This window comes from Loxodonta africana, chromosome 20 (assembly GCF_030014295.1).
Source record: "Loxodonta africana isolate mLoxAfr1 chromosome 20, mLoxAfr1.hap2, whole genome shotgun sequence".
NCBI classification, from domain to species: domain Eukaryota; kingdom Metazoa; phylum Chordata; class Mammalia; order Proboscidea; family Elephantidae; genus Loxodonta; species Loxodonta africana.
The window spans coordinates 14583972-14656060 of NC_087361.1; positions in this window are offsets into that span (position 1 = coordinate 14583972).

The window sequence follows — 72089 nt, forward strand, 5'->3', positions numbered from 1 at the left end:
CTTCTGGCAGTCCATGATATATTCAATATTCCTTGCCAACACCATAATTCAAAGGCATTGATTCTTCATCAGTCTTCCTTGTTCATTGTCCAGATTTAGTGTGCATATAAGGCTATGAGTCAGAATCGATTTGACGGCGTTGGGTTTTTTGGGGTTTTATGAGGCAACTGAAAATACCATGACTTGGGTCACATGCGCTTCAGTCCTCAAGGTGACATCTTTGCTTTTTAACTCTTTAAAGAGGTTTTTTGCAGCAGATTTGCCCAGTGCAATACATCCTTCAATTTCTTGACTGCTGCTTCCATGGGCATTGATTATGGATCCAAGTAAAATGAAATCCTTGACAACTCAATCTATTCTCTGTTTATCATGATGTTGCTTATTGGTCCAGTTGTGAGGATTTTTATTTTCTTTTTCTAGAGGTATAATACTGAAGGCTCTAGTCTTTGATCTTCATCAGTAAGTGCTTCAAGTCCTCTTCGCTTTCAGCAAGCAAGGTTGTGTCCTCTGCATATTGCAGGTTGTTAATGAGTCTTCCTCCAATCCTGATGCTGTGTTCTTCTCCATATAGTCCAGCCTCTCGGATTATTTGCTCAGCACACAGATTGACTAGGTATGGTGAAAGGATACAACCCTGATGCACACCTTTCCTGATTTTAAACGCTCAGTATATCTTTGCTCTGTTCCAATGACTGCCTCTTGATCTGTGTACAAGTTCCTCAAGAGCACAATTAAGTGTTCTGGAATTCCCATTCTTTGCAATGTTATCCATAATTTGTCATGACCCACACAGTCGAATACCTTTGCATAGTCAATAAAACACAGGTAAATATCTTTCTGGTATTCTCTGCTTTCAGCCAAGGTCCCTCTGACATTAGCAATAATATCCCTTATTCCACGTCCTTTCTGAATCTGGCTTGAATTTTTGGCAGTTTCCTGTTGATGTACTGCTACAACTGCTTTTGAATGATCTTCAGCAAAGCTTTCTGTGTGATATTAATGATATCGTTTAATAATTTCCACATTCTGTTGGACCACCTTTCTTTGAAATGGGCACAAATATGAATCTTCTCCAGTTGATTGGCCAGATAGCTGTCTTCCAAATTTCTTGGCATAGATGAGTGAACACCTTCAGCGCTGCATCTGTTTGTTGAGACATCTCAGCTGGCATTCTGTCAATCCCTGGAGCCTTGTTTTGCTAATGCCTTCAGTGCAGCTTGCACTTCTTCCTTCAACACCGTTGGTTCTTAATCATATACTATCTCCTGAAATGGCTGAATGTCAACCAATTCTTTTTGGTACAGTGACTCTGTGTATTCCTTCCATCTTCTTTTGATGCTTCCTGTGTTGTTCAATATTTTGCCCCTAGAATTCTTCAATATTTCAACTTGAGAATTGAATTCTTTCTTCAGTTCTTTGAGCTTGAGAAATGCCGAGCATGTTCTTCCCTTTTGGTTTTCTAACTTCAGGTCTTTGCACATTTCATTATAATACTTTATCTTCTTGAACCACCTTTTGAAATCTTCTATTCAGTTCTTTTACTTCATCATTTCTTCCAACCACTTAGCTACCATCTCAAGAATAGATGTGATGCATTGAACACCAATGTCCTAAGATCAGAAAAGTTGTGGGATGACATCCAGGACATCATACATGAAGAATGCAAACGGTCATTTAAAAAAACAGGAAAGAAAGGAAAGACCGAAACGAATGTCAGAAGAGACTCTGGGACTTGCTCTCGAACATAGAATAACTAAAGGGAATGGAAAAAATTTCACGTTTAGGTAGCAATAAATAAAATACATGTGAGTTGATTGCATCCAAAACTTTACTTTTAATTTCCTATCACTGTATGCTAAAGTCCTTGTAAATTTCTACATCGTTTGCAAGAGTTTTCTACTCAAGGATTTTTTGGACTATCTACTGTATTCTTTATGCTTCTGTATATTTGGCTAACTATTTCACTATAACTAAAGTCTCATTTACAGAATCTTCATTCAAATATAGCTTGTTAAAAGAACTTCCAGTATGCTTTATTTTAAAAATGATATTTTACTGTGTTTTTGGTGACGCCTTACACAGTAGTTTAGGTTCCCATTCAACAATTTCTACACAAGTTGTTCAGTGACATTGGTTACATTCTTCACAGTTCATGAACATTCTCATTCTTTCCATTCTCATAATCTAGTTCTCCTGGCCCCTTACATTCTCATCTTTGTTTTAAAGTAATTGTTGACCTTTTGGTCTTATATAGGTGATTTTTTTTTAAAGGAGCACAGTACTTATGAGTGATATTCATCATGCCTATTGATCATGGGCAAGCTGAATTTTTTCTCTGTATGATGCCTAGCGTGCAAAAGGTAGAGTATTTGATTTTATAATGATCATTACTCCTGCCATTCATTTTACTAATTTTTTCACTTTTTTTAATTTTGAAAAAGGCCAACTTTGCAGAAAAGTTGCAAAAAGAACCCTTCAATTAGACTTATGAGCAGTTAACATCCTGCCACTTGACAGTTAATTAATTGCAGGCAACATGATACTCACTCCCAAATACTTCGCATTTCTCTTCTAAAACAAGGGCATTCTCCTAAAATTGCAATATAATTACTGCTAAGAAATTTTAACATCAATGTAATACTGTTATCTAAATACAGTTCATATTCAAATTTACCATGTAACCCAATAAAATCCTTTCTATTAATGCCCCTCCTTCCTGGTTCAGTATCCAATGAAGATTCATGCATTGCCTTTAGTTTTCAAGTCTTTTTTTTATTGTTCTTTAATCTAAAACATTTCCCTGTTTTTTTTTCTTTCATGACATTGACGTTTTTTAAGAGACTGAAACTTTGTTTTGTACAGTATTCTAAAATAAATATTTTCTCTTAATTTGATTCAGGTAAAACATCTTTGGCAGAACTACAAAATATGTGATGCTACGTCTGTTATAGATCACCATATCAGGCAGCACATGGTAAGTTTATCCCAGTTTGGGGGATGTTAGGTTGATCACTTGGTTAAGGTAGTATCTGCCAGAATTCTGCATTGTAATGGTACTCTTTTCCTTTCGTGATTAATAAGCAATCTGTGAGGTGTTACTGTGAGACTATGTGATTACCTTTTCCTCCAATGAGCTTTTTCTTGATGATTTTGGCATCCATTAATACATGTTGCCTGAATCAATTATTGCTGTGGTGTTGGCAAAATAGTAATTTTAAAATCTTATCATTTCTTCTACATTTATTAGTTACCAATTTTCTGTAAAGGAGAGTTTTCTATTTTTACATTCCCCAACACGTAATTATTTTGGGGATATCATTATGGACTACTGGATTCCTTTTTTAAATGTAATACACTATAGTTCATTCCACTCATTATTTGTTATAATGCATGTTATTGTCCCAAATTTGGCCAGTGGAAAGCCTGTCAAGCTCTGCCAACCATTTTAATCTTGGTATTCACTTAACTTCATTATTAGAAATAAGCTTTGAGCATAATTCAAAATAATTTTCAGCCCAGCTATTTATAGCGATGATGGCCAACTCAGCCAGGAGCTGCTTAGCCATTATCAAACAAATACGTTAAATGATAGCTCTCTGTGGCTCAGTTAGCAGCTGCTCAGACCAAGCGGAATCTTCCCCTCCAGCCCACTGTCATCAAAGCCCTAGGTGTGGCTCAAACTAGTCAAACTGAGTTCAGTGGCCTACATGCCGAAGGAAAAAAATGTAATTTGTCTTATTGTACCTGCATGCCGTGACAACCTATGTGGTCCAGAATGTTTGTATTTATTTGCTTGTGACAGATGGTATAAAAGGTTCCACCTCTCTTGAATTAGGGAGCTTGATTTGAAGTATACACCTCCTTGCTCCTTGCCTGCAAGCTTGCAATAACTGCAGTTCCTCCCTCCTCACCTTGGTGTGTCTTTATTGAAGAAAAGCCCGAGGAGCAGGACCTGCTTTGGGTAACAGCAACACTTCAACCCCCCTTTATCAAATTTATTTTTACCTATGAAAAATCACGTAATGGTTCAGCTCCGACACGTAAAGCGATTGTAGGTCATCCCATTGTTGCAAGAAGAAAGCTAAACAAACTGAAAATCAACAACTTTTCTTGGATCCAACAGAGGACTGAGGTGGCAGGGAACAGCACCACGCTGCAACCAGGAGAGATAGGTCAATCCAGAGAGTCACAGCTGAGACCCGCTTACCTGGAGCAGAAGCTGCTGGAGCCATAAACTGGTAGAAACACACCAATGATAATTTTGATGAATCGCTGGAGCCTGAGTATGGACTTTCTTCGGAGTGAGAAACTCCTGGAGGCTGCAGTCTTAGATGCAACCCCACACTTTCTCAGGTTTTACTTCAAGAAACCCCACCAGGACCTCATAAGAAGAATCAGGAAAGACTCCCTCAAGGCTCTGGCAGAGGGAGGAAAAATGAAACCATTTTGAAATAAACCCAGAGTGTTCTCTATAAGAAAGGCCTATACTCCAGGCACCCCCCCCCCAAAAAAAAGAAAGCTTTACCTTTACCTTATCGAACCTGGGGCAAGGGCATTTTCCTGGCTGCAGCCCTTCTTTACCTTCTTTGTGTCTGGTAAAGGGTGAGAGGGCTAAGAAACACTCATGAAGATCAAAGCCCGAACCAAAAAAAAAAAAAAAGCAAACCCTTTGCCATCCAGTTGAGTGGATTCTGACTCACAGCAATCCTATAGCACGGAGTAGAACTGCCCCATAGGGCTTCCAAGGAGTGCCTGATGGATTCAAACTGCTGACCTTTGGTTAGCAGGCAAACTCTTAACCACTACATCACCAGGGTTTCCATCAAAGCCTGAGGACATCCAAAACAAAACCAAACCCTTTGTCGTGGATTCTGACTCATAGCGACATATTTTACAGAGTAGAACTGCCCCATAGGGTTTCTTAGGCTGTTCTTGGAGGAAGACATCACGCTAGAGGGTCAGCAAAAGAGAGGAAGACCCTCAACGAGACAGATTGGCACAGTGGCTACAACAATGGGCTCAAGCATAGCAACAATTCTGAGGATGGCGTAGGGCCAGGCATTATTTCGTTCTGTTGTACATAAGGTTGCTATGAGTCGCAACAGACTTAATGGCACCTAACAACAGTAACAACAACAACAATATTTACGGCAAAAACCCTGGTGGCGCAGTAGTTAAAATGTTTGGCTGGTAACCAAAAGGTGGGTAGTTTGACCCCACCAGCCGTTCCACAGGAGGAAGATGTGGCAGTCTGCTTCTGTAAAGATTTATGGCCTTGAAAACCCTGTGGGGCAATTCTACTCCGTCCTATAGGGTCACTGCGAGTCGGAATTGACTTGATGGCAATAGGTAATCTTTACTGGAACAGATTGCCGGGCTTTTCTCCAGTGGAGCTGCTGGTGAGTTTAAACCGCCAGCCATTTGGTTAGCAGTCAAGTGCTTTAACAACTGCCCCACAAGGTTTTCTTCCCAAGGACATAGGCCAGCTAAAAGACTGAGCTCCCCTCCTCTACACCTTACCAAAGTTCCTTACCACCACATCAGTGGGGCTCCAATATAGTAACAGCAGATTATAGTTGAAAGAATGATAAAATGCAGTGTCTCCGAGGAGTTCTTAGAGAAGTTCAAAGACAACCAAGGGGAAAAAGAAAAAAAAAACAAAACTCATTGCTGTCGACTTTATTCCGACTCATAGTCGATCCTGTAGGACAAAGTAGAACTGCCCCAGAGCGTTTCCAAGGAGTGCCTGGCGGATCCAACTGCCAACCTTTTGGTTAGCAGTAGCTCTTAACCACTACTCCGCCATGGTTTCAAAAGACAACAGGGGACACAAAACAGGATACTTGAGGAATTTATAGCCTCTGGCACCCACAACTACCAATCCAAAACCAAACTTATTGTTGTAGAGTTTATTCCGATTCTGACTCAGAGTGACCCCTATAGTGGCTTTATTAAAACACAGCCCAGCTCCTAGCCACATTAACATAAAACTTCACATTGAGCCTGTTTACCCCAGTTCCTATTACCCAATATAACAACCTACAAGACATGCTAAATGGCAAGAAAAAAAATCATATAATGAAAGTGTCCTCTTTTTATTAAGACATTTACCATTTCCAGTTGAATTAAGATAGAATTGCACAGAAAAGCTTTGTTACGTTTGAGATGTGAAATTCTATACAGAATATCTAATGTCTACTTATAGAAATCAATATAGTGGCTTAAGTAACATCGAGAGGAATTTAACTATAAATTCAGTACATTTAAAAAGACTTTCTCAATACATAGAAAAGCTGACCATTTTCCTAAGGAACAGAAAAACCGGAATGAATTATTTGTGTTGAAGGGACCTGCTGGCTTTATGGTCACATCTGCTAACCAGTCTGCATGCTTGGCTCACAGAGACCCCCATGACTACTGAAAAAAACTGAAACTGTCAGAAACATTTCCCCATTGTGTACCCCAGCATACTTCAGCAGTCTGTGTTCCCAAAACTCGCGGTTGAAAAACACTCAACCTCATGCCTACATTTCCTGAAAAGATCAGCCCAGAGGTGATTCAGTAACACGTGAAGCTTGCTCTCCAGACACAAATATGAAATACAAGTCAAAAGGAACACTGGCTTAAAAATGTCAGCAACCTCATCACATTAAGTTGGGAAGTCAATCCTATTATTAGTTAAGAGATTGAGTGTTCTTTGGCCTTCGGTGGTGCCAACAATGGGCTGGGTGCTGCAGAGAACATGGAATTAGACAAAGTTCCTGCCCAGGGGGCTCATAATCAAATCAGACAAACCAGACGCTAACACCGTCCAGCAGTCTGGAGTAGGGAAAGCTGGTTTTACACGGGGAACCTAAGGTCACCCCGTCCATGAGGATACTCAGTTGCCCTCCAAGAAGCCTGCTCCTCTAGTGTTGCGTAAGTTTAGGGGAAAACCTCAACATACCATCTTATGATTTCCATTTCGACATCACCAGGGAAGCCTGTTTTTCAAAGAGGGTTTGGTGGGTTTTCACTTGTCCTGCGACAGGGCTCAGGATACATTCGAAAAAGTTACATGGCCAAGTATAAGGAATAGATTTATTGTAGAAGGAAGGAAAAACTCACCAGGCCTGAGTCACTAGGAGGAAAAGCTAAGTTACATAGAGGAATGTCTTGCAGGGAGGCCTGTGGAGCCAGAGTTCTGCTGAGCCTGCAACGCATGTCAGCTGTTTAGCGGTAGGTTCATTTTCATCTCCGGGATCAGGAGCAGTGAAGGTGGCATGAGCAACCTTGACAGTGAGTTAGGCAGCTTGGCACAGGCAGTCCGGATTTTGGGGTCAGATACTTACAGGAGATTTCTGGGACTATCGGTAGCCTGGTACCCGGAAACCTCTGAGCCCATATGATATTCTTCCTGTAGGGAAGTGGACATCCCTGTTCCCACAGGTTTCTGAGTTTAGAAAGCAAGAGCATACATGTGAAAACTCAACTCAAGGTTAGGTTATTCGACTTCGTGTGTCCTCCACTAGCACCTGTGCCTGTGTCTATTACAGAGCTTAGCACACAGTGTTGTGGTCAGTTCCTGTTTGCCCATGTCCATCCCCAGCACCTAGAGAGTGCTTGACACGTAAAAATAAACATAGCAGGTTCCAAAAATATTAGTGAATGTATACATGCACTAAAATTTGTATCCCAGCTTCTTTGAACTCCCAAGAACTCAGGCATGACAATTTTCAGAAACCATTTTACAGTCTTCAAAATCCTAACTTGTTTTAAACAAATAAACTAACAAACAAAAACAGGCTACAGAGCCCAGCTTTAGATTGAAATTTGTAGGATTATTCCAATAGTTAAAGAGTTGGTTAAAAAAAATTAAAAAGTGTGGCCACTCCCAAAGCTTCACCTGTCCCACGGTTTTTATGTATATCTTGCACCATGTGCATCATCAACACAAATTATGTCACTCTATTGTTTTGAATATGTATCACTACCAATGTAATGTGAACTCTGAAGGAGAGTATTACTGTTTTAAGAAAAATCTTTGTGAATTTAAAAGTCATGGGGTTTCTAAATAATAATCTTGCTTCTTGAAAGTTCTGTGAAGGCCTCGTGGATTTTTAATGGAGGAAATAAAAAATTGTGTGGATATAATATATTACAGACTAGCTTCCAGCAAGAGCACTGGATTCATATCCAGATGGTCTTGGAGTCCATTAGTTGGTGACAGACAAAAGACCAGAAGAAGCGTGCCCCAAATGTCATGTAAACATGTTAGGCCTATTAACTAAGCCAAATCCAACATTGCAAAGCTAAAGTGAATTAAAGGACCTGCCACACATATATGTGGGTTATCCTCTCTCCCTGGGAAACAGGGCCTGGGAAAAGTCCATTTTCTGGGGAAGAAAAAAAAAGCTAGAAAGGAAATATTTCTTTGGTTCTCTGATAGGCTGAGATGGTAGAGGTTTCTGAGTTAATCTTAAACCAGTTTCTCATCTCTAATATTATGGGAACATGCTGTCTTGTGCTGGGTGGAGGACTCTTTCTAGAGATTTTCCCATCAATGAACAAGCAGATTGATCTTTCCCAAGTTCAAGATCTTCACACTTGGGTGTGCCTTTTTGCTGGAATTTCAAGTAATCCTCATGGACTGTATTGCAGTGGTAGAGAAAATGTTGTATTTTATGGAGAGAGTCTTTCTTAACAAATTAAATCTCTTCACAGGATTCTGGAACTGGAACTTTATTTCAGAAATCAATGCATTTAAGTCTCCAAATCTTGCAAATTAGGAAACTGCCAGATCTTTCTCCCACATAGCAGCTGGTAGGTTCAAATCTCTGGCCTTTCAGTTAGCGGTCAAGCATTTAACCACTGTGTCACTAGGGCTCCTTTTTTGAAGCTGAGGTGATTCAGAAAACCAAAAAACCACATCAGTTGCTGTTGAGTCAGTTCCAACTCATGGCGACCCCATGTGTGTCAGAGTGGAGCTGCACTCCATAGGATTTTCATTGCCGTGACATTTCAGAAGTAGATTGATAGGTCTTTCTTCTTACATGCCTCTGGGCAGGTTCAAACCACCAAACTTTCAGTCAGTAGCCCAGTGCTTAACCATTAGCCCTGAAGTAACTAACCCAAGGTCATAGGGTTCTTGAGTGATGATACTGGGCAAAATCTAAGTCTTCTGAATCCAATGTTGTGCTCCTTTAAAACAAACAAAACCACGTTTTAAAAATTTTTTTAAGCTTTTTATTTTAAGATAATTGTAGATTCACGTACAGTTGCAAGAAAAAATACAGAGAGATTTCATGTACCCTTCACCTAGTTTTCTTCAATGATAACAGTATAATATCACAATCAAAATATTAAAATTGATACAGTCAAAGCATAGAACATTTCCATCACCACAAGGATCCCTCATGTTGCACTTTTATAGCCTCGCCCACTACCCTCTTTTCTTCAACACTTCCTTAATGCCTGGCAGATGCTTAATCTGTTCTCCATTAGTATAGTTTTGTCGTTTAAAGAATGTTATATAATACACCAATGTTCACTGCAGCACTTTTCACGATAGCCAAAAGGTGGGAACAACCAGAACGCCCAGCAACAGATGAATGGATAAACAAAATGTGGTTTATGCTACTTTGAAATTCTGATGCATACCACAACATGGATGAATCTTGAAAACATCAGGCTGAACAAAATAAAGGCAGTTGCAAAAGGACAAATATATGATCTCACTTAAGAGAAATAAACAAATATACAGAAACCAAAGATTATTAGTGGCTACTTTTTTTTTTTTTACCAGGGGTGGGGAAACCCTGGTCCCGTAGTGGTTAAGAGCTACTTCCACTAGCCAAAAGGTCAGCAGTTCGAATCCACCAGGCATTCCTTGGAAACCATACGGGGCAGTTCTACTCTGTCCTATAGGGTCGCTATGAGTCGAAATTGACTCAACAGCGATGGGTTTTTTTTTTGGGGGGAGGCTCCAGCTGGCTTCTATATGTCTGGCTGCAAAGACCATAAACCTCCTTAGGTTGTCAAGTCAGAAAATCTGCAACTGTGCTTAGTTCAGTAAGTCATGTGGCTCTTGGAGTATACAACCCAGTAAGTATGAGACTTTGGGGTCCCTCTTTTACTTTGCAATGTAGGGCACATGTACAGGAGTCTCCATTCCACCCAGACAGCCTTCTGAACCCAGGAAGGAGCAACTCTCCATGAAGCTCTTCCTGTTGTTTCCTGTCTGCTTCCTGTAAGTTATAAACTGTTTTCATTCTGCCAACACTGTGCAGGTGTCTCATGAGTGTGACTCGATTGGACTGGATGAACGTAGCACCTGTGCTGGGATTACTGTTACTGGTTGGGTCCTTATTCTAGTAGTCTTGTGGCTGCTTGGGGATGTTGGGGCTGCCTCCGAGGTAACCTGCACGAGCAGTGCATTAATGTTCCAGGGATAATTCTTTGATTGTTTCCCTTCTGTTCAGGGAATTATTTCAGAGGATGTCCGCTTGTAACAAATTCTTTTAGTTTTCTTTTTTCTGAGAATGTCTTGACTTCCCCTTCATTCCTGAGAGATATTTTACTATGTGTAGGATTCTGGTTTAACCATTCTTTACTTTCAGCACCTGAAAAATATTGCTCCGCCTCCTTCTAGTTGCCATGGTTTTCAATGAGAAATTCCCTGTCATTCAAATTGTGTTTCCTCTAAAGGTAAGGTGTCAATTTTCTTTAGGTGCTTTCACAAAATTTTCTCTATTTTTAGTCTCCAAAAGTTTACTTATGATGTGTCTGGGCCTGGAATTATTTGGTTTTACCCTGTTGGGGCTTTCTCAGCTTCTTGAATCTTTAAGTCTTTGTCTTTTGCCAAATTTGGAAAATTTTTAGCCATTATTTCCTTAAATACTCTTTCAGCCCCACTGTCTTTTTCCTCTCCTTTTGGTACCTCAATGGTATGAATATTGGATCTTTTTTTATTGTTCCACAGGTTCCTGAGACTCTGTTCACTTTATTTGTTTGTTTGTTTTAGTTTTGTTTCTCTCTGTTGTCCATATTGGGTGAACTCCATTGTTCTGCCCTCAGGTTTGCTGAATCCATTCTCTGTACATTTTCGTATTATGTTCTGAGACTCTGGATCTTATTTAGACTTTCTGTTTTAGCTGGCTTTATTATTATTTACACTGCCTTGGTAAGGGACAGGGTGGCACTGCTTCATTACCACCAGATGGAGATGGAAGTCCACATTCTCCACTCAGCCTCTGTTGACTTTTGGAAGGGGAAGCCCCTTATTACTGCTGAGTAGGGTGGGAGTTCTAGGCCCCAACCTGGTCTTAGACACTGTGATAGGAGAGGCCTCATTACTTCTAGGAGATGGTGAAAGTCCTGACTCTCCGGTAGGCCTCCTTTGGCATCGCTGTAGCAGGGAGAGGTACCTTGCTGCTTCCAAGTGGGAGTAGAAGTTCAGGTTCCCCACATGGCCTCTACTTACACCCCTGGGGGAAAAGATTTGTTACTTGCCAGCAAGGATTAAAGTCCTGGCTCCCTACTTAACTTTCTCTGATACTACCTATGTGGGAGTTTGGAATGCCTTATTACAAGCTGCTGCGTAATTGATTACTTTTGTGTGGCCTTTCTAGCCATGATCTTGTAACTCTCACCCAGGTGATTGGGCAAGACTGTGATAGGGTAATTGTGGCCCACCAAGGGGATTGGTCAGTTTCACCTTGAAAGAGAGCCAACTCCAGAGCAGAAAGGAGGATCCTACCATCATCAAGGAAGAACAGCCAGGAGTGGAGAGTGCAAACTTTGGGCCCGGATCCCTGTACTGAGAAGCTCCCAGAAACAGGAGACTAAGAGAGCAAGTTTTAACCCTAAAGATGTTGGGAAGTGATGGCAGCAGAGACTCAGCAGCAGTAGACTGGCATGGTGGTCTTCCTGGCTTAGGGAAAGAGAAAGCTGAGTGCCTCTGGGGAGTGGCCTTGGGCCAGAAAGAGGCATGCCTGCAAGCACAATTGGGAAGAGGCTGTCCAGATGGAAGATTTGTATCTTGAGTGTTCCTGAACCTGAATTGTAATCTGTTAACTTCCCTAATAAACCCCATAATTGTATGGTCTGTGAATTCTATGTGGCCACTGCAGTAAATCATCCAACCCAGCAGAGAAGTGGAGAGTGCTGTGTAAGAGATGGTTGGTGTCAGAATTAGTAAAGACAGCGGAGAGAGGAGGCATGTCTGACCTCCACCTCTTAGGAATCAGCCTTGGGCTGTTGATCGTGGTTCCTCTTCCCCCTGGTACAGTTAGAGGAGGTCAGAGACTGCCCCTATGGCATCTTTACACAGCCTGATGAAGACAGAAGTTTAGTCTCATCATTCAGTCTTCAATGACATTGGTGGGAGCAGGTATGGTTTTTCTGCAGTATTTGTCTGGAACAAAGAGGTTATTGTGTGAAAGTTTTCTATCTTGCTAGGCTGTTCCTTTCTTGTCCTTTGGGTGGAGAGAGCAGACTTTAAATGGACCCTTTTTTTTTCTGAATCAGTGGACATTTCTAGATTGCTGGCTTCTTCAACTCTAAATCTTGGACGTAAGACGTTAAAAGAAAACCCAGGAACTCACTGCTGTGTTATTTCTCATGTCCTAATGACCCTGGTTGCCTTCCTTCTTCTCCCCAATGTTCACAATCTTCTTTTTTTTTGACCCTGGTTGCCTTCCTTCTTCTCCCCAGTGTTCACAATCTTCTTATGTTTGTTCTGTATATAATGTTCAGGATTTTCAGTGGCACTAAGTGGGAGGAATAGGAAAGAACATGCCTACTCCATCATCCTGGAAGCAGAAATCCCGCTCCTTCACTTTTTTTTTTAATTTTTTATTGTTTACAAAGTTTACAAATCAAGTCAGTCTGTCACACAAAAACTTACATACACCTTACTACATACTCCCAGTTGCTCTCCTCCTAATGAGACAGCCTGCTCCCTCCCTCTACTCTCTCTTTTCATGTCCATTTCGCCAGCTTCTAAACCCCTCCATTCTCTCATCTCCCCTCCAGGCAGGAGATGCCAATATAGTCTCAAGTGTCCATCTGATCCAAGAAGCTGACTTCTCACCAGCATCCCTCTCCATCCCATTGTCCAGTCCAATCCCTGTCTGAAGAGTTGGCTTTGGGAATGATTCCTGTCCTGGGCCAACAGAAGGTCTGGGGGCCATGACCACTGGGGTCCTTCTACTCTCAGTCAGACCATTAAGTCTTGTCTTTTTATGAGAATTTAGGGTCTGCATCCCACTGCTCTTCTGCTCCCTCAGGGGTTCTCTGTTGTGTTCCTTGTCAGGGCAGTCATCGGTTGTAGCCAGGCACCATGTAGTTCTTCTAGTCTCAGGCTGATGTAGTCTCTGGTTTATGTGGCCCTTTCTGTCTCTTGGGCTTACAATTACTTTGTGTCCTTGGTGTTCTTTATTCTCCTTTGATCCAGGTGGGTTGAGACCAATTTTTAGTTGTTCTACCTCTGTTTGTGTTAGTTTAGGTAGGTAGTGTGTTTCCAGGAATTCATCCATTTCTTCTAGGTTTTCAAATTTTTAGAGTACAATTTTTCATAGTAATCTGATATGATTCTTTTAATTTCAGTTGCGTCTGTTGTGATATCGCCAATCTAATTTCTTATTTGGGGTATTTGCTTCCTCTCCTGTTTTTCTTTTGTCAGTTTGGCCAATGGTTTATCAATTTTGTTAATTTTTTCAAAGAACCAGCATTTGGTCTTATTAATTCTTTCAGTTGTTTTTCTATTTAATTTAGTTCTGCTCTAATTTTTATTATTTGTTTTCTTCTGGTGCCTGAGGGTTTCTTTTGTTGCTCTCTTTCTATTTGTTCAAGTTGTAGGGATAATTGTTTGACTTTGGCCCTTTCTTCTTTTTGTATGTGTGCATTTATTGATATAAATTGACCTCTGAGCACTGCTTTCTCTGTGTCCCAAATGTTCTGATAGGAAGTGTTTTCATCCTCATTGAACTCTATGGATTTCTTTATTCCATCCTTTACGTCTTCTATAATCCAGTCTTTTTTGAGCAGGGTATTGTTCAGTTTCCAAGTGTTTGATTTCTTTTCCCTGCTTTTTCTGTTATTGATTTCCACTTTTAGGGCCTTATGTTCAGAGAAGATGTTTTGTAATACTTCAATGTTTTGGATTCTGCTAAGGGTTGCTTTATGACCTAACATGTGGTCTATTCTAAAGAATGTCCCATGTGCACTAGAAAAGAAAGTATACTTGGTTGCTGTTGGGTGGAGTTTTCCGTATATGTCTATGAGGTCAAGTTGGTTGATTGTGACATTTAGATCTTCCGTGTCTTTACTGAGCTTCTTTCTGGATGTCCTGTCCTTCACCGAAAGTGGTGTGTTGAAGTCTCCTACTGTTATTGTGGAGCTGTCTATCTCACTTTTCAATGCTGATAGAGTTTGTTTTATGTATCTTGCAGCCTTGTTATTGGGTACGTAAATATTTAATATGGTTATATATTCTTGGTATATTGTCCTTTTAATCATTATATAGTGTCCTTCCTTATCCTTTATGATGGGTTTAAATTTAAAGTCTGTTTTGTCCGAAATTAATATTGCCACTCTTGTTCTTTTTTGATTGTTGGTCGCTTGATATGTTTTTTTCCATCCTTTTTTTTGAGTTTTAGTTTGTTTGTGTCTCTAAGTCTAAGGTGTATTTTGTTGGCAGCATATAGATGGATCGTGTTTTTTAATCCATTCTGCCACTCTCTGTCACTTTATTGGTGCATTTAGTCCATTTACATTCAGTATAATTATGGATAGGTATGAATTTAGTGCTATCATTTTGATGTCCTTTTTTGCGCATTGTTGATAGTTTCTTTTTCCCACTTAATTTTATGTGCTGAGTAGATTATCTTTATATATTGTCTTTTTCTGATAGTCGTTGTTGTTGATTTTGTTTCTGCTGAGTCTGTATGTTTTTCTCGTATTTTATTTTGATGCTTAGGATAGTTTTTCTCCTTTATGGTTACCTTATTATTTACCCCTATTTTTCTAAATTTAAATATAACTTTTATTTCTTTGTATTGCCTTGACTTCCTCTACATATGAAAGATCTATGACTACATTTCTTAGTCCCTCTTTATTGTTTTAACGTGGTCATCTTTTACTTAATAATGTCTCTGGTTCCCTGTTTTGAACTTTTTTTCATCTTGATTTATTTTTGTGGTTTCTCTGTCTGGGTTGACATCTGATTGCTCTGTCCACTGTTCTAGTCTTGGGATGATACCTGATATTGTTGATTTTCTAACCAAAGAACTCCCTTTAGTATTTCTTGTAGTTTTGGCTTGGTGTTTATGAATTCCCTAAACTTCTGTTTATCTGGAAATATCCTAATTTCACCTTCATATGTGAGAGACAGTTTTGCTGGATATATGATTCTTGGCTTGCAATTTTTTTTCTTCAAATTTTTATATAAGTCATCCCATTGCCTTCTTGTCTGCATGGTTTCTACCGAGTAGTCCGAGCTTATTCTTATTGACTCTGGTTTGTAGATGATTTTTCATTTATCCCTAGCTGCTCTTAAAATTCTCTCTTTTTTCTTTGGTTTTGGCAAGTTTGATTATAATATGTCTTGGTGACTTTCTTTTAAAATCTATCTCACATGGAATTCGATGAGCATCTTGGATAGATAGCTTCTCATCTTTCACAATACCAAGGAAGTTTTCTGCCAACAAATCTCCCTGTATTTTCTGTTATACCTCCCTGTTCTGGTACTGCAATCACTCATAGGTTATTTCTCTTGATGGAGTCCCACATGATTCTTAAGCTTTCTTCATTTTTTTAAAAATTCTTTTATCTAATTTTTCTTCAAATGTATTGGTGCCAATTGCTTTGTCTTCAAGTTCACAAATCCTGCCTTCCACTTGCTCAGTTCTGCTCCTCTGATTTTCTATTGAGTTGTCTACTTCTGTAATTTTATTGTTAATCTTCTGAATTTCTTTGATTGCTGTCTGTGGATTTTTCCAGCTTATTAAATTTTTCATTATGTTCCTGAATAATGTTTTCAATTTCTTCAACTGCTTTATCTGTGTGTTCCTTGGATTGTTCTCCGTATTGCCTCATTTCCTTCCTGATGTCTTGAAGGGTTCTGTATATTAATCTTTTGTATTCTGCCTCTGGTAATCCCAGGAAGGCACTTTCTTCTAGAAGATCCCTTGATTCTTTGTTTTGAGAGCTTGTTGAGGAGATCATGCTGTGTTTCTTTATGTGACTTGATATTGACTGTTGTCTCCGAGCCATCTATAAGTTATTGTATTAGTTTACTTTATGTTTGCTTACCGTGTTGTAGCTTCTTGCTTTGTTTTGTTATGCCAGATGGTTTGCTTGAGTGAGCTAGCTTGATTATTTTCACCTTTGGAGCTCTGACATCCTGTCCCTAGATGGCTAGATATGTTATCAGGTATATCAGTCTAGGAGTCCATTTGCTTTTCTTGTATGAATTCAGCTCAGATATCCAGGTAGCCGACCATCAAGTGTGTGGTACAGGCTCTGTCCTACAGTCACAGACGGGCAGGGGTAATTGATGTAGGTACCAGTATCTGGTTGCAGCAGGGGGTCACACTCTGAACAAGGCAGGGGGCTGTGAATCATCCCCCAGGTGTCTCTGAGGAAAGCATGTTCCTGTTCCCTGGAGTGTACAGGTGGGTGGGTTCTGCAGACGGACCATAGGCATCCAATGTTTTTGGTTGTAAGGACTGGGAGGTACCAGTTATCCTTGGACCTCTATCACAGGTGGCTGGGTGACCTGAGTGGAGCCACCAGTCCTTGGTGCCCTGATGTGGGTAGGTGAGGACCGTGTTTTATAGGCAAAGCAATGTGAAGCATCAAACACCCAGCTCTCTGTCACACAGCTGAAATGGTTGGAGTCTGCCAACAAGGGTCTATTCTCCTGAAATAGGCCCACACAGGTCCATGCAGAGGGGAAAGGTACTCAAAGTCCATGGACTGTTTATGCCTGGACAGGAGCTGCTTCTGTCCTGAGCTCCCCCGGTTAGTAGAGCTGGCAAATTATCTTTTCTCCTAATTGCAAATTTATCCCTTCTCCAAGGCTGGGAGGATGGCTCTAGGCACTCAACAGGGCCTATCTCAGGGTCAGGGAAGTCAGCCGCTGAAGCCAGCTTGGGAACTGGCTGGGGGGCATGGTAAAATATACTCAACTACTTAGCTTATGTCGAGAGCACCATTCTTCCGCCCGCAGCTGCCACTCCCAGAATGGTGCCCAAGGGCTCCCCGTGATTCAGGTCCGGTAACTCCTTTTCACTTCTGAACCATCTCTTCCTCACCGTGCCCCTCAGTTCATTTCCTAAGCTTGCCTTGGATGTTCAGGGCTCCTAGCTTGTCATAAATATGATCATTTCACTTGGTTTTTTTTGGGGGGGGTCTTTGTTGTAAAGAGGGCTCACTGGAAGCGTCTGTCTATTCCACCATCTTGACTCCACCTCTGCTTCACTTTTATAGTGAGGCATAAAGTGGAAGTCCACATGAGTTGCTGGATGAAATAATGGCAAGTGTGTGACACCTCTATCATTAGGAACCTGACTTCAGAAATACAGACAATTTAAGTCTCTTCCAAAGTGAACCAGACATCTTCTCAGCCCATTCTCTCTAGAAGGTTACTTTATTCCAAACAGAAAAATCCATGGGGTGTGGCCACGCCTTTTACTTCTTTGTAGTTCATTCAGTACCTACTACTGCTATAAGCAATGTAGTATATGGCTGAAAACAAGGCTCGGAAGTTAGACTATGTAGGATCATATTTTGGCTTAATCATGTACTAGACTATATGACCTTATATGAGTCTGCTAATTTTGTCTATGTGCTCTCAACATAGAGATAATAATGATCTCTCTCTGATCATACTGTTATAGGATTAAATGAGATAGAAGTGCTTAGCACTATGTCTGATACAGCATAAGTGTAGAGCAAATGTTATATTGTTATTAATAGTAGTATGCTATAATTAATATAGAAATATTAATAAGTATTTGTGGAATAGATCTTGTACATGTTCCACTATGGTTTGGTTTTACAGCATTGTTTTAGAATGTATTTAACGCTTGCTAGATATTTCCTCCAACAGATAGAAAGCTCACACAGTGTTGGATGGCAAAGACTCTTCCAGGTGTGCCACCATATTCTCTGATATGTTGTTTTGGTCCATGCATTCCAAGTGATTAGTGGGTAGTGAAACCAAAATTCAGTTGGTTTCCTCAAATACAAAGATTTTGTCAGAAAGGAAATGCTTTTTATGTACAAGTAGACAAATAAAAATATAAAAAATTTTTTTAATTTGTCTACTTGTACAGTTTCTGATAATTCAGGTAATTCTGGACAGACAAGACAGATTTTATGTTTAGAAGTTTCCAGAGGAGCTGTCTGTACTGCTCAGATTTTATCCAACTTTCTTCCTCATTTTGGCAGTAGAGGCTTGATTCTAAACATACCATGAAATAAGCTGTACATTTGGCTCAAAGTTTATTATATTTGGTCCAAAATAGCATTGAAATCATTAACCAAATACACGTTGACTTGGAAGAAAAAAGAACTCAAGTGAAAAATGCTTTTTATTTTTTGGCCAAAATCTGAGTTTTCTTGCAGTGGCTGCTACAACCTCAGTAACACCCAAGACAGGCAAGAGGCAGGCATCTTTTACACTTTAGGTGGTAGTGATGACATGAATTGTAGTGGGAAACGATACAGCACTTTCCAAGGTTCTGGTGGGTTAAAAAAAGAAGAAATGGATTTTCAAATATTGCTTTAAAAATATTCATTTACAAGTCCACCTACTGTTACTCATTCCTTTTGTTTTAAATTAAGCCTTATAACTAAAGCTGTAGGTTTACAAAGTTCTCTCACCACCATCATACTTCTCGCTTGGATCCTTCTAAGGCATTGGCATCTCTTTTTGTCATTTACAAGGGGAGAAAGAGTTCCAGAAGACTAGGTAACTTTCTTCACAAAGGCTCTGAAAACACAACAAGAGAATAGCGATCAAAATTCCCAGTCGGTGTCTCAGCATCATAATCTCGAAGGTATTATTTTGTCAAGCCAATATTTTGGCTAAGTAATGATGTGTAAGAACATGATTTAATGTAATGACATACCATTGATTTTCTTTAGAAGACAAAAAGCAAGAAGTGACTATGACTTGGTTAAGCAAACAAATGCTGATAGTTCCCTAAATTAGATAATGAAAATTAATTCCACTGACTATTTTAGGATGTTAATTTAATGTCATTATGATGCCCTTCATCTTCTCTTCACTCCTCTTTTCATTTAATAATATATAACAAAGAACTGCTAAATCATGTTTCTGAACACTGTAAAATATTACTTTATACAATAGATTCCTGCGTAGGGCTCCAGTACAACTTGGGGAAAGGTCTTTATATTGTAAATACTGAGAAATATAAATATTTCTCTATAAAATATTTTTTCATAATCTATTAAGTATTTTAGCAAATAGATTCAGTGTTTACATAAAAATGATAGATGAATATTGAAAAAATGTCTTTAAAATACAAAAGTATAAAGAAAATAAAGGTAAATGTACTCCCTAACCAAGCAATAATTAGAGGTAGTAATTTTTAATAAGGTTCCCTGGGTGGCCCAAAAAGCTAAGTGCTCGACTACTAGACAGAAGGTTGGTGGTTTGAACTCATCCAAAATGCCTCAGAAGATAGGCCTGGCAATCTGTTTCTGAAAGGTCACAGCCTTGAAACCCTATGGAGGAGTTCTAGTCTGCACACATGGGGTTGCCATGAGTAGGAATTGATTAACAACAAGAAGAACAAAGTTTTTAATAAAAATAAGATCGTACTTTAAATTATTTTATAACTTTATTTTTAAATAAATCACACATAATGACCACTTTTAATACCAATGTATATCTACATCATCATTTTTAATGGATATAATACATTTACCATAATATATTTAGCCAAGTTTCAAATGATGGGCAATTAAGTTTTTCAGGGGATGGGGGAGAGCGATTGGTAGAAATAATCCCACAGTGAGATACTTGTGCATATATGTTCGTGGAATTTATCTGTTATTTCCCTGGGGTAAGCTCCTAAAAAAAAGCCAGTTGCCGTTGAGTTGATTCCCACTTATAGCGACCCTGTAAGACAGAGTAGAACTGCCCCATAGCGTTTTCAAGGAACAGCTGGTGGATTCAAACTGCCAACCTCTTGGTTAGCAGCCAAGCTCTTAACCATCATGCCACCAGGGCTCCTAGGAAATGAAATTACCGGATCAAAAGGAAAGCACTCTAAAGTGTTTGGCACATACTGAGATATTGTCCTTAAGATAGTTTTTATTGACCTATGCTTCTAACAACAGTGTCCTTCTACATTATTACTATTATTAAAAGCCATTATTCACCTTTTTATTTTTAGTCACTGGTGTGTGGAAAATAACTGTTCATAGCATTAAAATAAAAGTTTCTATTTTAATTCAAAAATTATATTTATTCATTCACTATTTTATATCTGGTTACTGCTCTTACTGATGAAACACTGCAGCTCATGTTTGAGTTGTGGGGATGGATTTCTAATCATTACTAGTCCTACATATATATTAATATAGAACACTTATTTTTTTAGATTCCCAATTTCTTTCAAATTAAGAATATAACTGTTTTGTAGAGAAAATTTATATTTATTTAGGCCACTAGCTTTATTCTTTGGAAAAAAATAACATAGATTAGATAGTAAAACAGTAATTTTAGGTCCTGTTTATTTATTATTATTATTATTTACTCTGAGCTCTATGTTCCAGGTGCTGAATTAAACATGTTACATGAATTGTCACATCCTTATGAAACCTTATAGAGTAGTAGAAAATATCTCCCTGGTAAAAGGATTCGTGGCTCTAAGTGATAAACATTTATTTGAGTCCAGCTCTGCATGGATACTGCTTGGTCTCATGACGATATGAATGGATTCTCTCTTGGTGATGAAAGAATGAGATAATTAGCTTTCACATGATACATCTGGTAGTGCCTTTTCATTCTTTCATCAGAAAGTTAAAGAATGAGGAGGGAGAGGATTGTCTGCCTTTTTTTTTTTTTTTTTAACTTCCTTCAGTTCCCTCTCCTGCTGCCAGATTTCTGCTGAAGCCAGTCACGCAGGGCACAATGGCTTGTGTGAGAGCCGATACCATTCTTTTCCCACGGGCACTCATCCATGCCTGCTCTGTTTGTCTTCATCCCGGGGCAATGCGCAATCTGCCAGGCCTAACTCTTACTTCACCCCAGGGGCCTGTAAATTCTCTAGGAGTCACAACACTGCCACTGGCAGTTATGTGGTCCCTGGTCTCTGCCTTCTGGGACCTGAGGCTAAGGAAGCTCGTCACACAGGAAAGCAGAAATCCTGCTGTCCCTCAAGCCACCAGTCCCGCTGTCACTGAGCCACAGGTAAGGTTGGTTCTCCCTTCACATCCAGGTTGTGTCCTGGGTGTTCTTCCGATTGTTTACAGGCCCACAGAGCCTGTGAAAGGGGAGGATAACTGTCCACAAATATCTCCAAGTATTTCTTACATTTTAACCTTCATTTGTTTTCCTTCATGGCAGTAAGTTTTCCATGGTGAGCAGGAAATCCCTGGACCTCTAGCAAAACTTGCAGGAAAAAGAGGTACATTTCCCCTCATATTTTCCCATCCTTAAGCCTAGTGGGGAATGGCAAGTCTACGAGTTTATTGATCTATACAAGGGGGACTTCATTATTATAATGACTTGCCTATTGTCGCTATGAGTCGTATCGACTCAATGGCAATACCTTTTTTTTATACCTTTGTGACTTCGTGGAACATTGTCCTTGGACTCAGAAATCCTTTCACTTCAAACCCAAACGTTAAAATAAGAGACCTGAAGTTTACCATTCTTGATGTTTCATACTATGTCTTTGGAGTGTTTGGTGCACTCTTTTTTGATGGAAAAAACGAGGAACACTGTCGATTAGCAGCAAGGATGTTCAGTTGACTCCCAAGTGTGCTTCCTCCCTCTTTTCTGAATCAATCCACCAAACACTCTCGCCCACTCTCGGAATGAACAGAGTTGAAGAAGCCTGATAGAGAATACTGACCTGTGACACCTATGAATCGTGACAAGGCACATGTTAGCTCTGCCTCTTTGACGTTTTCATCAGGAACCCCAGAGACAGCAAAAAAAAAAAAAAAAAAAAATCACATTTCATACTTTGTTATTTATCCACAAGAAATGAAACACTTAAGAATTTAGATAACATATATACATGGTGCCTTGAGGTTACGCTGACAATTTATGCAGACTAAAAGCAAAATATACAGCATCCGTGTGAAGAATGTGCTCTGGTCCTAGGGTGATGTGGAGCCAGACAGAGCTTGACAGTCCGGCCAGATGGGCCAGGTCCACCCACTGTTCCCAGGGCTTTCACTGCCATTCGGCTCCTGTGGCACTTGACAGTCTCTTGAATGTTAATGATTTTCTATACATTTGTCAGAAAGATCGCTGGTATTGTGAATGTGAAAGCCAATTTTTTTTTTTTTAATTCATTACAATACACAGCAATAGAGTCTATTTCAGGTTTTCAGTCCTATGCCTAAGGAACAAAGGGACTTTTTTTTTTTTTTTGTACTTTAGATGAAAGTTTACAGAACAAACTAGTTTCTCATCAAACAGTGCATACATTGTTCTATGACACTGGTTAACAACCCCACAACTTGTCAACACTCTCCCTTCTCAACCCTGGGTTCCCTATTACCAGCTGTTCCCTCCTGCCTTCCAGTTCCTGCCCCAGGGCTGGTGCACCCCTTTAGTCTTATTTTGTTCCATGGGTCTGTTCAATCTTTGGTTGATGGGTGAACCTCAGAAGTGACCTCATTACTGAGCTGAAAAGGTGCCCAGGAGCCATATTCTCAGGGTTTCTCTAGCCACTGTCAGGCCAACAAGTCTGGTCTTTCTTTTTTAGTTAGAATTTTGGTCTACATTTTTCTCCAGCTTTGTCTGGGACCCTCTGTTGTGATCCCTGTCAGAGCAGTCAATGGTGGTAGCTGGGTACTATCTTGTTGTTCTGGGCTCAGTCTGCTGGAGGCTGTGGTGATGTGGTCCATTAGTCCTTTGGACTAATCTTTCCCTTGTATCTTTAGTTTTCTTCATTATTCCTTGCTCCTAATGGGGTGAGACCAGTGGAGTATGCTAGGTGGCTGCTCACAGGCTTTTAAGACCCCAGACGTAAAGTAGAATGTAGAACATATTGTTTATAAACTATGTTATGCCAAATGAGCTAGATATTCCCTGAGATCACGGTCCCCACAGCCCTCAGCCCAGCAATTCAGTCCTTCAGGGAGTTTGGATGTGTCTATGGAGCTACCATGACCTTGCCTTGTACAGGTTGTGCTGGCTTCTCCAGTATTGTGTACTGTCTTACCCTTCATCAAAGTTTCCACTTATCTATTTGGGTTTTTTATTGTCTATTAAGTGTTTTTCCATTTCCACCCCTCCCATCCCTCATAACCATCAAAAATTTTTTCTTTTTGTATGTGAAAAACAAAGGGTCTTTCAACAAAATAAAGCCACAAGTACAAATAAACCATGGTTGTCAGTTTACAGATTTTCTGAGTGTGTATTAAGTAAAGCGCTTCCCAAGTATTTTGGTGAGAAGGTTGTATCTTCACGTGGCCTCCCCATCCACAGGCCCTCAAAAGGCAAGAATCAACTTGGCTCTCAGCAAACTAAAGAGGAGAGACAAGCTCTTTATGACTTTAACTGGTTCTGGGTGTGAAGACAACATTCTAATGACCATCTCAAATGTCTGGGGGCTGTACGGAGACAAAAATAGAATTAGCAAGGTTTCTGCAAGTATTCTGGATTTTGAGAGAAAATAATCCTGAATAGACTAAATAGTCAAAGAGGAAAAATTTTATTTTAATGGAAATGCTCCGTTTAATAAATAAAGAAGGAATAAGAGATTTCTAATACCACATTTTACAGCCTCTAGCAAATTAACCTAGGCAATGATCATCAATGACTAGTACCATCATAAAAAGCGAAAAAAAACCAACTGTACATTGCAAAGCCTATGAAATGTTTTGCCAAAAAATCAAATTGGAATCCATTCATGCCTCTGCGTCTAACTGACGGTATTTGGGAAGTGCACAGCGCAAAGGAACATGGTAAATGATACTGCGTGAATACAATCAGCCAATTCCAAACTACAAAACCTATACAGGAAAAACAATCTTCTCTCTTCACTAAATAAATTGAAAGAAAAGCAACTTATGGATTAAGAGGTTTAAACTGTGATACATAGACCTTATTTAAATTTTGATTTAAAAAAATATATTACTTTTTAAAAAGTGAATGCAAAATTGGGGAAATTGAAATACTGACTGGAGTATTTAATGACATTATGATATGATTGTTAGTTTTTACTTGAGACAGTGGTTTATGACTATGTTTTTTTCAAAGGGCTTACATGGTATAGCGCTGGCTCTCAAACTTTTTGACATCAAAATCTTTTATACTTATAAAAATTGCTGAGGACCCTAAAGTTGTTTTGTTTAAGCCAGCTATGTCTATCTATCTACCATCTATCCATCCGTCCGTCCGTCCATCCATCCATCTAGAGAGATATCTAACTGAAAGTTTGCAAGTTAAAGTTCACCCAGAGGCTTGGAAGAAAGGCCTGGTGATCTACGTCTGAAAAATCAGCCCTTGAAAACTCTAATTACACAGATCTATTCTGACCCACATGGGGTCTCCATGAGTTGGAATGAACTCTATGGCAACTGGAAATTGAAAACATATATATATGTATATATATATGTGATGAAGTTAAGCTTTATCACTGGAATATAAGGAAAATTTAATTTCACACAATGTTTAAACATCATTCACCACATTAATAGATAAACAGAGAAACACATAAGATTATCTCAACAGATGTAGAAAAAGAAATCATAATAAAATCACAACTTTAAGGTTGGGAGAAAATTTTCTTAATCTGATAAAGGAATCCATTAAAAAAAAAACTTCAATTAACATAATCCAAAATTGTTGGAAGTGTTCCCTCCAGAATTAGCAGCCATGTAAAAATACTTGCTACACCATTTCTGTGCAATATTGTACCTGAGGTCCAAGGTAGTAAGATGAGAAATAAGAAAAAAAATAAAGGCATAAACATTTGAAAAGAGGAAGTGTAACTGTCAATTTTAGGCAACAAGAATGCCTACATAAAAACCTGAACCCACAGCAAGTTACTAAAAAATCATAATAGAGCTTGCTTATTTCCTGCAATAGTAAATGAACATTTGCATATTATTTACCCCAGAAATTCCAACTAAAAATATTTCTATGTATACTAAAGAGAAGCTCTTGAAAATGTACAGAAGACATATATAAGAAGGTTTATAGCAAAAGTGTTTATAATAAAAGAAATTTGAAACAAGCCAAATGCTCACTGACAGAATTGATTAATAAAATCTGACATATTCCTATAATGGGATATTATGCAACAGTAAAAACAAATGAATGGCAGCTGTATGCAATAACATGGATAAATCTCAATATATGCTGAGTAAAAAACAAAGTGATAGAGGTCTATAGAAGTATGATGCCTTTTTAATGCCTTTTTTATAAAGTTCAAAAGCAAGCAATATAGACGCATGTGTGCATATATATTTATAAGCCCATACCTATATACACACATATGTTAATACATATATGTTTTATGTGCAGATGTTTACACAGCTATGCATTTGTATACATAGAATTTCACCTATACATTATTGCCTAAACATATATCAAGTTTATATATATGTACACACATATTGTATAGGAATAAGTAAAATCATTTTCAAAAAGCAAGAAAAGTATAAATACATAAAAATAGTAGGTTTTTTGAACATTTATTGAGAGATAATCAAAGTATTCACTGTATTATTTACTCATGAACAAATACATACAAGTGAGCCATTTATGGACCAAGGATGATAGTGTGTCATGATAAGGATTATGATTAATTCAATTTTTTTTATCTAAGTTACAAAAGTAACAATAAGAAAACATAAGAATAAAATCATACGAAAAACTAGAAATACGTTATTATTTAATTGATCTCAGGCTAAGAAATGCCTTTGAAAGCATGACAGTATTAAGAAATCATTAGGAAATAAATGGTAAATTTTACTGCACAATATTTAGTATTTCCCGACATCAAAATTGCTGTAGGCAGAGTCTAAAAGCAAATCTCAACTTTGAGGAAAATATTTGCAAATGAAAAGATACATGGTTAAAACTCTTAAAATATTAAAAACACCTATGAATCAGTAACAAATATATAGGCACCACAATAGAAATGTAAACAAAGAATATATAAAGGTTTCAGAGAAGAACTACAAACAGCCAATATGAATTTGAAAAATGTGTTTTCTTTGAAAGAATGTAACTAAAATGACGTGATATAATAGCCCATGCTTGTCAAATAATTCAAGATTTCTTATAAAAGATAACATTTAATTTTATAAGGAACACAGGGGTAACGGTGCTCTACTGTACTGCTGGAGGAAGTATAAATTTTGACAGACATAGAAAACAGTTTGTCAAAATGATATTACACTTGAAAATTAAAACTCTAATTCTTCTTGAAATCAGTTTGTTTATTCAAACAATATTTATTGTATGACTTTTACATGTCAGTTACTGCAAGCCATTAGCAATACAATGGAAAATAGACTTAGTTACTGACCTAATCCACCTTAACATCGAAGGAAGAGGAAGTTAATAATCAAATAATCACATATATTCAAGAAATATATAATTACAAAGTGTATTCATTTCTCTGAATGAAATGTAGTCAATGCCAGGAGGGCGTATAAAAAGGAATCTGAATTCTGGACAATCAAGGGAGATTTCCCTTGGAAGGTGACAACTGGCCCAAAACTTAAAGAATAGTTAACAATTAACTTGGTGAAGGAGGTGACTGCTGGGAAGAGGAGAGAGCCTTATCAAAGATTCTGTGGTGAGAGCCCGAGGGGTGAAGGAGAGGGTGGCTGAGAACAAGCCTGGTGGAGGCAGCAGCCAGACCATTCACAGATTTGTGAACCACAGTAAAGCTTCTGGTCTTTCACCCAGAGCAAAACTTTAGTGTTGCGAATTGCGTTGGCTGCAGTGTGGAACCAGGCTGGCGAAGGTCAAGAGCGGCGGCAGGGCCTCATCGGAGAGGCTGTTGCAGTTGCCCGGGAAATTGGCGACGGTCATTTGACTAGGGAAGTGAACAGAGAAGTCTGTTATCATTTTGTTTTTCAGGTAATAAATGGCCAAATGTCCTTTAAACTGCATCCGTGTAATATGGTATTATTCCATCAGGCACTGAAATTTGCTTTTGAAGAATATTTAATGACTTTTTAGGTAAATACTCAATGACAGAAAGCCTAATGGAGAGCCGTAATTATAGAATATATCCTAATTGTGCAGGCACTAATAGAAGAAGGGAAGGGAAAGGAGGAGTGGGGGGGAAGAAAATCTATTAAAATGTTACCAGCATCTTTGGTATGTAGGAGACTAGATAAATTTTATTTTAAAATTTTATAATTTAATGATTTATTGCATTTTCTACATTAAGTCTGCATTGCTTTTAAAATCAGAAAAAGATAAAATATGATAATATGTATTTTATTTTATATTTCCATTTAGAAAAAAAAAGAAAGCCAAGAAAAGAAAATGAAAGAAACCCAAGAAGCGCGTCTGATAATAACATGTGTAATTCATTTAGTAGATTAATTAGCTGGCCAACCAAATATACCACCTGGATAACTCAGAGCTTTGAAAGGAATGGTCTGAGTAACAGAATTCTCAGCACCAACACCAATAAAATTATCCACCCAGTTCCTCTGGCATGTCTGAAACGTTTGTGGTCCATTAAAAGTCATGATTCTTGTGAAGATTTACAAATCAAATGCAGATATCTGACTGAGTGGGGTAACAAATCAGGATCAAATGGGGTAATCAGCTTCATTTGGATGTTTTATGTATTTTACATTCCTGTTTCTCCTCATATACTCCTGATTTTATGAATATTGTTAATAAGTAATGCGAGCAGATGTCAGCTTTGCCAAGTCATTACCGCCACAAGCTCTCCAAGCAAACTGTCCAAGTTTGAATTATGGCTCCACTCTTACTAGCTTTGTGACTGGGAGCAAGACATTTAACATCTCAGAATCTTCATCTGTGAAATGGAGATAATAGCACCACCCTTATAAAATTTTAACAAGTGGTGATATGGCTTGCATAGTAATGAGGAACATGGTACTAGAGCCTGGAAAATTCTCTGTGATTCTTCTGGAAGCCAAGTGGTCCTGTAGTCCCACCCCTAGGTTGCTTTGTGTCCAGGAATGGTTGAAGCTTCTGCATAGTCTCAAGTCTTTCCTAGGAATGTGGGCTTCAGAAGAGAAGTCTGGAGCATCGGCATAAATCGGTTCAATGACTTTCCAGCTGTAATGTATTTTCGTTTTCCCAAACACGCGTTAAGCAGCAAGGGAAGAATCCGCTGTATATAAAACCAGTCTCCCTGGGCTGTCCATTATTTATAAGCAACAAAACATGAACTCACATAATTATACACACTTGTTTTGTATGCTTTATATTAATTGGCTTATTTAAATAGTATTTAGGTTAGATCCTCAAATTTAGCATTCTGAAAAGCATCTAAACATTGTTGACCACTAAAAAGTTTAGTTCTCTGCTAAATCTTGTGACCAGCTCTCATGTTTTAATGACTGACAGCAGTGGATGATTGCTTTAGTCTTCCTCCATTGGTAAAGCTGTCCCACTAGTATCATCAACAGAACTCAAGGAAGGAAGGTAGAATGTGATGTTTCTAGGTACCAGAGTCTTTCTGGTTCTCTTTAAACATTCTAGGGGTTAGATCTAAGTTGAACTGAATACAGATATTGAACTTAGCCCAAGGAATTTTTTTCGGAACCTTGGTAATTCTTTAGTTCTAGGAAATTCATGGTGTTGCAGATTACTGTAAGAACTTTTATCTACTTAAAAACGCATAGTGAAAACACAGAAAAGTCACATCTAACGTGTTAAATGATAATAAAAGAAATTGCACACTTTACTTTTGGGAGTCACTGGTATTGCATCAGCCTAGTATCTTATGGTTTTTGTCAAAGGTATACAGTAGTTTAACAAATATTTTGCTTGACTGGATGATGTCTTGATTACAAAGTGTTAACATAAATTCCTGCTCTGAATAGTTATATATGTGAAGATTCAGAGATCAAACTAAGAAGAAGGTGAGAGGTCTCTGGCTCTGCTGGCCACTCATCAAGAGAGGGAGATCAATTTAATAAGAAGTTCAATTGTAGGGTTGGCTTTGCTAGAAGCATACCAATTCATTCTATTTTTCTAAATATTATGACATTCCTTCCTCACTTGTAAAATTGGAAGAGAGTTTCATGGGAAGAAATAAGTGAGTAATTGTCTTGGATCTTTGGAAACAATTCTGAATTACACTGAAGGCAGCTGCAGTAATGCAAAACTCTCAGACACTTGAGATGAGCCATATCTTGTGCAGATCCCATTGACTCAGTGTCTGCTTGATCACACATCCAAGAATTCTCCTGGATACAAGTTTCTTTGCCATCAAAGCGACTTTGAAAGACATCTAGAGTTCTAGACTGACAGAAAAGTTAATTTATTAGTAAGGGTGTAGTGGATGCTATGGTGTGCATCTACGCTTCCAGGACCAAGGCACACATTTCCTCAGGTGCCAGAAGTATTGATTGCTAATAGCTTTCTCTGGGAATTGCCCTGGGCTACAAGGATCTGTCTCATTCAAGGCTGTACTCTCTCCCCAGGGTCAGCCTGCTTCCAGTAACTGATTGTTGAGCTGGGGTACGAAGGCCAACTTCATTGCCTCTATTTGGAACCAGCCTGAAGGACCATCTCAGCTTCTGAGCATCCCAGAGGATTGGCTGAGTCCTCTACTAGACTGGGGTGGATTCCCAGTAAGTAAGGTAAGCATGGTTTACTTAGTATCTACCTACTAATATGTAGTGAATAATTTCACATGGGTTTCACCATATCAAAGATGTGAATGTTCACTACAGATTAGTAAGTAAGCACAAGTAAGCCTTTGCTTACTTTTTGTATTGGGTCATCTGCCACTGTCAGGGATTTGATTCTGTAGGAAGATGCTGTGGGGCTGAGAGAGAGACAGATGTCGCCATACCTAGAAGTAGAATGTTTGATATGGGGAAAAAACTGAAGTTGTTCACTACAGATGATCTGGTAAGCAAGGTCAGCACCGTGCTTACCTTGCCTGTCAGATAATCTGCCCCTGATAAGACTGCATCGCAATTCAAGTTCTCCTTCTGCCTAATACTGCTTCTTTCACTTCCTCCACAGTTTTTGTTTCCAAGAGCTCTCTCCCCAAAAAATTCTCCTGAATGCAAATCTTCATTTCAGAGTATGTTTCATAGGGAGCCTGTCTTATGACAGTGATGATAGGAGTGGTCCCAAGAAGTAGGCTATAAAGTGATATCCTGGAGTTGGTCCTCTGGCCAGCTGGTAACGAGGACCCCACCAGCGAGGGTAGGGAGAGTACTCATAGACTCCAGCATGTTGTGGTACAAAGAACATGAACCAGTAGAAGAGTATCTTAGGCATTTGAGAAGGCCTAAGGACATAGTAATTTTAAGAACTATTGAATCAGACAGCTTTTGTTTAGTGCTATTGGTACATTAGAGAAAGAGAAAATAGTGAGGATAATTAATCATCAATTAAGTGTGAGCTATGAAAGCCAGAGTGCCTCCTTGGTAGCACAAAAAATGTCTCTCAGTTCCTACAGGCTACAGCTGAAAGGCAAGAAGAGCACTCAATTAAAGACGAGTTTTTTTTTTAGAGCGCCAGAGAAAGTTAATTTCTCAGCTGTGGCAAATTTGATATGCCAAGATCAGGAGCCATTTGGGAAGACCCGGGATCCTGTGTGTAGAGATAGGGCCATCTGGATCAATGTATCATGAATCTTGAATCGTCCCATGTCTGGATCCCTCTGAGCCTGCAGGAGTGATCCGGTTATTCCTTTCAAAGGCTAGTGCTTGCTTGAAGATAACGAAGGCTTCTGCTTTGCAAGACAATATGCACTCCCCTCAGGAACTGTCTCCACCTCCTCTCTAGGCCACCAGACCAAGGACTAGGGTCAACTGACAATATAATTGAGTCAGGGAAGTGCTAACCTGCTATTTAAAAAAAAAAAAAAAAAAACCATTGCCATGGAGTTGCTAACCTATAATAGAAGGAATAATACATGCCAAGGGATCACTAGGACCTAGTCAGCATGTACTGGCAGGAGCCAGGAGAGTTTTCACGGGATTCATTCTTGAAGTGCTGGATCAAGGGAGGCAGAACATAAAGTTAGATAAGGGAGAGTTTATTTGCTACTCTCCTGAGGTATGGGATTTAAGTCCCTGGCAAGATTTTAGAAAAATGTGTTAATATATAGGCTAGGATATATTACAAGTTTGGAAAAAACAAAAGCCTTCATACATGAAGTAGAAACACTAGAACTACTGTGGTGAACAGTGGAAAGAGGGATCAAGAGGCCCAGAGAAGTAGACATGCGAGAGGTGACACACTATGTAAGGTTGGAAAATCCACCATTTCAAAATATTTTGTGGGAAAGCTAACAGGACATTCTGTTTGCCAAAGAAAGAAGGGTTTGTTGTTGACAGGGACACTGGTATCACTGAGAAGCTCAGCAGTGGCTGTAGGCCAGGAATGAAAGTAGGAGATGCTACTCCAAATGGGGATGGGAACAGGTGGTGATCCTTCATCATCAACAGGCTGTGCACAACTATTGGCATGAGAGGCAAGACTGAAGTTGCAACTTGGTCTGACCTGCAGAGAGCTATGAAATGATTAATAGAACACATTCTTCCTAGGGAGAAGACGAATGGGCAGCCAATGAGGGTATTACTTAATCTATACAACAAAAACTGGTGGCATAGTGGTAGTGGTTGAGTGCTACAGCTGCTAACCAAAGGGTCGGCAGTTCGAATCCACCAGGTGCTCCTTGGAAACTCTATGGAGCAGTTCTACTCTGTCCTATAGGGTCGCTATGAGTCAGAATCAACTCAACGGCACTGGGTTTGGTTTGGTTTTTATACAACAAAAAAGCATGAAAGATGGATGATCAGGAGGCTGAGGGCATTCAGCTCATAAAATGTGGCAATTGCTTACTTGCCCAGTTTCCATATCTGGACCAAGCTTAGACTTAGAACCTACTGACTGAAGGAGAGGCTGGGTCCACAGCAGGAAGACCCTACAACTCCATGGTAAATGTATATGATAATAATTTCTCCCAAAGGAACCTACAGTCATTTATTCAGGCAACCATGCTCTGGGGAAAGAGAAAGCTCCAGGCATTTCAAGGACTCTGGGACATAGGGTCTGAGTTGACTTTGATGCCAGGAAACCTGAAGCATCACTGTGGTCCTGCTGTTAGAATGGCGATTATGAGGGTCAGTTAATAATTGGAGTTCTGGCCCAGGGATGACTCACAGTGGATTCTTACTCCAATCTCCAAATGCATAATTGGAATGAGAATAGTTGGTAGTTGGTACAACTGCCACATAGGTTCCTAGGTTCCTTGTCCTGTGGAATAAGTTCTATCACAGTAGAGAATGTTAGGTGGAGGCCACTGAAACTGCCCAGCCCACCCTCAGCCAAGATAACAAATATATGTAACGTATATTGTATTCCAAAAGGGACAGCAGAGAGAAAAACCCTAAAGGAATCAGAAATAGTTGTCCCTATCATTTAGTTTAGTCTGGTTCATAGGGAATCTCTGGATTCTGTTGGATGATGTAGTAGTAGTGTACTTCTGCAATCGGAACAAAATGGTGGACCCAACTGCAGCTACTGCAGCTGCTGTGGGGTCCCTGTTTCTATGAAGAAAAATCCCACTACCTGTGCTCGGGGTCACATTACCTCTTGTCTTCTAAAAGCCATTGTCTCTTCAGATATCCTTCTCATTCCTGAATCACCAGCATTTTCTTCTTTTCTGGATCATTCCCATGACTATACAAAAGGTAATAGTATCTCTCATCTTAAAAACATTCTACTTATTACTGCAAGCTCCTTCATCTACTACCCGTTTCACAGCCACAGTAAAACACCTTGAGAGATTTGTCTACACTCACTGTCTCTGCTTCTTCATTTGTCATTTTCTCTTTAGCTTATTTCAGTCTGGTTTCCTTTCTAAGTAACACAATGCCAAGCATTACCAACAACACCAGAAGCTAAGAGAAAGGTATTGAACACATTCTCTCCTAGAGACTTTCGAGAGAGGATGGGCCTGCTATTTTGTTGATTTTGGACTTCTAGATAGTAGAAGTGGGAGAGGATAAATGTCTATTGTTTCAAGCCACCCAGTTTGTGGCAATATGTTGCAGTAGCCGAAGGAAACTAATACACCAAGTCTTTAAGGTCTCCAGGCGATTGGACTTTTTATTCTTTCCACCTGGAATACCCTTCCCCTAGATTTCGTCATGGTGATCTCAGTTTCCTTCTTCATATCTCCCCTCAGATGTCACCTCCCCTGAAAACTCTATCTAAAAGTGGCCTTCCCAGGTTATGATCTATATCATTACGGTCTGTTATTGTGTTTGTTTGTGTCTTCCCCACTAAAATGTGATTTCCATAAGGGCAAGGAGTTCTCAGTCTTATTCACCATTATATTTCTAATGCCAGACAATGATTGGCATGTGGTAGCTATAAAAAATAAAAAATGCTTGTGTTGATTCATTCAGTAGGTAAATTAATTTAGAAAATTAAGCAGATCTGGAGTAGAACCCAGAAATCAGTATTTTTAACAAGCACCCCAACATTGTGACACTGACGCAAATTGTCCTGAGACCACACCTTGGTTGACTCTTTTGAGTGGTTAGGCAGATAAAAAAATTAACTTTCATTTATTTCTTATGAAATATTTTGATGATGATGATAATAGTCTATAATTTCATTGACTTACCATATGTCAACTCTGCATGTCTATTATCCTATTTAATTCTCACAACAACCCTATTATTTTTCCTGCTTTACTGATGAAGAAACTGAAGCTCAGAGTAGTCATATAACTGGGTCAAGGTTTACTGGCTAGCACATAGATTCAGAACTAGAACTCAGATCTTTCTGACATGAAAAACCAATACTTTTAACTTCTATGCTATCATACAAATACATAAATAGTTCCTCAAACCTGTTGCTCAGAGTTGGTTTAGGAATGCTGTTTTCTGGTCCTCTTTGCTTTTTTTTCTTTTTGCCTTGACGCTAAACAGGAAAGAAGTCCTTACTTTTGCCAGATGGCAGCCAAATCACACCTCTTTGAGAACAAACTGACTGACTTTTACTTCAAATGGCACATAAGTCTGAATGTTTAAATCACCCTTTCAACATAGCGCCAGGAAAAAAATACAGGGCAAATGACTGAATGTATCAGAAATAGTAATAAATCTGTTAGTGTGGAGATATTTGAAGCTTTCAAAAATGCAAAGGATATTTCGGGCTATTACACGTCTTGCTTCAGACTGCTGGTTGAAGGCAATGCCTTCTCAGAAAAGATGGATTTGAGGCGTCTTAGATGATATTTTTAAGAACTCATAATACCAAGTTGATTCAGGAATCTTGCCAAGCAGCATTTTCCCAGGATATTAGCTTTTATTCTCCTATTTGTTGTCATGGATATATTTGTTCCATAAATGTCCATGTAGGGCATGCTTTCTTGTAATGATGGCTGTAAACTCCCAAATAAAGTTCTCTTTTTCTCTTACTCTGTACCTGATGAACTCAGATTTCGCCTGCGAAACTTTGCCACTGGAGAAAATGGAGCATGTCTTTGTAGTCTGGATTTTAAATCAAAAGAGACAACCAAAATAAAGAGTCGCAGTTTTGTTAATTGAATTCAGGACTTAAACTCAAAATAATTAAAATTTTTTTTCTATTGTGCTTTAGATGAAAATGTCCAGGTCAAGTTGATTTCTCTTTCAAAAAATTTATACACATATTGTTCTGTGACATTGGTTGCAATCTCCTCAGTGTGACAATATGCTCCCTCTTTCCACCCCAGGTTCCTTGTGTTCACTCATCCAGTTCCCGTCCCTTCTTGTCTTCTCATCTTGCTTTAGGACAGGAGTTGCCCATTTGGTCTTGTATATTTGATTGAACTAAGAAGCACGTTCCTCGTGTGTGTTGTTTTTTGTTTTATAGGCCTGTCTAATCTTTGTCTGAAAACTGGGCTTCAGGAGTGGTTTCAATTAAAAAAAAAAGACCAGATTTACTGGTCTGACAGAGACGGGAGGAACCCCTGAGACCATGGCCCTGGACACTCTGCTAAGCCAGAACAAAATTGTCTATTGTTGTCTATTGTCACTGCTGTAGTGACAGAAGCCAGAAGTGCGGAGATGGGGACTGGTTGTTAACTGTGGTGCTTAGAAATAAAAGTAGAGGGCCGTAGAGTAAAGTGGCTTTCATTTCTTGCCTAAGAAGTAAATGGAGAACTATATAGGAAAGAACTACTATTATCTGAGTTGTATAAGGTTTATAACTTGGTTCTGCTAAGAGGCTACTTAAAGTGAATGTACGTCAACAGGGACCAGAATTTCATGAACATTTAACACTGAACAAAAGGTTTTTTTGACTTTCTATTGAAGAAAAAAAATTATAAAAATGTATTTATTCATCAAACTAATTACAATGAGGCTATTAATGAAAATATGCTTGCACTTGCAGCTATGTGCTAGTATTTGGAAGAGATAAAGTGTGGATTAAACTATTGTGAGGAAATCAGACAAAATAATTTGATACAATATTATGACATCCTTCATTTTATATTTGACTTTCACAATCAAATGTAGGGTCATTGAAGCATCGTTAATTTTCCCAAAGGTCTTTTATAATTTGATATCAATTCATTCTGTTTTAGAAAAATGGGTGGAAAGAGGGATATAGATTCCTTTTTTAGGAAGAGGGATAGAATTATTTTTCAAAAAAGGAATTTTTCTTTTTCTGGCACCATCCTTGCCACTATTTATATCAATTTTAAATTAGATTAACTCTTCCAGGTAATTTTGTTTGCATGTGACTCTCCAACACCTCTTTCATATCTTCATAAAATTCTATGTATTTTACAAGGTTTGAAATTTCTTGTTGGGACAAATTTGTACTGTATTTGTATAACTGCTTAGCTGCTAAGTGAAATGTTGACAGTTTGAACCTACCAGCTACTCTGCAGGAGAAAGATGTGACAACCTGCTTCCATAGAGATTACAGCCTTGGAAACCCTTAGCAACCGCCTGTTCTAGAGGGTTGCTATGAGTCAAAATCGACTCAACAGCAATGAGTTTTTTTGTTTGTTTGTTTTAAATTACAAGATGGAATAATCATTCAATGACAGATAAACAGGCAGATTCATAGAAAGGGCAAAGGATTAGTGCAAGTATTAAATAGAGAAAGATGTTTGAGTGGGGCCTAACTTTTAAATTAATATTTTTGTGCTTTGATTTTTGCTTCCCAAAACTAAACCAAAGCCATTGCCATCGAGTCAATTCCGATTCATAGTGATCCTATAGGACACAGTAGAGCTGCCCCACAGGGTTTCCAAAGAGCAGCTGGTGGATTCGAACTGCCGATTTTTGGTTAACTGCTGAGCTCTTAACCACTGTGCCACCAGGCCTCCATTCTTTCTATAGCTTTGTTTTATTTTTTACATATTAATTGAAATTGGTATATTTTAGTGTGTTTTTTCTCTCATTTTTTCATTTTGTCCACCCCTTGTTATTTTGAAGTTTCTAGATTTTTGTTATTTTTCTCCTAGATATTCCACTGGGTTGCTCCCTTATTTAGTTTCCCTCTTCTTTCTTTCTTTTCCAGAACTATAGAAATTAGAGATGGAAAAGACACATTGCTCGTCATCAAGTCCCCCTTATTCCAGGGTCAGATAGTCCTCTTTAATAGCGCAATTTTTCCAGCTTAGTTGAAAATGATTCAGGTGATGGGGTTTCCACCATTTCCTGTAGATGACTGTTCTGCAGACTGACAGATCCCATTACGTGGTCATTTTCCCCCTCGAACTCTGCCTACATTTTTCTTTGCTCAATTTAATCTTATTTCTCTTAGTTATACCCCTTTTGGATAACTCAAAGAAATTCCTCTGCCTCCTTACTCTATATTTCCTTCAAATATTTGCAGATGGTTATTATTTCTCCTTAGTCACTATTTGGCCCAGGCATTTGAATTAGGTCTTTCATCTTTTCCTGTCATCCAGTGGCGCTAGCTTTTTCAGTCGTTTGGTATTTGTGCTCAGAACTTGTCATTTTTAAAAGTACTCTGACGGCTTTGGAATGGAAAAGTCCATCTCTCTCCCTGAGACTTGTCTCCCAGAAATTCTCTCAGGTGTCTGTGGGACAAACAAATCCCAGGGACTTGCATATCTTTAGCTTCAGTTGTAACATGAAGCAATGGTGCTTCTTCCTAATTCAAATTCTCCAGGTTCAAGGCCTGTCTCTTCCATGAAATCTCATTCACTGCACTTGGCAGTGTAAGGAAAAGGGCCAGTGCTTCACTGTGCGTGGAAGGAGGACGCATCCTGCAAGAGGCACCCTCCTCACGAAAGAAGGATATAATGATTTTTCAAAAAAAAAAAAAAAAGGAAATTTTAATTAAAAAAAAGAGAATTTGTTTTCAAATTTCTTTGCAAATCTAATTTATACTACCTACATGCCCTTGGAAACCCTGGTGGTGTAGTGGTTAAGTGCTATAGCTGCTAACCAAAGGGTCGGCAGTTCGAATCCACCAGGCGCTCCTTGGAAACTCTAGGGGTCAGTTCTACTCTGTCCTATAGGGTCATGAGGAGTTGGAATTGACTCGACAGCAATGGGTTTGGTTTTTGTTTTTTTACATGCCCTTAAATCTTTTGGCAGGCTACTGGGGTTCTTACTAGACAGTACCGCAAATATTATTTGAACATAATATTCTATAAAATAGATACTTTCTTCAGACTGCCATAGATCTGCTGTTTTATTAGCAACATAAATAGGGAAGGTGTGAAAAAATATATAAAAATACCAAAGAGCCAAATGTCTGGAGTCTTCTGGGGTACCACAAATTCCCTGAGTCTCTTCCTTCTTGATTTCTCAGGTGGTCAATGAATGAGTCAGAAGTATTTTTCTTATATCTAACTAATTTTTTTTTCCCCAGTGATGAATGACTAGTATCATGAAATGTAACTCCTGTTTCTTTCTTTTTTCATCATTCCCATTTCCACTTACTTTTGAATTTTTGCAGTGCCAGATGAAGCCACTAGGCTAAGTTGTTCTTATCTAGCATGTCTACGGCTGTCTGAAGACATTATCTATTTCATAGAATATTATGTTCAAATAATATTTGCCATACTGGCTAGTTAAGAACCATAGTTAAGAACAACAGTTGATTTTGTTCTCTAATTCAGGAAATGGTGAAGATGTAAGAGACATGCTTGTTAACATGGACTGTCTTCTATATAGACCTGTTGATGGCAAAGGGATAGTAGGTAAAGGCCATGTAATAGCGTAGAAATACATGGGCTTGGAGCCAAATAGGCCCCGTGTAGACAGTTATGCCATGTACTTGCTGTGTAACCTATAGCACCTTAGTCTCTACGGCCAATTTGCTCATCTATACAGGACAGAGGGGGAAAAAAAATCCTCTTTCTCTTCCTTTTAATTTGGAAGTACAGCTACGCATCACCTTTTTACTAGTGATTATCTTTAATATCTTACTGTAATAATTATCTTTGCAGATTGTGTCAAAATTAAATGTCATTATCCTGGTTGCCCATCATCCCCACAGAAACCAGACCTTTAGGACAGTTATACTTTGCTAGTAAGTCCTTCCCCTGCCTTCCAACTCCTGGGCTTTGCTTAAGTAGTTCTGTGTTTTATCTGCATGCAAATGTATTTTTTTTCCGACAGGATGTCTGTTCTATAACATGAATTCTCACTTATTGCCTGTAATATTTGATCACTTTATATTCATTTATTCAGAATTTACTATGAATATTGTAAGCTTATTGCTCCAAATCGTATTCTATAAACACGTCATATCTAGGGATTTTGTATATACTTTTCTTGATTAAATAAAACATTCTAGAGCTTTTTCAGGTAATTGCTTTAGCCAGAATACATGGGCAAAGGAGTATATAATCTTTTAATACTTTTGAAATCAGAAAATGAAGACTAGCTTGGGGAGGCCTAAGAATCTTCAATGACAGTGCTTTTTTTTTTCCTTAGTAATCATTAAACCTTATAGCACTCTGTTATTTTCTATGGTGTGGATGAGAAATCTGATGGTAGATTGATTTCCTTTTCTTTGTACGTAAAAAGGGAATTGTCCAGAGGATATATCTTTGTCTTTGCCATTTAGAAGTTTTATCTTTAATACCTTAGTGGTTATGTTAGTTATTTTTTATTGTGTAACAAATTACACAATATTTTAGTGGCTCAAAACAACAATTTTTATTTCTCAATTCTTGTGATTCAAGAGTGTGGGAGCCACTAAGCTGAATGACTCTAATTCGGGGTCTCTCATGAAATTTCAGTCAAGATATCGACCAGGGCTGTAGTTATCTAGGGGTGGCGTGTCTGCTTCCAAGATCACTCACTCTCATGGCTCTAGGTAGAAGGTCTCAGTTACTTAATGACTACTGGCAGAAGGACTTGGTTTCTTACCACAGGGCCTCTCCACAGGGTTCTTTGAGTGTCTGTTTAACATGGCAGGTGACTGCCCCCAAAGTGAATGATTCAAGGGAAACTAAAATGGAAGCCACGATATCTTTTATGAGCTATACAAGTGCTGAATTCCAGGAGTCAGGATGAATGGATGTCATCTTGGAGGCTGGCTATCAGAGTAGTTCAGCATTTTTTAATTGAAATTTTTGTTGACATAATTGTAGATTTATATGTAGTTTAAGACATAATACATAGAGATACTGTGCACACGTTGTCCAATTACTTCCAATAGTAACATTTTGCAAAACGATAGTATAATGTGGCAACCAGGATTTGATATTGCTGTAATCCATTGATCTTATTCAAGTTCTTCCAGGTTTACTCCTACTCCTGTGGTGTGTGTGTGGATTATGTTCTATACAACTACACCACATACGTTGATTTGTGTATCCAAAACCTCAGCCAAGAAACTGAACAGTTCTAATACCACAAAAATCCTTCATGTTGTGTTTTTATAACCACACCTTCTTCCCTCTCATGCCCCATCCCAAGCCTAACTCATGGTAATCACTTGCCTGTTACCCATTTCTAGACTTTCGCCACTTCAAAAATGTTATAAAAATATTACCACACAGTATGAAACTTTCTGAGATTGATTTTTGTCACTCGGCATAATCCCCTGGAGATTTCAAGTTGTTTTGTGTATTTATTGTATATTTACTTATTTATGTACTTATTTCTTAGTAGTATCTCATCTGTTGCAAAAGACCTCTTTAAATAGTTGAAAAGAAAAGATGTCACTTTGAGGAAGCACTGGTGGCATAGTGGTTAAGTTCTACAGCTGCTAACTAAAAGGCTGACAGTTCGAATTCACCAAGCTCTCCTTGGAAAACTGTATGGGGCAGTTCTACTCTGTCTTATAGGGTCACTATGCATTGGAATTGACACAATGGGCTTTTTGTTTTGTTTTGTTTTGAGGACTAATGTATGCCTGACTCAAGCCATAGTCTTTTCAATCACCTCATATGCATGCGAGAGTTGTACAATGAATAAGGAAGACTGAAGAAGAACTGATGCCTTTGAATTATGGTGTTGGTGAAGAATATTGAATATACCATGGACTGCCGGAAGAACGAACAAATCTGTCTTGGAAGAAGTAGAGTCAGAATGCTTGTAGAAGCAAGAATGGTGAGACTTCACCTCAGACACTTTGGACATGTTATCAGGAGGGACCAGTACCTGGAGAAGGTCATCATGCTGGGTAAGGTGGAGGTTCAGCAAAAAAGAGGAAGACCCTTGACAAGATGGGTTGACACGGTGGCTGCAACAATGGTTTTAAATGTAGCACCATTGTGAGGGCATCACATGACCGGGCAGTGTTTCATTTTGTTGTTCGTAGGTCACTATGAGTTGGAACAGACTCAAAGGCACAACACCGTCTCATGGTATGCATGTACCTCAGTTCGTTTAACCATTCACCTGTTGACGGCTATTGGGGATGATTCCAGTTTTGGGCTATTACAAAAAATAAGCTGCTATGAACATTTGAAGGAGCCCTGGTGGTACAATGTTTAAGTGTTTGGCTGCTAACTGCAAGATTGGTAGTTTTAACCCACCAGTTGATTCACAGGAGATAAGACCTGGTGATCTGCTCCCATAAAGATTACAGCCTAGGAAACCCTATAGGAGCAGTTCTACTCTGTTCTCTAGGATCACTGTGAGTTAAAATCAACTTGATGGCACACAACCACAACGACATGAACATTTGTGTGCAGATGTTTGTATGAACCTAAGTTTCATTTCTCTGAGATAAAAGGCCAAGAGTGCAATTGCTGGGTTATATGGTAGCTGCACGTTTAATTTGTAAGAAACTCTTCCAGTTTTTGCTTCTGGATTCTGAGACTCTATTATTTGGTGTATATACATTTAGGATTGGTATTTTTTTCTCAGCGGATCATTATGTAATGTCTCTTTTTAAAATTAACGTTTGCATGGTGCATCTTCATCCACCTTTAACTTTCATCTTATTATGCAGTTGAATTTGAAATGCGTGTCTTGTAAACCACACATTTTTAGATCATTCGTCTAATCTCTCTCTTTTGATTGGTATATTTAGGCTATTTACATTTAAGGTAAATATTAATATTTTAGCACTTATGTCTGCTCTTTTATTATTTGTTTCCTTTGCTCTCATTCCTCTGTTTCTCTTTTCTTGCTTTCTTGTGGGTTATCTGAATATATTTCAATATTCCTTGTGGTTTATTTAGAGTGTTTTTGAGTTTATTTCTTGGTAAAGTTTTTGTAGTGGTTGCTCTGGGTGTTACATAGGTGGCCTTTAACAGTCTACTGGTATCAACATTTTATTACTTCAAGTAAATTATGGAAACCTCACTTTCATTTGGTTCCCTCACTTTCTCCACTTTGAAACATCACTGTCTGGAGACGGTGTTTTTTTTGTTTTGTTTTGTTTTGGGTATCAAATGTGGTTTATAAAACTTATGAAGAAAAGGATAGTCTATTGTAGGCACCTATATTTCTGGTTTTTAGTTAGTTCCTCTACTTTCCCGATGCTCCAAGGTTCTATCTTTTATTACTTCCCTTCTGTTTGAAGAACTTCTTTCAGCCAGTCTCTAATCATACCACTTTTGCTAGCAACAAATTAATTTTCTTTCATCTCAAAATGTGTGTGTGTGTTTTCCCCTCTTTGTTCCTGAATGGGTAGTTTTACTAGATATAGAATTCCTGGTGGGCAGTTCTCTTCTTTCAGCACTTGAAAAATAGTGTGCCGCTTCCTTATGGCCCTCATGGTTGTCAGTGAGAAATCTACTATCATTCAAGCTAGTTGTCCTAGAGATAACATGTCATTTTTATCTGGCTGCTTGCAGCATTTTTTGTCTTCGGTTTTCAAAAACTTAATTATGATGTGTCTTGGTGTGAATTTCCGTGAGTTTATACTTTTTGGAGGCTGGCTCAGCTTCTTTGGTCTGGAGGTCTGTGTATCTCACCATTATTTCCTCAAGGACACTTTCAGCCTCACTGTATTTTTATTTTTATTTTCCCCTTGGGACTACAATGATATGCATGCTGTTTTTTTGTTGTGTTGTTGTTGTTTGTTTGTGTCTCACAGTTCTCTGAGGCTTTGGGTTTTTTTTTTTTTTTTGTCTCTTTTCCTTTTGTTGTCCACATTGAGTGATCAATCAATTGATTTTTCCATCTTTAAGTTCACTGACTGTGTACTCTGTAATGTCTACTCTACTGAGCCCATCCAGTGAGTTTTTTTGTTATTTTACTTTTCGGTTCTACAATTTGCATTTGGTCCTTTGCTTTTATAACTTCTATTTCTTTGCTGATATTTTCTATTTCTCATTTGCTTTGAGAGAATTAGTACTTGATTCCTGAAGCATTTTAATGATGGCTGCTTTAAAATCCTTGACAGATGATTATAACATCTGATTTGTTTTTGTGTTGGTATCAGTTGGTTGTCTTTTCTTACTCAAGTTGTGATTTTCCTGGGTTTTGGGATGACAGGTGATTTTCTATTGTATTCTTGACATTTTATCTATTAGGATACTCTGGGTCTTAAATCTTTTATTGTAGTAGACAGTCACCCTGTTTAGGTTTAACACATGGGTTCTAGCCTAGTTCCTGGGTTGTGGTTCCAATGGTGGTTTTATTTTCAGAGCATTTATTGTTTTATTTTGGTCTGCTTGGTTTATTTTGTACTGCTGGGTTCCAAGTGGTCCCTGATGCTGCAGCCTGAGGGGACAGAAGGGTTTCCCTAGGTAAGACTGCTGAGTGTCTCTCAGTGGGGAAGCTATGTGGTGGGAGCCCCCTACTGGTGTCCTCTTGCTGTCCTGGTGTCTCTGGGGTGGGGGGGGTGGGGGGTAGGAGAGTCTTGAGCTGCAAGGAAAAAGAGGCTTCCCAGACCTGGTTGTTTGCTTTGGCTAGGTGTGGGTCTCTTTACCAGTTCCACCCATGTACCTCGGTGTTTATTGGTGGAAAAGCAGAGTCTCAGGTTCTGCAGGGAATGAGAGTGCTTCCCATGTCTGCTTATTTTGGGTGGGCTTCCCAATCCATCCTCCATGTCAGTGGGGTCTGGCTTACCTGATGTTGTCAGAGGGAATTCCCTTCAAGTTTGGGAAGGAATGAGCCTACTTGGGCTGCCATCTATTGCTAGGTAGACAGCTGGGAAACTCCGGGTCTGTGTTATCTTCTTCTACTGAGCGTAGTACACAAAACCCCTCTGCTGCTGTGCTGTTTTTCTAGTCTTAGGCTCCTGTAGTAAGCTGATATTCAGCCTACTCTCTGGAATCTGTAAATGTTACTGTCATGGATTGAATTATGTCCTCCCAAAAATGTGTGTATCAATTTGGCTGGGCCACGATTCCCAGTATTGTGTGGCTGTCCTCCATTTTGTGATTGTAATTTTATGTTAAAGAAGATTAGGGTGGGATTGTAACACCCTTACTAAGGTCACATTCCTGTTCAATGTAAAGGGAGTTTCCCTGGGTCATCCTGCACCACCTTTTTTTTTTTTTTTAATTGTGTTTTAAGCAAAAGTTTACAAATCAAGTCAGCCTCTCATACAAAAACTTCTACACACCTTGCTATGTACTCCTAGTTGCTCTCCCTCTAACGAGACAGCACACTCCTTCCCTCCACCCTGTATTCACTGTGTCCATTCAACCAACTCCTGTCCCCCTCTGCCTTCTCATCTTACCTCCAGCCAGGAGTTGCCCACATAGTCTCATATGTCTACTTGAGCCAGGAAGCTCACTCCTCACCAGTCTCATTTTCTGTCTTATAGTCCAGTCTAATCCCTGTCTGAAGAGTTGGCTTCAGGAATGGTTCCAGTCTTGGGCTAACAAAGTGTATGGGTACCATGACCTCTGGGGTCCCTCTAGTCTCAGTCAGACCATTAAGTCTGGTCTTTTTAAGAGACTGCACCACCTTTCATCTTACAAGAGATAAAAGGAAGGGAAGCAAGCAGAGAGGGGGACCTCATACCACCAAAAAACAGTGTTGGGAGCAGAGTGTGTCCTTTGGACCCAGGGTCCCTACGTGGAGAAACTCCTAGTCCAGGGGAAAGATTGATGAGAAGGCCGACAGAGAGAGAAAGCCTTCCCCTGGAGGTAACATCCTGAATTTGGACTTTTAGCCTACTTTACTGTGAAGAAATAAATTTCTCTTTGTTAAAGCCATCCACTTGTGGTATTTCTGTTATAGCAGCACTAGATGACCAAGACAGTTACCTTTAAGGAAAAAAAAGTTTTTGCATATGTAAGTGAAAGGATTTGAGATAGGCAGATTATCCTGGATTATCCGTGTGGGTCCTAAATACAATAACAAGTGTCTTTAAGAGAGGCAAAAGGAGAATTGATACAGGCAGAAGAGGAGATGACACATACAGAGAGAAAGAGATGGAGAGGTGAAGAAGGAGGTAGAGACTGGAGTGATGCAACCACAAGCCAAGAAATGCATGGAGCCACCAGAAGCTGGAAGAGGTAAAGAATGGATTTTCCCCAATAATGTTAGGAGGGAGTGCAGCCCGGCTGATGCTCTCACTTTGGCTCAACGAAACTTATTTTAGACTTTTGGCCTTCAGATCTGTGAGAGAATAAATTTCTGTTGTTCAAAGCCACCAAGTGTGTAGTAATTTATTATAGCAGCCATGCAAATCTAATGCAAATTCCAAACTGCTTGTCTTCTTTTTACCATCTTTCGGAGTTATCCTTTCATTGCGTCTTGCACCGTTTCCAAGGTTTATAGCTGTGCTAGTCAGGGAGAAGCGGAGAAAGACGGGTCTACGCCATCTTCCCTGTACCAGAAGCAAGTAAAAAACAAAAAATCAAACCCGTTGCCATTGAGTCAATCCCAATTCATAGTGACCCTCTAGGACAGAGTAGAACTGCTCTATAGAGTTTCCAAGGAACACCTGGTGGATTCCAATTGCTGCCCTTTTGGTTAGCAGATGTAGCTCTCAACCACTACGCCACCAGAAGCTGGTAGTGTACCCTTTAAATCTTCAGCTTAGTTTTCTTCTATTCACTTATTCATTCATTCATTGAGCACCGACTGTGGGCTTGGCACCATTCTAGGGACTGGTAATGATAAAGGCATATCTTATCCTCATGGAGTTTAATTCTAATATTTCTCTGGTTATTACTTTCACTACTTCATCTATTTCTTTTTCTTCTTTATTCCTCATGTTTTCACTTATGATTTTCTTTCATTTGTGCTTTTCCTCTGTGATTTGTATTTTAAATTTCACAATCAAATTTTCAGTGGTAGCCATATGAAATTATTATTTTTTTAAGTTTGGATTTTTCCCCCTTCTGGAAGCTCTTTGAGTGTGTATGCTCTAATTTTATCTCCTTAGTATATCTTTGGTTAAAATTTCCTTCTGTTTCTTCCATTGGAGCCCTGGTGGCACAGTGGTTAAGAGCTCAAGCTGCTAACCAAAAGGTCACAGTTCAAATCCAGCAGCCACTCCTTGGAAACTCTATAGGGCAGTTTTACTCTGCCCTGTAAGGTCACTATGAATTGGAAGAGACTCAACAGCAATGGGTTTGGCTTTTTCTGTTTGTTTGTTTCTTTTTCCTCTATTAGTTCTACCTTCACTATTCTGATTATTTGATGCCATCATTCTCCCATAAGCAATTATGGCTCCTTAAATATCTCCATTGGCCTGCTGTCATCAATTGATGTTGGTTGGACAGTGAATGATGCCATAAGGAGTTTTTCTTCAGAGGATTGGCTGTGATAGTTTTGACAAACTGCAACTTCTTGTTGAGGCATATCAGAGGAAGCCTTTTTCTACTTAGGTAAAAATGGGAATGGTTTGCAATTTCTCTCGGTACCTGTTGCCTGCATATTTCTGCATGTAAGAAACTGTCTTTTTTCCCACTCCAATGGATTTATCTCACAGCTTGGCCAAATACTCCACACGGTTCACATCTCAAGATACTTGAAATTGGTGGATTTCTTTTCCCAGAGAAGCAACCTCTTTCTAAGTCACCAGATTCCCGGTAACACCTCATACATGTACCTCATTCACGAGGATATAAGGTTTCAGCTGTGTCCGAGCTCTCAGCTATGATTATTTTAATGGTTATGTCTCACAACAGGGAATAGTCATGGAAAGTCCCTTCTAACTTAGTATTTCTTTTATTATTGGAGAAAAGACAGAAGGAAGAACTGGAAAAGTTGTAGAAGGTAGCTGTATAGGACAGAGAGTTACAAGCAAAAAAAATCAAGTTTACTGTGAGGGTAAGGAGATGAAGGTGTATGAGTGTCTTTGTGGATGAGGGTTAGAGTTTGGAAAGAGGGGAGGCTTGGGAAAAAACATAGCATGGGGTTACTGAGACCGAAAAAGGTTGAAAAGGGCATTTAAAACATTACTTGGAAATATGATTAGAAACATTTCTACCTCAGAATTTTCTTGAGAGACTGTATTAAAGATTTAATTTTAAAAAATCACATTTGAATGTTGGATCAATGTTTCTCTGAATATAACACTTAGCCAAGGCAAGGCCACCCGTTGACTATGTTTCCTGTGGGTTAGAAGACAGGTCATATATTATAGAGTAAAAATTATAGTTTTTGGAGCTGGGCAGTGCTTGTTTAAAAACTTGGGTTGACCAATTACTTGCTAGGTAAATATGAACATATTATTTAACCTCTCAGAGCAGATTTTCTTATCTCTCAAGTGAAGGTAATCCTACCTATTTTATGTGGTCTTAGGATACATTCTAAAGTCCTGAACACACTTTATAAGGTCTGTCATGTGATACCCACTGCTTACAACCTCCTTCATTGCACATACCAGCTCAAGGAAAGGAAGACTCATTTCAGTTTCTCAAATATGCTGTAATCTTTCTTTTGGCTTGAAATCTCCCCAGAGGCCATTCCAGTGGCCCATAAATCTCTCCTCTCCTGCATAACTCCTGCTTATCCTTTAGGTCTCAGCTTGAACATAAATTTCTCCATCTTCATGTCCTTAGTCCAGTTCCCCTTCATGCCCTCCTTTCCTTATTATAACATCCAAGACATTTTCTTGTGATTATCTGCTTGGTATCTGTTTAGGTGCTCTCTTGCTCACTAAAAATAAGCTCCATGAATTTAAGGCCTCTCTGAATCTGTCTTGCCATTATAGCCCCAGTATTTGGTACCAAAAAACCAAAAAAAAAAAAAAAAAAAAACCACTGCTATTAAGTTGATTCTGACTCATAGTGACCCTATAGGACAGAGTAGAACTGCCTCAGAAGGTTTCTAAGGAGTTCCTGGTTGATTCAAGCTGCCAACCATTTTGTTAGCAGCCGTAGCTCACTGTAGCTCTTAACTACTGTGCCACCAGGGCTCCAACCATAAAGATAGCTATATAAAAAAGAAAAAAAAACAGGACGCCAAAGTTCCGTTTAATTTCAATATACCCCTTGTTATGGACTTTGAATTTTACAAAATAAAAAGCAAAAGTATTTTTCATTTAACACAGATAATAACCCACATATGATGTAGGAAGTGAGCAGCCTTTTTGTTAAAATTTGTTCCATGTGTCATATCAACAGTAAGTCACACACAAATATTTTCTATTAGACTTAAAAGAAAACCTAGAAGTTACTTCTAAACACCACGAAATTGATAACTCAGAGAGAAGAGCACTGCTTGTCTTACTTGAAATCCCAGGAGTGAATTAGATTTGTTGTTACCATACATTTTTTTTCTTCACAATGCTTCCTGTCTACTAAGCCCACACATATAAAAGAAAAGATTTCTCTTTTGTAACCGTACACGAAATAACCATAGAAAATTCTGTCGTTTCCCGCAAACCAGAACTGAGGTAGCTAAGTCACATTTATTAGACTACTGGGTAAGTTGCCAGGAGTCAGCATACTTTCCAACTACTTTGCTCAAGGAGCAAGTTCAAGAGCCTGCCAGATCCCTTGAGATATAGGAAAAAGAATAGATGAGGACAGTTCCTGTGACGGTTGCTTTTGTTCCAAGTTCATCACTCGCACTGTTGAATTAGGAAAGAGATTGAACATCTCCTCACAAATCTAGTGTGAAAACATTATTCTCTCAGGACCATTCATCTTTGGGTAATGTTCTGGCCAAAAAGATGGGTCTGGATGCCAGACAAATTCAAATTAAGAAAAGGTTGCTTAAATAAAAATGAGCAAGGGCCTGGATATATTGTGAGCCAGAAAGTAGCTTGTTAAAGCAAGGGACCCCATCTTTCCTGCAGACAGGGCAAAGAAATGGGCTGAGAAAGGTGTCTAAATTTGGGGATAAAAACCCATGAAACAAAGTTCCCATGTAGCCAGGCTCCCACATCCGGAAGATCAAAAGGTTCATTTCAGTGAGACTACATCCATCTCAGACTCACAAGGGTCTTTTGTAATTGTTTGCTTTCTGCCTTCCTTGTGTGCTGTAAGCTCCATGAGGTCATGTACTGTCTGAGTTTTGCTTGCCATTGTGACCTTTCCAGCCTTACCAGGCCATGTGCTGCTAAGGGTTTCTGGTGTCCTCATTTGGTTCTCGGCAGGACTGCCAGGGATTCAAGCCATCCTGCTCATCTCACTGTCTCATTTAACAATAACTTCTTTGCCATCCATGGTGGTTACAAAAGAAAAGTTTCAAATATTTACAAGAAATTAAAGCACTGACTAGTCCTCAAAATGGAAAGCATGTAATGTGGGAGATGCAAACCATACCTCCATGCTGTTCTCAGTCTCACAGTGGAGAGATTGTAGACTCTGTTGTAAGAACCGGATGGTCTTATGTTAATGGTGGTGGGATAATTTGGAAAAGGATAGGAATAGTGGCTACACAAAGTAAAGAATGTAATCAATGTCACTAAAATATACATGTAGAAATTGCTGAAAAACATCAATGAAGTATTCCATACAACAATTGGCTCTGTAGCATTTATAATAAAGAACACTGTATTTTTTTTTTTAAAGAATTACATGGAGTATATTTGATTTATGAAATGCCCTTCTTCAGATTGTCTCTCTTTTTCCCTTTTATAAAGCATTGCTATAAAGCTGTTTTGAGATCTTAATGTTAATAGAGATCAGTGTTATTTTAAAATAACGTGTTGTTCAGGTAATGCCAGGTGCTGGAATCTCTGTAAGGCTATAGGAGGAACCCTCCTGCGCAAGTAGAAAGCATGTGCATCATTCTAGTGAGCAAAACTTGGTTACAACAAGCATAGGTTCACCATATGCCCCAGAAATTTTTAATTTTTCCCCAAAAACTTTCCATACAAATCCACAAGGGGACAGTGCTGTTTGTGGCAATGGAATGTTGCAGCCAAACTTGATGCTTGTCACTGGAATATGGGGTTTAACGCACACTAGGGAATATATCATTGGGCAAATCTGCTGCGAAAGTTCTCCTTAACATATCGCATTAAGGGCTAAGATGTGCCTGACCCAAGCCATGGTGTTTTCAGTCGTCTCACATGCATGTGAAAGTTGGACAATGAATAAGAAAGAGCAAAGAAGAATTGATGCCTTTGATTTATGGTGTTAGTGGAGAATGTTGAATACACCATGAACTGTTAGAAGAACAAACTAATCTGTCTTGGAAGAAGTAGAGTCAGAATGCTCCTTAGAAGCAAGGATGGCGATACTTCATTTCAAATGCTTTGGACATGTTATTAGGAAGGACCAGACCAGTCAGTTCCTGGAGAAGGACATCATGCTTGGTAAAGCAGAGGGTCAGCAAAAAAGAGGAAGATCCTCAACAATGGGCTCAAGCACAACGACTGTGAGGATGGAACAGAATCGGACAGTATTTGGTTCTATTGTACATAGGGCCGCTATGAGTCAGAACTGATTCGATGGCACCTGACAACAACTACAACAGGGAACATATGCAACAATAGAAGAAACACTTGCTGTATACAAAGCAACACACGTGGAGTTTTAAAAAAATAATGCTGATTGAAAAAACACCATGTATTTACACACACACAGAGTCAATAGATTGCTATTACAGGAACACAAGTAAATAAAGGATAAACTATAAATATATTAGGATGGGAGCCTATAGAAGAATGAGAGTAACAGAAGTGCTGAATGGGGATAAATGATAATAAAAAATAAATAAAATGAGAAATGAGATGAATCTTACATGAAACAATGGAGACAATACGCAATGAAGTGAGGAATAGAATGAACTCCACCTGAACAGTACATATATACATGTTCCTACTAGTCGCATTCAGGTCGGCTCTAACTCATGGTAACCTTACGTACAACAGAATGAAACAATGCCTGGTTCTGCACCATCTTCATGATTTTTGGTATTTTTGAGTCCATTGCTGCAGCTGTTGTGTAGTGTCTGCCAACCTACAGGGCTAATCTTCCAGAAGTCTATCAGAAAATATTCTCTTGTGATACACAGGTTTTCATTGGCTAATTTTTTGAAGGACATCACCAGACCTTTATTCCTAGTCTGTCTTAGTCTGGAAACTCTGCTGAAACCTCTCTACCATGGGTGACCCTGCTGGTGTTTGTAATACCATTGGCATAGCTTTCCGTATCATAACAACATGCAAGCCCCTATAGTGTGACAAACTGACAGATGGGTGGTGGCATCCATCCATACATACATACATATGCATGCTTACACACAGGAACTCTGATAATCTCTTAAGGCTCTGGGCATCCTAGAGATAGCTGCAAGAGGTAGGGATCTTTGGAATAGTCTTAGGAGGTAAATGAGGGAAGTGGTCCCAAAAAGCTTGCTAACAAATGTTGCCTAAAAATTTAGTTTTCTAATTCCAGCTTACTTACCTCTCTCTCTACTACATATGAATTACACTTCTAGGTCTCGGTTTTCTCATCTACAAAAATTGGCTTTTTAATACTTGTTTTATAAAAAAAAAAAAAAAAAAATTTTAGGTATTAATGAGATAATATTTGTTAAAAGCATATCACAGTTTTTGGCACATAGTGGGCATTCAGATAATATATATGTTCTTTCTTCTCTTCACTCCTTTTTTCCCTTCCTCTCTTCCTGCTTTCTTTTCCTACTTTAAATGAGAAGTGGACCTATTTTTTTTCCAGCTGGAATAATTGATCAGCTTTTGAACATGCCCATATTCCATCCATTGTGTTTTACATACATTATGTCATAAATGAAATATAACTACCCTAAGCATCTTATTGTTTGATATTAACAATGGGAAACTGAGGTTCAGAAAGGCTAAGTAACCCAGTCAAGGCTATACAAGTATTGCTTGGAAGAATACAACTACATCTTACCAATTCTCACAGGAAACAAAATTGTTTAAGCACTTCATTCTTTCGAGAAATCCTTGAACTTCATCTACTTTTTATATGCCTAAAAGAGTGCCATTCAAAGGATACAGTTCAACATTGAGCTTTTTCCTTACTTTCGAGCTGGCAAAAAAGGCCACTTACTGAAAAAAAAAGACATGAGATAGGAAAGATAAAAGGAAGGGAAGAAACTTACATAGCTCAGCATAATTGTGTAAAGTGCTAAGTCAATCGTGAGAAAATATGAGGCAGTTAGGAAACCATTCCTACTCCTTGTGGGTGTAAACTGTACAGTCTCTGAGAATAAATATTTATCCTTGTCAGCCATGCATAGGTTTGGTTTAACAGTTATTCAGTGGCCAAACAGAAGGAACAGGCTTGCCTGAAGCCCACAATGATGAGGAGAACCTAAAGCGGACTGTGCGCTCCCTGAGCTGGGTTGTGGAACCTCTTGCATCAAAGGTCTGTCTCCCTCCGATCTTTTTGTGGAAGTTGGAATATGACAGTCATCGCTGTCCAGATAATTGCTTTGGAGCTGTGATTGTCAACCCTGGCTTCACATTGGAATCACCCCCAAGAGCTCTAAAAATGCGCAAGTCTGAGTCCCACCCTCCAGAGCTTCTGGTTTAATGGTTTGACTATCAGGATTTTAAAAGCTCCAGGTGAGTTTAATGTGCTTCCCAGTTGAGAATCACTTCCTTAATCCTGTGGTGCCTGTACAGACTCTTTTGATGACACTGGTAAAAAAAAAAAAAAGAACGGTCAGGCAGTAAACTATCTTGCCTGAGGTAACTTTCACTGGGTGAGAAGGAGCAATGGCCTAACAAATGGACAGCACCAATGAGCACTGGGAAGTGGCCTGTATCAAGTGGTCCTTACCCAGCGATGGAAGTGGTTTTGAGAAGCACAGAAAGCTGAGGAACAATATTCAGCTAGCGATATATCAGGAGTTGTTTTTCAAGGAGGTGAATTTAAAATTCATGCTTTTTTTTTTTTTTTTTACACATCTTAGATGGAAGCTGAGGTTACAGTGGCTAAATCAGGATTCAAATTCAACACCTATGTTCATTCCACTAGACTACAGTCATCTTCAATGACTCCTGTGGCCCAGATCTCAAACGTACATATGCATTTCAAATGCAGTGGTCAAGCATATATAGTCATTTCCTTGTGCCTTCTGAGCTTTATCCTTCCTCTGAGCCTCTGCTCACTCTAATCTTGCCACCCCCCCACCATTCATCAAGGTCTAGCCCAGCCTCGTTTTGAGATCCGCCCCAAAATACTGTTACCCACATTGTTTCCCTCCAATTTCAGAAATCACATTGTACTTCCATTTGGTCTCATGTAAGCAGTTTGCTACTTAATGTCTCCATGTGTATGACTTCTATTTCTACAAGTATATTTTAAATCTCATGACAATAGGTATTATGTTTTACTTCTTTGCGTTCTTTATATTATTTGGTATAGCGCCAGGCAGACACAGTGGGTACTCCTGAAATATGTGATCAAGTGATGAATTACAGATATAAATAAGCCTCAATTTTTTCAAACAAGGAGTATAAAAAGCTAGCAAGATACATTCCAGGAGGGAATATAACACTAAGAAAAAATGTGTCATGTTAAACTTGATAAACGAAACTTTCTGTGTTGTGGCATCCTTTGATTGTACTTGTGTTCAGTAATCTGTAATGAGAATTATAAGCACAAGACACTCACCCCCGTCCTCAGTTTTACATTTAGACACGACATCATTTTTTCCTATGATTCAGATTATTTGACTATCCAACAATCTAAGACTGTTTATTCCAGAGTTTTACTTTTTTTTTTCTTTAACAATTTCCTTGACCTTCCACCCTTGTTTGAAATCTGTGGCTTTATTATATTCTCCGCTTTACTGGAAATTCTAACTCTAAATTTCCCACTGCCAATCTGGAGTTTGAAAGAGAACTTCTGGGGCGTTGAGATAATTTTTCCCTCCTTTCCAAGAGCCAAGTTTCTTCCCCCATATTTTCCCAAGTGCCACAGCCAATTATGACCTGAATACCTCAATGAATTCCAAGGAAAAATGCCACTTTGCTTGACTGACCTCATTGTTGGGACTGTCTTGCAAAAGGGCTACTTGAACATTTGTTTTTCTCCTTTTGAGAAAATTCTGCCATTAGGCCTTTTAAAATAATTTGTTATTCCTCCAATTCTTTTGTAACTACAATTTCAAAAGTTTTTTTTTTTTTTTTTAGGTTCGTTTCATATTAACCTTTTTATAGCACTACTTTTTCTAGATCACCCCAGTCCCTTTCTCTTTATTTAACAGCACGGAAGAGTGACAGTTCCATTGAGGCAATGGAGGATGTGTAGAGTCAAGAATCAAACCTATTCTACACAGTTCGCCTACTCCAGGAATTGGAGTTTTGATCACAGACCTTTGGTCATCAATCCTGCTGAGTACCCAAATAACATATGGGCTTCTTTCAAGAATGTGTGTGTCTAGCCCATTCCCCTGAGATGGACTTAAGAGAACCCTGCACACTATCAGGTAACAATTTCTCTTTTTTAAGAAAACAGATGGGTTCAATAAACTGTGACTATTTTTCTTAACTCACACAGATCTCCACGCTGACAATAAACTGTATGCTGTTAAAAGGAAGAACACGTAATGCTTGCAGAGTTCCCCATTCAAGCTTCAGCTCTATTTCAAAATTATGATTACTTATTGTTTTACGTTTCTGTTAGAAAATAAAGTAAAACAAAGCACTCAGAATAAGGAACGAGGTAAGATGGTTATGGTATAAATATTCTAATAAGCTTTCAATTTCTAACTATATGTACAAGCATATGGACCTCTCCAACACACAAAGAATTTGCCAATTACTCTCTCTCCCAAAACTGTTTAGTTGTTGGCTGTGTGCGCAACTATTTGGGGTACACCTCTTTATTGGGGAAGCCAGGCCTATATCAGGAGACTGGAAAAACTAGGTATCATCTGCTTATTACTTAATATTTTGTTTACTTGCGAAAAAAAGAAACAGCAAAACACTGCTTTGCAGTGCTCTAAAACCACCTGTCTGTCAGTTTGTCATACTGTTGTGGCTTGCGTATTGCTATGATGCTGGAAGCTATGTTACCAGTATTTCAAATACCTGCAGAATCATTCATGGTGGACATGTTTTAGTGTAGTTTCCAGAGTAAAACGGACTAGGAAAAAAGGCCTAGAACTCTACTTCTGAAAATTAACCAGTGAAAACTCTATGGATTATAGCAGAGTATTGACCAATACAGTGTTGGAAGATGGGCATCCTAGGTTGGAAGGCACTCAAAATACACAATGGCCACAACAATGGACTCGAGCTTATCAACGATTGCGGAGATGATGGGGACGGGACAATATTTTGTTCTGTTGTACATGAGGTCATCATGAGTTGGAGACAAGTCAATGGCAACCAACAACAACAAAGAGGTTCTTATTTAGGTCCTTCAACATTAGATGTAGGGTAAGGGCAGGGTGTCAGCCATAAGTGATTCAGATGCGTACCAAAGGTTTAAAATCTTCATGAAGAATAACTTAAGGAAATTGTCAAAAGGTGTGCTGTCCTGTGTGGCTGCCAAGGGCTGCCTTATGATGGAGTGTTCAGAGAAGACTGCCGTTCCCAGAGTGAATTCCTTCCCATCATAGCTATTTTTTGAGCCCCTCCCATGTCCAGGCCTAAACTAAGTGCTGGGCACACAGTATTATTGTTAATATTCACAGCCCTTGCCCTTCAGGAGGTCACAGTCTAGTACCTTCCTCTTGGATAGTATTAGCAAAAAGAAGTACAGGTTTCTGCTTACTTGTTGGCTTAAATCTGGGCTCTGATACTTAGTAACATGTCATTGAACCTCTGGAACCTCAGTTCCCTCATCAGTAAAGAAAACAAGAGTTATAAATTGTTCACAGCTTTGTACAAGTATTAAGTGTGATCGTTTACAAACATACATCCATACACAAATAGAATGCATTATTTCTATTGACTCCCACGTGACTTTTATTTTTCTTTCCTCTTTTTGATTTTGATTATCTTTTCCATTGAGTCAGAGACCTTTTAAGCGATCTTACTGAGTAAACCTATATATAGGACATACCTGAATCACCGGTGGAGTTTTTAAAAATGCTGACACCCTGGGCATACCCTACACCTACTGTGACTCACCATGTAGATTCCAGCAAAACAGTTAACATTTAAACATAATTTATTTATCTTGTGAAAGTGGGTATCATACTCCAGGAATGCTTTAAGAATAATTTTTGAAATGAAAACAAGGTCTTACACGGCAATAGCATTTGGCATCACTATGATTCTATCATGAATCTCTCATTGTGATCCCAGAAACTTACACTTGGCTACATTAGCGAAACTTTTGGAAACTTCCTCCTGGGTGTGGATCATGTTCACTTCAGGGTTAGCCAGTTTTGCCAGCTTCCCATCTTGTACAAATCACTCTCCTCTTTTGCATGGTCTCCTTCGTTTTGTGCCGCAGAGCTCCCAGGAAGATATGGAGGACATTGTGGTGTCATTTTGACACACATGTTGTTTGTTACAAACCCAAAGGGAATACAATCTGGAGATGAGGAAGACAAGGATGAGAAAGTAGATAACAATAGTCAAGTTTGTCATGCCAACCTTCATCTAAGATCTCATTCACTTTATATCTCCTCTATAGCACTTGGCACTTTCTAACATATTAAAATTATGTATTAGGTTAGTTTTCTATTGCTGTTATAACAAATTCCCACAAATTTAGTGGCTTAACACAATACAGATTTATTAGCTTACATTTCTTAATGTAAGTGAGACATAGGTCTCACTGGGCTAAGATTAAAATGTCGGCAGGGCTGCGATCCTTTTTGGAGACTCTAGGAGAGGATTCATTTCCTTGTCTTTTCCAATTTCTAGAAGCTGTTATCTACATTTCTCGGCTCGTGGCCCCCTTCCATCTTCAAAGCTAGCAAGGTTGCATCTCTCTGACCATTTGTATCTCCACCTGACTATGGCTGGAAAAGGTTCTTGGTTTTAAGGAATACTGTGATTAGGTTGGGCTCACATGGATAATCTGAGATAATCTCTTATCACAAGGTCCTTAACTTTAATCACATCTGCAAAGTTCTTTTTTCCATGTAAGGTAACAAGTATTAGTGAGTAGACATTTGGGAAAGGGGCATTTTTCTGCCTACTATGTGTATGCATGTTTTATTTCTTCTACTAGACTGTAAACTCCTTGTGACCAAAATCTATATCTAATTTATTGCTGTATTCTCCAGAGAATCTATTCAAGGGTACTGTATACAAAAAAAGCATTCAATCAGCATTTCTTGAATGAGCCAGCAGAACCCAAGAAATTTCCAAGACTAGTTGGGCTTCAAGAATCCCTGAAGGAATCACCATTGCAATTTCCAAATCAACTGGAAAATTCATGAACACGTAAACTTTTATGTGAGAACACGCAGTACCTGGGCTACGAATGAGTTCCATTTCCAAGTCTGTCTCTAAATTGAATTTGTATGTAAGTCGGAACAGTTAGGTACAGTTTGTATCTAACGTCAGTTAGTCGAATGTTTGTCTTAGTGTATAGTATACACTACACACTTTCTATGCACAAAAAAGTTAAAGAAACACTTCCAGGTACACTAAAACAACTTTAACATAATAGTACGGTAATAATAATAATAATATTTTGATGTGCGGCTCAAAGTATCTCCCATTTGTTATTACAAATCATGGTATAAATCTCGAATTTTTAATATAATAGGCTTTACGGGGTTGGTAGCTACGCTGGGTTGTAACTACTGGTTGTATGTAAGTCGGACATTTGTAGCCTGGGGACTGCCTGTATAGGATTTTGTGAGTAGAGGACTACCAAAGTTATTTTTATCTCTGGTGCTTATACATGACTATAGTTATGTCACCATACTTGAGGATACTTTGGAATGCTCTGATGGTTTTATTTTCCAACTGGATTCCCGCCTGCCGGTAGAACACATACCTCAATATTCTGCAGTGATGATGAGTATAAGTGAACAATTGGAAACCAGGTGGCACGGGAAAGACAGCATTGCCTATCAGATGTCAGCCATGGAAGGGTCAAGGGGAAATTAAACACTTTAGGGTTAGCTTGGTTTCCTGATCTTGGCAATTGACTTGCTGATAATTGACAATGTTCACTTCCAAGGGAATTGAACGTGATGTGCTGCTAGACTTCCCACAGAAGTGGCTTTTAGGAAACATGTCTTATATGGTTTGCATCACATAGAGTTCTGCAAGTTGTGCAAGGCAGCTACATACTCTGGAATCCACACCTGGCAAAAGAAATAAATATTTCCGTATTGCATTTAGCAATTGCTATAATTTTGTTTAAAAATTATTAAGGGCTTTGTAGCACAAAGACACTGTTAAATTACACAGAAAGGATTAGATTCAGGGGGTGGGGCGAGCTGGGGGATATTGGATATGCAAGCACAGATGGTCTTGATCGACTCATGAACAGGTCAGAGCCAAGTGGGAAATGTATGTTTTGTGTGGTTACATGTGTTGTAAAGAAAATTGCCCCTGGTTCTTTTCTGTAAGAGAGTAAGTGGAGGGAAGAGAAGGGGAGAGAACAAGAGCATGCGGGGAAAGGTGAAGCAGACAGAACAGCAGCATATGTAACAGATGTCTGGCAAAGAGAGGAGCTGGGCGGGGAGACAGGGGAGCCAAATTCCTTCCCTGGTATACGAATGACCAGTTAGAGGAGGAATCTTCTGTGCCAAGGCTCAGGAGCACCGAGTGGGTGTCTGTTCTGTGGATAGTTGCTTCGGAATCCAGGTGTAACTCAACGACGCTGCCTGGCTTGGCATGGAGATCATCTTCCTATGAGGAACAGGCATACGCAGAGTTGCCTCTAATCCACCCAAATCCTTCCTTTTCCAGAAGGATCTCCGACTTCTGGGCAGTGGCTGAGCAATCCCAGGGCTTCCGCCTGGTTATTCTGAACCCTGTTCTGAGCCCTTTTCACACATTAACTCATTATCCTTACCAGAAACCCATGAGGTAGGTTTTAAAGTGTTGCCCCATTTTTTAGATGAGCAAAACTAGGGAAACAGAAGTTAAGTAACTGGCCTAAGATCATACAGCTAGTTGACATTGGGGCAAGGATTTGAAAGCAGTCAGTCTGGCTCCAGAGTACCTGCATTTAACCTATCACTGTTTCCACCAACTCTCCACGGTCTTACTTCTTTAAACCAGTGAGCCCCTTGAGAGTATAATTGTAGGGTTTTGTCTTTATGACCTTCATAGCACCTGTCTGAACATCAAGCCCCAAAATAAGCATTGCACTTCATAGTAAATGAATTATTTAGTTAAGGGTCTCAGTATCATTTGTAAGAAATTGGTAAAAGCCCAGTTCTTGTATCTTAGCTATCAGGGATGTGTTGTAAAGGGAAATAAGGAGAAAAGGAACAGCCTCAGCAACTCCACAGCCAAGCTGATGGAGAGCTGGGGAACCAGGCAAGATGCTGCAGTATCTCAAACCACCTGACTGTAACTGCTGACACAGGGCAACCGTAATGATATTCTGCCCTGGTTATGGTTCGGTCTCTCTCTGCCTTGTTCTCTACCTCTTTCTTCTCCCAAATCTTTCACCAACTAATACATCTTTCTATTGTCTTTCCTGCTAAGCCATAATGTCTGCTTAAAAACTGAATCTGCTGCCTTATGGATTGTGCTGCTTTCAGAATTCTATCCCTGGTTATACCTTCTACCTTTTTATATTTCTATTTCACATTCTTTTCCCACTACTGATTGTATGTTATTCAGTGTTAGGGATTAAATTCTGTCCCCTCAAAATACGTGTTAGAATCCTGACCCCGTACCTGTAGATGTAATCCTATTTGGAAATAAGGTCTTCTTTGGTATGTTAGTTTGGCCATATCTGAGTAGGATAAGTTCTAAATGTATTCACGTCTGAGTTATAAAAAGAGGTTAGACACAAAGGCATGCACACACATGGGTGAAAGACAGATGCCATATGAGGATGGTCTGCAAGCCAAGGAACCAAGGAACCCCTGAGACTACCAACAAGAAAGAAATTTATAAAGCTGAGATCCTGATTTTGAATTTTAGCCTCTAGAAGTATGAGAAAATAAATTCCTGTTCTTTAAAACTACCTATTTGTGGTATTCGTGTTACAGCAGCACCAAGTAACTAAGACACTGTAAGATTCTAGCTGAGAGGATCTGATAGAATTAGTCATTCTACCATTCTGTTGAGTAGAGTTCTCTGGCTAGGCCCCTTTCTAGCCCTTACCCAACAAATGGATGGCAGCCTTTGTTTGGGTACACATTCCTCACCTGGAAAAACTGCAATCAGATTTAGGGGGTGGGGATCACAGGATGGATGGAGAGCCACTTTGAAGAGAGCCATGAACTTGACAGTGACTCCAAGGCTTCTCAGAGGATACATTATTCTGACTGTCCAGTGGAGCCATATTCCTGAGAAAGGGCAAAGTTACAGCCCCCAGAGTGTTTGAAAATCCAATAAAATGTGGTATCCCTAGCATACAGAATGAGGCAATGAGGTAGATGAAGAACAACTTTGCAAACTGTGCTCAGAGTCCTATTAAAATTATGCTAAACATGCTTTGAAGGTGTTGAGATGAAACTCAGATGACTTATTCTTCTTCAAGACTCATTTTATGGAGTCAGTCAATAAAACTGCAAAATATTGCAAAAGAAAAAACCCAAAAGCTTGCAGCATACCGTACAAACAGTGATTCCTGTTGCCAAGAGAATATATGTTGTTTTAAAAAAAAAAAATCACAATCTTAATGATAAACATGGTATTCGATCTTGGCACAATATAAATCAAATTCGTATAAGAAGCTTACAAAGTACGGAAATAGTTACAGAGAGCATTCTTTTTTGTCACAATCTTCAATTTGTAACCCATGTTCCCTTTCAGAATGCCATATGGAAAAGAAACAACACTTTAAGTGGGTTTCTGAAGAACTGCAGTTGACATGAATACCAAAAAACTTCACAAAACCGCTAAATATTTGGCTAGCATTGAGTCTACTGGAGGTTTTAAAAAGTCTGAAGACAAATTGTTATGTTAAGAGAAAAAGTCTTCAGACCATGGCTGACCTATCAACTGACCAATAACTTCCCCCGCCAAACATTTAAATCACCCAACCTTTAGAACTAGTGACTTCCCTAATTAAGCAGCTTTTTCCCCTAATGGTTTGGAATGGGCCAGGGTATTGCTTTGGCCTCCTGGCAGGAGTGTGCACAATGTTTGGCCCAGCTAGCCACCCAAACCACTTTCCCATACATCAAGGATCCAAAATAATTTCACCAGACCCTCTAAAGTGTAATTGTAATTTGCCAATTTCCATCTCACGTATCTCCTTAGAAAATGAGGATCTACACAGAGCCCATGATATTTTTTGCTCAAACATCGATCTTGACAAATGTCTTAGGAACCTGGGAATGGATATACAGAGCTTAATTGCTAAACGAAGCATCTCTCATATTGAGCATCAGTGCACAATTACAACGGAATGATAAAAGAAAAAAAAAGTTTCTGTTTGAGATTATACTTTGAGCCTTTTTGAAACAGTTTCTAGATGTAAGAACAGATTGAATTCAGAACCAATATGTAATATGACCTTACTACAATAGGGGTATATAATGGGCTTTCCTGAAACTGTAAGTCCCTGTAGTCTTTTCAGATAAAAACATTTTCGCGTTTCAAATCCCAAGTCAGCAATTTCAGTAAAATTGTTAAAAGAAAATATATCAACGGTGGGTTTATATTCTGATTTCCTTGGACCTCATAGTGGTGAGAATTCTGCTGGTCTCCTTAGAATGCTGGCCAAGGCTGAAAAATACTTGTTATAGAATCTTAGATGGCAACAGGGCCGGTCTGGTTTATTCATAACAAGTGCTGTGAGAACTGAAAATGTGCCACTTCAATTGAATGGAGAAAGACGAGGCTTCTTTCTGGGCATCGGTGGAGAAATCTGTAAACACTTAGCCATTCTTCACTATGAGGTCACATGTGTGCATTAGACCTGATCTTGCTTTTGGTGAAAACAACTGTTTGTCTCTGGGGCATCAAAGGAACAAGTTTTTCTCTGCCCTCACAGATAACTCTCCCTTTCAGAGCCAAAGCAGTGTCTGCTGGTCCCTCCCATCCTCTAACCGTATGGCGCCTGTTCAGAGTTGAGCTTCCCTTATGCTCACATGTCCATTGATAGAAGCTCAGACTCAGCAGCAGATCAGAGCACAGGAAGGCCAGGAACACTGTCAGAGCCTACCTCTGTTGGGCTACATGAGCACCAGACTTGCCTCACAGTGATTGGTGCCCTCGCAGTCCCTGGAGGGATGTAGGTACCAGACTCTGTTGGTCTGCTGTGTATCTGACATTTCCAGCATTAGTGTATTTTGGAAACCTAGCTACACTTCATTTGGTTAAGAATTTTTGTGGTGTAAGAAGGCTGCCTATAAACTGAAGGTTAGGCCTAATAAATTATAGGGCTTGAAAACTGTTTGTGAAAAAGTACATCAAGTTATTGTGATAACCCTTACTTTTGTAAGCCTAGAATGGAATGGAACATGTTTCTTGATGAAGGACATTGCCTGGAATAACTCAGTAGTGTGTAGGCTAGGACAGTCATGGATAGCATAAAGATTCTTAGTGAATATGGAAAGAGATAGTGAGGAGGACAGCTGGGGAGTGGGGAGAGAGTGGTGGGAAGGGAGGAAATGGGTGGAAGGTATTTCAGGGATACTTATTTTGTCCAATCAAAGTCCACTACAGCCCATCTTGGACTGAGCAGAGACCCATAGCGGATGGGAGCGGTGAACCCTTCTCCATTCTGTCCTCTTCCCATCTGCATTGCAAAGTGTTCTGGAAATGCAAAAACATGTGTCTGCAAGTCTCTACTAGCTGCCAAGGCCAAGCAGTATAATTCACCTGATGCTTTATTTTAAAGATGAATTACCTGTCAAGGCTTCTTTTCAGCCCTATCAATCCGTGACTTTATAGTTCTTCATGTCTAGAGAGTACTCCTTTTATTTTCCTCATTTGCATCCCCCATAACATTCTGGTGATAAGAACTGGTATTTCAGTGCGGTAGATGAAAGTTCGGCTTAGGGTAATTATGTGACTTGGGTGATTCATACTAATAAATAGAGTCAGGACCAGGAAGCAAGCCTAGAAGTCTTTGGAACACCTTCTGTTGTGAAGTCCACTTACCCTCAAGTAGGTCCCCCTCCCAGCCCCTATTTTTTATTTCATTGGCATTCTTTCAAGGTCTTTCTGGAGTGTGGCCCCACTGGCCTGTGGTTATGCTAAAGTGAAAGGTCTTAAGCCTGGGTATTCTTTTTGAGTTTGACAGAGTGTCTTTTGGAACTTCCCTAAGAGAATACAGTATGTTCCGTAGCGTAATTGCTGCTGAAGGAGAGACACAGGACCGGAAGCCAGGAATTTCTTTTCACATTTGAGCCCCATGACTTTTGGTCCTTTAGCTTCCCCATTCATATTCTCTGCCTCTCCCAATCTTATAAGGATATGATGTGGCTAAATGAAATAAAATTACGTTGACCTACTTGGGTTTGATGAGCTCTAAGTTTTCTTCCAGTTTTGAAATTCTATAGCTCTTTTCAGTGGGTGGAGAAGTTGAAAAAGAGAGCCAAAAAGAGATTTTTAAGATGATCTATGGTTTTTATTTATACCAGTAAACAAGCGATGACCTCTCTTCAGCTCCTATCTCATCCTTGAATATAAAAGTCACTCAAAAGTAGGGATTTTATTCCTGTAAGTATTGATTGGAATAAAAATCACTGGTCTTCTCAGTCCAGCTACCAATGCTGCAATCTCCATGGCTGGTGTGTACATTGGTTGAGGCTTTGCAACAGTATTTCAGGTGTCTCTTATAAATTTAGTTGTCTCAACTAGTCAGTGTTAGTTTACTCCCTTCTTTATCTCCCTCCCTCCTTTATTTGCTCTCTCCCAGTGAGCTCTCTTTATTCCTCTCCCCTTGGGCAAACAGCTCATTAGAACTCTTTCTACTACAGTTCCGCTCATCTACTGTATTTTTACACAAATAACGCCTGAATTGTATATCTGTTTGCCGACTCTGCCCTCCTCCCTCCCCTGTAAGGTATTTTATAAGCATACTATGCTTTTTTTTTTTTTTCTTACGGTGACATGTAAAATCTAGATTGTGATTCTTACAAACTTTGTGTATTTCTTATTAGTTATTATTATTTTATTTCTTATTACAGTTTTGCCACATATACAAGGGGGAGACTATAATATTAATACTTTCTATCATTTCACAGTATAGTTGTGAGGAAGAGGTGAAAGACAATTTATAAGTTTATGAATTTAGACAATGTCTATAGGGTCGCTATGAGTCAGAATAGAATCGATGGCACTGGGTTTGGTTTTGGTGGTTGGTTTTTCTTCATTTTACACATGTATTTTAATATATTCTATCTTCTATAATGAAAGAGGAGTCCCTGGGTAGTGCAATGGTTAACAAGCTCAGCTGCTAAATAAAAGTTTTACCGTTCATATATACCCAGAGGTGGCTTGGAAGAAATGTCTGCCAGCCTACTTCTGAAAAATCAGCCAGTGAAAACCCTAAGGAGCATGGTTCTACTCTGACGCACATGGGGTCACCATGAATTGGAACCAACTTGACAGCAAATAGTTTGGTTTTTGGTTTTATAGTAAAAGAAAAGTGCAATATATGCTCTCAATGTTTATTTGTTAGTCCAAACTACTTCTCCTACCCATCTAGACCAGGGAGGCTTCCTATGACAACTCCTGTAAAGAGTACCCTGCTTTGTAGCTCCTTCCTCTGCTTTATTTCTTTAAGCATTTACACTGCCTGACATTATATTACATATTTATGTTTTTATTAGTTTTATTTTCTTTTCCTGTTTTTAGAATTTGAGCTCTCTTAATGCAGGAGTCCAGCTGCCCTGTCCATTGCTATATCCTCAGTGTCCACTACTTTGCCTGGGATATAGCAGGAGCTCAGCAAATATTTGGCAGATGAATGAATGAATCTAATAGATGATAAGTTGTTGACTTTTCTCCCTGCTTCTGGAACTATTCTTGTGCCTAAAAAAAAAGTATTTTTGTAGAAATATCAGCTTGGACTAAAGCAGCAAAGCATTCTATAGTCAATCTTAATGCATTTAAAGAAATGGAACAGAACCACATCTCTGTGAAAGTGGAATGTCTTTAAATTTTTGCTCTGGCCTAGATTTTGAGAAATGGAATCTATGGCTCCAAGTTTTACTACCAGGGTCAAATCCTGTTCATTGTAGAGCTTCACCAGTTCCATCTCCATCTGCAAACTGTGTAGTTATTATTCACACCTCATGTGAACACCTAAGGCTCATGTTCTGGTGGCGAGCAATTGAAATTCACACCCCACACACATGTAGTGTGTGTGATACAATTTCCTTTTTCCACCAAAGCAAATAGCAGGCACAATTCATGTGTGAAAGCATGGGTATTTTCTTTTCTAGTTTTTGACAGGCATGTGCAGACAAAAGAACACGAATGAAAATCAAAGCCATGTTGTCACATGCAGTCTGCTGTGGAAGCGAAGCAAAGTAAATACCTGTTCTGCTTTGAGAACTTGCGACTGTCTGAGCTTGGCTTTCCGCCATCTGGAGCCAAGTGTGTTAGAAGGTTGGTGCCATGAAACTCGTTCCTAAATTAAAAAAAAAAGAAAGAAACAAGAAAATTTAAACTCCATGAGGTGAGATGTGGCCAAGGAACACCTAAATGTCAGGTTTTATTTATCCATGATAGTTTTTCCTTCTGAGCAAGAACAGATGCCCATCATATTCCATGAGGCTCTGTGACATGTCTCAATGTAAAAAGTAAGGGAGGTACAAAAACAGGTTCCAAGTAACCTAAACAAGAAAGTGTTTTTCTGCAAAGGGGGAAGAATATGCCTTCACTAAAAACACTTTCTTTGCCCTCTATCCTCAACTTTCCCCTACAGCTCCATTTTCCCAGCCTAAAAAAAGAAAAAAATTTTTTTTTACTTTTTAATGTAGGCTGATGCTCTGAAGGGCATATAGAATTCAGCAAGCAGCTGGGTAGAGCCACCAGCCTCTGCTCTGCTGGGAAATTTACTCCAGTACACATCTACTGTTTAAGCATAACTAGCTGTTTTCATTCCTCCCTGACGTTCAGTCCCCAGATGGAGTGGCTGCTACCTTCGACGCTGATTGCCCTATTTATTTAAAGATTTGTCTGGCCGCAATTCCTTACACGTTATAGGACAGGTATGGAAGCTAAAGCGTTCCTGAGTTTGCAGTGCATGATCCGGGGAGCCTGTTACACCACAGTGGCCTGGGGCTGAAAGCAGACCACACTTTTACTCGAGTACTGGGGAGAGCAGAAGAGACTAGAAAGTGTCCAAAGGTGTATGCAGGATTCCTCTTAGTTGGATTACAGATCTCTTGAGCATTATTGAACTTGGGGATGTCCCACAAGACTAGGGCTACCATACCCTCTCCTCACACCTAAGGCAGGAAGCCTTATGTGAGAAAGGTTAGATGTCCCCATACGATTCTTACCTGCCAACAGACAAGTGTGCTTCCCTCAGGGCCAATCCCCTTGATAGAGCATGCTATATTGGCTCCGTGTAGTACTAGACACAGTTCTTCATTTTAGTTAGATAATTCCCAAGGAAACCCTACACCCTGATAAATCCCACCCCTAGGAAGGCACAGCCTGTGTACCAGCAGGAACGCTCTTCTGTGCAATGTCCAGCTGAGAGAAAACATCACCTTTTGACCAGGGCTGGCTTTCTTGTTATGAGGTTACATTTCTGGTATGGAGGTGATTCCAGGGGCGCTTTTCAAAATATCTAACAATCAGTGTGGAAGAGGGGCCAACCAATCAAAATGAATGTCTAACCAGTGAGAATAACAACCTTCCTCCAACGAACAAAACAAAACAGAGGGTCATAGTAGGATGCCAGGGAAGGCAGAGGGGACAGCAACTTTGTTTATTCTCCACAAGCAGCTCAGGCTCATCTCTTAAGCTCCGAAACCCCACCTTTATGTAAAATCCACTGCCATCAAGGGGATTCCGACTCATAGCGACCCCTTAGTGTTTCCAAGGCTGTAAATCTTTATGGAAGCTGACTGCCACATCTTTCTCCTGCCAAGCCGCTGTTGGTTGCGACTGACTTTTTGGTTAGCAGTAAATAGCTTTAACCACAGCACCACCAGGGTTCCTTACCTTTGTGTAACTATTGTATAATTAGCAGCCTCTGATCAGAAATTGCAAACACATCATGTCCAACAGTCTTTGATGAGCTTCATCATTAAAGTCCTTCTACATTAAAAAGTCGATGAGAATAAAAAACTGAGTGCTTTCACTCCCTATTCTCACCTCTTTACCTGCTCTAACTAAAGATCAACTATTCTTGGAAAGATATACATCTTGGGTACCTCTCGTTACTAATTTATTTTTACCAGTATGTAGGAATCCCTTGGCACAATGGTTGAGCATTTGGCTGTAACCAAAAGGTTGGCAGTTTGAGCACACCGAGGGGCTCTGCAGGAGAAAGACCTGGCGAGCTGCTTCAGTAAAGACAAGGACCTAGAAGACCCTGTGGGGCAGTTCTACTCCGTCACGTGGGGTCAACAGCACCCAACAACAACGACAGGTATGGCCTTAACCTAGGACAGGATCTCATTTTGCTGTCCTCCTAGGCTTCTGAACCCTGCTCCCTGACCTTGATATTTAGTCACCTTGGAATTTCTCTTTTACATACTTTGTTGTTGTTGGGCGCCTTCGAGGTGGTTCCAACTCATAGTGGCACCATTCAACATAGCAGAACTGCCCCATTAGGTTTTCTAGGCTGTAATATTTATAGAAGCAGATCACCAGGTCTTTCTCCCTCAGAGCCACTGGGAGGGTTTGAACCACTAACCTTTTGGTTAGCAGCTGTGCACTTAACTATCGCACCACCAGTGCTCCTTATATATATTTAAGCGCTAAAAAACGCCTTCCTTTACCATTTATTGTCCTTCCTCTCATCAGTCCTGTCAACAGCCCACTCCAGACCACCATCTTGCATAGTGTCCTATTCATAATTGTAATTTAAAATTACTGAAGTGGTTTCAAAACCATCATTTCGCGTCATTGAGAGTATCAGAACTGAATGAGACTGTTTAAGAGATATTTGACTTTCTTTTGTATCTTTGTTTTTTTTAAACCTTCTTCCAGAAAAATTTCAGAATGCTAAAAAGAGCAAAGGAAAGAGAGGAAAAGAGAGATTGAGAGAGAGGAAGAGGAGGAGGAAGAGGAAGAAAAAGGAGGAAGAAGTGAAGGAGGAAGAGAAAAGGAAAGGAAAAGTCCTATCAATGGAGGTAAAATCTTGCTCCTCTGCACCAAATTTCTAACATTCATTCTTGCATCCTAAATGCCTTACAAGCTCAGCCCAGGGAAAAATGGCAAACAAAAATAATGCTCTGCCCCTCTTTTCTGTTTGTATCTATCTTCTCCTCTGCCTCCTCCCGTTAGCACCTCACCCCTTCTCTCTCTTGTATTATTAGTGTACCTTGTCTTATCATCTTTGGGCTCCTGATTTTTGCCTGACCTTTCCATTGAATCTGGAAACATTTGAGTAGCTGAAGGAAGTGGTGAAGTCGGTATAGAGACGCATCTCAGGTGCCTCTTCCCACACCATCAAGGTGGAAGATGGATGAAGTACCTTTCTACTGTATTCGTTTCCCTGCAGGTTGCCTGTTGGATATTTCTCCCCCTTCAAAGCTGCCTTAATGTTGATTTCATCTATATAAAAACATCTTAGTATGGCAGGGAGGAGACCACCCACTCTTCCCACCCCACTAATTCCCGCCGTGCCCCTAGCCAACCTCCAGGAGTCCTGGTGGTATTTGAGAGAAGACAGATACTTCCTCTTTCTCAAATGTTTAGTATTGCTATAAGACCTGGGTTTTTGTACCTGTGTCACTCCCCCAGGAAGCCTTCCTCAACCACAGATAGCATTTAACGCACAGTGTTTTTTTTTTTTTTTTATCATAATACAGCAGTAAATTGGTTTCTCCCACTGCATTTAAGCTCTTTGAGATCAGATTTTATTTTGTTTTGTTTTGTTCTACTACTTTTTCCATCCATTTTCTCAGCACCTATCCCAGAGCTTAGCTTATGGTAGGTTCTTAGTATTTTGTTCAATGTATGAATGAATTCGTTAATCAGTAAAAGAATGAGGTCTGAGCATTTTCTACCAGTTCAGAGAAACTCTTTACACTTGCTCCTCTCTGTGCCTCAATTATGGGGAATTCCTCCTTGTCTGGAAGAGAAGAGGACTAGACTCTGTTTGCCCATCAGTCATGTGAAACTAGTTTAAAGGGTCCATAAAAAATGAAAAGAAAAGTCATGGGGACAGACGATATAAAACTTGAAATTGTGTGTTCCTTGATTGGACCCAAGGACCTATGGGAAAGGGCCAAGGGGACTTAGGAGAAAGACAGAGTAAATAATTCTTTTCATTCCTCTTGGATAAAAATATAAATGGTTCAAATATAATTCAATGACTGTCAGCTTAAGGCCTTTTCTACAGGCTCCCCTCCTGGGAAAAGGAAATGAGGGAGAGGAGAGGAAGTTTAAATCCCTTTTTTTGCACTTTTCCCAGTAATAAGTGGGAATTGAAACTTTCAGTTATGAAGATTACAAACAATGTAATTGAGGGTCGGTAGAATTGAGGTTAATCTCATTTTTGTGGCAAAAAGCTGATTGAATAAAGCTTTTTAACTCTTTAACCTTCAGTTTCCTTATAAAAAAATTGGAATAAAGACAACTGCTTTTTCTACCTTACGAAGATGTTGTGAGGATGCATGCGGATAATATATGGAAAAGTGACTTCTGCAAAAAAAAAAAAAAAAAAAACAGAAATTTGAAGTACCGTTAGGCTTAAGACTGTTATCTTCGAGGTTGTTATAAGTCTAACTGGGTGCTCCTCTCTCAGCTACAAATGTAGGTGTGAACTTTCTGACTTTTCATCTGGAAGGGAGTACAAAATTTTCCCGTAAAGAGAAACTAATAGGACAGGGACTTAAGGAAACATGGGTATGATGTCTAGTTTCCTACCGCTTTCCGGCAGTGCTGCACTCAGGCTATGGAGAAAATTCATCTGCATAACACCTTCAGGGAGAAAGAAATGGTGACTCACACAGGGCTTCCTGGCTAGTTAAGGCTTCAGAAAGAAAAGCAGCCAGCCATAATAATAGCACAGTGAGACATACCAACAATATTTTGATCTAAGTTGTCAGCCTGTGGTTGTGAAGGCGTCTTAACTCTCTAAGATAACTCTGTTTCCTCAGGCAAAGAAATAGGAGGATCAAACCAATTATTTTAAATCATAGATCTCAATGCCTTCTGGGCACGCTCAACCTATGTGTACCCTGCTTGGTGTGGACTCATTCATTCCATAATCTTAGACTGAAATATGTTCTAATTGCAGGGTTCTGTGTTGATCCATCATCGCCATATTGTATTGACACCTTGGGCCAGGTCAGCCTGGTGGAGGTAGAAACCAGAGATAAGGGTGAACACTTATATAATGCTCACCACCAGACACTGTACCTGGAAATGATAGGAACTCATTTAACCCAACTACAATCACATGAGATACCTTTTAGAAATACCCAATTTTACAAATAAGGAAACTGAGTTACTGAGTACTCAAGTAACTTGCACAATGGCGCACATATTGTAAGGTCACAATCTGACCCAGCTCTGCAGTTTGTAGTCTGTGTGCTTAGCCTCTCTGTTATATTCTATGAAGTGATAACTTCAGCTTTCACTCTACTGAGAAGGGTTCAATTTTATCAGTTTGGAAAAGTGAGATGATTTCTTAGTAATTGCTAAGGTAGCCAGTGAAGATTGCTTTTGAGTGGTACTGATAAGAGAATCAAAATAGACTCTATATAACCATGCAACCCAGTCAGGGTTCATCACAATTTTGCTGTGTCAAGTAGCCAAGTTTTGCCTTTCCACTAGATTTCAGGTAAGCGGAGAAGGGTGTCTATACCTTAAACTTCCATCGTACCTATTGATTTTTTATATTTGTTATTGTTAGCTGTCTTGGAGTCGGCTCCAAACTCATGGAAACTCCTTGTGAAATGGAACAAAACGGGCCATTGTGATCCATATGGTTTTCATTGGCTGACTTACAGAGGTAGATTGCTAGGCCTTGCTTCCTAGTCCCACTTAGTCTGAAAAAAAAGCTCGGTTAAAACTTGTTCAGCATCATGGTAACATGCAAGCCTCCATTGACAGACAGGTGGTGGCTGCACGTGAGGTGCATTGGCTGGGAATCAAACCCAGGTCTCCTGTATGGAAGGCAAGAATTCTACCGCTGAACCACCACAGCCCTTGATTTTGTATGTATAGACTTTTTTTGTACATTTATACACCATTATGCAGAGCACATGGTGGGCACTCATAAGCAACATTGACTGATAAGTTTAGTCACATGCTTTTCTTTTCATACGTATCTCCTCCTTGGGCTGAGAGTATTTTGGGGGAACGTAAAAATGTAAAGAATTATTTCTGCTGCACCCCTCCCACCTCTGTAGCCACCACTTTGGGCAGCATTCTCTTCAGATGAAACTGAGAACACGTCAACTGCCTTTAGGAACTGTACTACTCAGGAGAGAAATAGGAGGCAGAGCAGTCTGGTCAAGCCTGGGTGTTTTCTCACATGTAACAGCGTCAAATACTGAATGATAAAGAGTCCCCTCCCACCCCACCTCGCAGATATCATTCCACAGGGAGGCTGCTGATAGCATGTGTCAGGATTCGTTTAGAATCAAGTGCGTGGGTTACGTGGGGTCTCCCTTTACCTTAATCATTATTCCAGTAGGCTTTGCTTGCGGATGTCTGACTGCTCCAGATGTTAATTCTATATACGGAAAAGAATAAATTCATGTGGGATTTAGGATTAAAACGACTCCTT